Source organism: Bubalus kerabau, chromosome 17 (genome assembly GCF_029407905.1).
Source record: "Bubalus kerabau isolate K-KA32 ecotype Philippines breed swamp buffalo chromosome 17, PCC_UOA_SB_1v2, whole genome shotgun sequence".
Taxonomy (NCBI): domain Eukaryota; kingdom Metazoa; phylum Chordata; class Mammalia; order Artiodactyla; family Bovidae; genus Bubalus; species Bubalus kerabau.
Window position 1 is genome coordinate 47,214,568 of NC_073640.1, and position 71,775 is coordinate 47,286,342.

The 71,775-nt window shown below is 46.2% G+C and overlaps 1 protein-coding gene across 1 annotated transcript; it reads left to right on the forward strand.

Moving 5' to 3' along the window:
* Positions 1-7,569: 7,569 nt before the first annotated feature.
* On the forward strand, positions 7,570-56,995 carry LOC129630622 (translation initiation factor IF-2-like). Its single transcript, XM_055551132.1, has 3 exons — positions 7,570-7,929; positions 8,130-8,491; positions 56,890-56,995. Exons 1-3 carry the CDS (start codon positions 7,570-7,572, stop codon positions 56,972-56,974), a joined length of 807 nt encoding a protein of 268 aa, XP_055407107.1. The 3' UTR covers positions 56,975-56,995.
* The last annotated feature ends 14,780 nt before the right edge of the window (positions 56,996-71,775 follow it).

The following is a 71,775-nucleotide window of genomic DNA, read 5'->3' on the forward strand; positions in this document are numbered from 1 at the left end:
TCGATGCCAGGGTATTCTTTTTTATTTATTTTTAATTGGAGGATAATTGGTTTACAATGTTATGTTGGTTTCTGCCATACATCATCATGAATCAGCCATAGGTATACATATGTTCCCTCCCTCTTGAGCCTCCCTCACACCTCCCACCCTCTCCCACCCCTCTAGGTTATCACAGAGGACCAGGTTGAGCTCCCCATATTATACAGCAACTTGCCATTAGCTGTATCTATTAGCTATGGTATTCTTCATGTTAATTAAGAATACCATGTTAAACAAAATATTAATATACATTGGATTATAGTCCCCCTGATTCTCTGTGGCTGTGAGTCTATAAGTAAGGACAGGCCAGATGAGATTAGGTCAGGTCAAATGCCACTTCCTCCACTTAGTCCTTTCCTGATTCCCCGGCAAGATGACTCAACCATCTCTCTCATGGCGCCATCATGATCTGCCTTGAATTTTAGTCCATCCATCAGCCTTCTTACTTGACTGGGAGCTGCTCTTCTCTTTGCCTCCCCCATCCTGCCCCTAGCAGTTCCTCAAAGAAGGTGGGGCTGGGCAGTCTGTGCCTAAGGGCAGGAGGCTAGAAACCACAGTAGGGGCTGGGCTTCACCCTTGGGCTTGCCTCCAGCTGGTTCATCATCTCAGCACACCTCTAACCAGGGTTATGTCCCACCTGCCCCCACCCCTCTGCCCTAAATCTTGGGACCAAGACACCAAGACTGGGACAAGCACAAAAGGTGGACTTATTTGATCCTAAGACATCACTGCTAAGAACAGGCAGCTAGGAAGCCCTGTCTGGGGACAGGGATGAGGGACAGAGTGTGACAGGCATCACGCTGGGACCTGCAGGACTGCCTCCATGCCACAGGGCCCTTTGCGTGGTGTCAAAAGAGGATATTTGGGTTGTCTTGTTTTTTTAAAGCCAACTTGAAACACTACTGACAGCAAGATGTCTCTGGTACAAAAGCCGACAGGGAGGCATCCGGCTCGCTGTTTCCATAGCTACTGGCAGGACGCCACTGGGCAGCGCTCTGAACTCCAGAGCATCTCGGGCTCTGCCTGAAGGATGAAGTTTCCTCAGCTCTGGGAGAACTTGGCGATGAAATGGCAGTTGCTTATCCCAGTTTCTGCCACAACTGCCTTCTATTGTCATTGACAGGGTTTAATTTCACGGGGTACCCAAAAGGGTTTTGCTGCAGAACACCTCTGCACCCAGGAGTCCTGGGAGGCTGGAGACATCCTTTCCCCGACAAACCTTCAGCAGGTCATCTGCTTCCAAAGCCTGGTGACCTTGGCATGCTCTCTGCTCTGGGGGATGGCTTCACAAGGCTGGGACGGGAGTTTCCTGGGTGGCTGGCTGGCTTTCCGTGACATGCCAGGCTTGAAAAACCTCTGGAGGGGCTCAGGAGTCAAACTTTCTCAGGCTTTTCCAGTTTCTCCTTCATGTGCAGGAGAAAGGTTCAGGTGATTCCCACCAACGTTAACTTAGCTGTTTCCTGTGGCAGCATCTTTGCACAGAGGAGTGGATGGCAGAGACTGCAGGTTAGGGACCTGGTTTGGATGCTGGTCCAGGAACAGGCATTTCTGATCTGCTGCCCTGGAGGTCGCTCTGGGAGGGGGCAGGGCGTGCTGCCTGATTGATGGACTTCTGATCTGTTTCCTTGGATGCATCATTCACCAGGCTTTTGTTTTCAGTCCCGGTGGAGAGATGCATGCTGCCAGGCGCTGTGTGGGCTCCTGGTACACTCAAAAATGCCACTTGCTCAGGACTGCCTGGAGAAGAAGGGCAAGACCTGCTGCTGTTCCTCCATCTCCGCTGTGGCCACCCACAAGGTTTCAGGCACACATTGCCTTTGCCAGAAGGGTCTGAGAAAATCTTGAGACTAACACACTGCATCTGGGAGATTCTGAGAGTGCCTGTCCTCAGACAAGTACACACTGTAACAGAGCTTAGTGACCACCTTGCCTTCCAGCTCTGTGGGCTCAGACCTATGGCTCTTCTAGAAGGTAGTTTTTCTAGTCTGGCTAAGAAATCGCCACTTGAGTGTCCTCTTTGAGTCATGTTTCTAAGCTCATCTTATGATATATTCCCCTCCCCCCCAATCAGGGAAGTCTCAGGGTGCCCCTCCTTTCCCAACGGCATGCTCCCAGTGGCATCTGATAAATATTTCTAGAGTGTTCCCGTGGAAATATTTTGTTCAGTTCAAAGCGATCCTTTCTTTTCAAAAATCTCCAAACCCAGTTCTTAATACGAAGCATTAAATTTAGAATAGCATTCAAGTTTGCATCCTTTTTAAAAAAACGCCTTTAGCTATCTCAGGAACTCAGATAATACTTAAGCCCCACTTCCTTACCACATAATGGAAAGAGATGAAGTGATCCATGACTTTTGTGGTAAGGGCACACAAGCTGATGATGCTAGAGATGAAATTCTGCCCTCAGAGACCCCACTGCCTCTCTCAGATCCCACAGAGCCCTGCATGAGCTGAGTAACCTACAGCCACTCTACTCCGGGGAGCCACCGGTAGGCACAAGAAAGGAAGCTGAGTTGTGCCAGTCTGGGCGAAGCCAGGAGTCCTAGAGAATCCGCAAGCTCTCCCAATCAGTGAGTGTTTAAAAAGAAGTGCCATTTATTTATATCATACAGTAATTCCTCATTTTAATAGTCACCTCAGCTAATGACTAACAGCACATAGCCCCAAAAAAGGTCAGCCAAGTGACCTTGATTGAGTAGGGAGAACTTCTTATAATGAGCTCATTTGTATCTGGATACAGATAGATGCACAGAAACACTGCAGCGGCAAGAAAAGTCAATGCCCGTTTATCTTCCAAGGTAGGGGAGATATGCCCCCTACCCCATTCCCATTGACTTTGACACCAAACAAGTAAACTTCAACTCAGCCCACATGATGTGAAGGCTGAATTCGTTTGGTCCAAATTAAATCGCATTTATGAGTTGTGACACATAAGTAGTCTAGAATTTTACACTTTTCACCCCGAAGTATGAAGAAAAATCTCCACCATTTATATTCAGGGTCTATTGGATCCCCTCCTGCAGTCACCATATGCGGACCATCAGAGGACGGTGGGGCTTAAAGATTCGTGGGAACTCAAGGAGTGACCAGCAGACTAGCTCCATAGTGGTTTTCTTTCTTTCCTTTTTTTTTTTTTTTTAAATTAAGAAACACCAGAATGAACTTGAAATTGGCAAGACCTCAAGAGAGAAACCAGGCTGGCTCTGAGCCCAGTTAGCATGGATGGGCTGGACGTGGACTTGGATCTGGCTCCTTCTTGGACTCTAGAGTCAAGAAAAATCTATCTGCAGATGCGTGGGTATTAGATGGAAAGCTGGGTATCCCTTCCTGGAGACCCCAAGGGTCCTCTAACCCTCTGCCCTGGTAGCTGCTCTCCTCCTTCCCAGATGCTAGGCTCTGCCTCTGCTCTGAGACCCCCAATGTCCTTTCAAGAAGCCCTCCTTTGTTACTTAATTTAACCACAGTCTGTTTCTACTGTGTGCTACTTAGCAAACCTTTTCTGTTCCCCCACTCTCATTGTGTTAAGGACAAACACTGGTGTCACATTAGTCTGACCCAGAAACTTGCTCTTTAAAAAGGAACTGTTGGTTACTTCCCTGGTGGTCCAGTGGTTGAGTGTCCAAGCTCCCAATGCAGAGGAGTCTGGGCTTGATACCCAGGCTGGGAATTAGATCCTGCAACTTGCAACTAAGATCCCCCATCGGGCACCTAAGACTCGGTGCAGCCAAAAAAAAAAAAAATCTTACAAAGAAACTATTCTTACGATGGTGAGTTTTGAGAAATTCTAGCAGGTGTCTGGGATGCGTGGGTGCCTGGAACCCCAACAGCATTGCTAATACAGCCCACTTTCACACAGGCACTCTGACATTCAGGGAATTTCAGGCCACTCAACATAGAAGGAAACAGAGCAACCCATTTCTTCCAGCTCCTCAGAAACCAAAGAGGCGACAGAAAAGGAGAAAGGTCATGGGAAGTGGAGGAAAAGGGCAGGGAAGGAACATTCATCTGACAAGGTTCCAGGTGGCCAAAGGAATCTCTGGGTCTCCTTTCCAGGTGAGGAAGTTTTAGGAACTGTGGAATCACAGCTCGGGCCTGGAGGGGGCCTCAAGAGCCTGAGCTGCACTCCCCTCACTGTTCAAATGGGGCGGCGAGGTTGCGGGGAGGCTTGGCCACCATCTCAGAGCCGCTGCGAAGCAGCAAGTTCCCCAAGAGAGAGTCTCCCATCTAAATGGTGCTCAAATCAGCATGTCAGAGGTGTGTTGAACTGACTTTGGGAAATGCTGGGGTCAGATATTTTAGAGGCCAGTGTAGGGCTCCCCTGGTGGCTCAGTGGTAAAGAATCCATCTGCCAGCGCAGGAGCCACAGGATCCATCCCTGGGTGGGGAAGATCCCCTGGAGACGAAAATAGCAACCCAATCTAGTATTCTTGCCTGGGAAATCCCATGGACAGAGGAACCTGATGGGCTATAGTCCATGGGGTTGCAAAAGTGTCCGACATGACTTAGCAACAAACCACCACCACCACCAACAATAGGGCCAGATGCTGGACGCCGAAGCCCTAAGGTGGCTGATCTGAGTGTCATTCAGAGCAGGCCAGCCATGGATTCCATTTTCCAAAATGCTTTCCCACCCTTCACCTTATCTGTGAAACCCTGCTGCCCTATACCAGGGTGGCATCTATTGTTCATTTTGCTAATGAAGAAACAGACTGCGAAGGGTTGTTGTTGTTCAGTCGATAAGTCGTGTCTGACTCTTTGAGACCCCATGGACTGCAGTGCCCCAGGCTACCCTGTCCTTCACTATCTCCACGAGTTTGCTCACACTCATGTCCACTGAGTCGGTGATGCCATCTAACCTTCTCATCCTCTGTCGCCCCCTTCTCCTCCCTCTCTCATCTTTTCCTGTCTTTTCCAATGAGTCAGCTCTTTGCAGCAGGTGGGCAAAAGTATCAGAGCTTCAGGGAAGGGCTAGGAGATGCACTCAAGGCCATCCAGCTAGCCATTGGAGAGCTGAGACAGGCCCACGGTCCATCCCATCAATCTCGTCTTTCTCCCACAGGATAACGGAGACAGGTACTCCCAGACCTGCCATTCCAGATGGCTTCCATCTGCCTCCCGAGAACGGTGCCCTGGTGCTTCTCATTGCAACAGAATGGAAGGTTTAGGACTAAGGATTCAGTCCTACCAGTGGGCTTGCATGCCTTGCATCAAACACAACGTGCATCCCCCACTGTGCTGCCTTCAGCTCCCTGCCCCAAGCCTGTAAGGATCTCTGCTGCTCCCAGGAATGGTCTGGGGCCCAGCAGGGGAAAGGTGGTTTGCCCACTGCCCTCAGCCAAACCTACACAGGCCCCCTCCTGCACCCACACCTTTGGTGGCAACAGAAGAGCTCCCAAGCCTCTGTTTGCTCTCCTGGAGCCTGGGATGTGGACTCAGGAGGCCATCTAGTGCATATGTCTTTTTCCCTTAGTTGGGATGCAAAGGGACCAGTTTGCCACTGATTTTTCAGCAGAGACACACATATCAAGAACTGTAAGAGCGCAAAGGGCTCCATGCCGGCTTTGCAGCATCTCTCCACCTTCCTTGCCGCAGAGGCCGAGCCTGACTTTCAAAAAAGGGCATACAGCTCTGGGCAAATCCCGAGGAGGATAACTCAGTGTACATTGGTGCCATGGATGGCAGACACCCTTTGGGGATTTTCCTGAGGGCCTCTGGAAACCAGAAGGAAGACTGAGTGCAAAACTGAACGTGTAGTGTATATCAAAGGAATGCAGCATTGTTGATTCTTAGCGGGTCTGCCTGAATATTAGATGCAAATAAGTGCTAATAAGTACAGTGGGAAAAGCTAATGGAAAAACCGTCTTTCCCAGTCGGATCACTGTGCACAGATGCACAGGGCAGCTGAGACAGCCTGACCAGCCACACTCACGGCTGGCCTGGCCCGGGGAAAACCTGTGTAGACATGTCCTGTGGAGGTAGAACTTGTGTAGACTCATCCAAGGGAAACACTTGTGGTCCAGAGCCTCTTCCTGGCTGCAGGGCTGGGGTCAGGGGACAGAAACTCCTCTCCGCATCCTTTCCCCACTGCCCAGTGTGTGTGTGTGTGTGTGTGTGTGTGTGTGTGTGTTTGTCTGAGTGAGTGTGCATAGTACTGAAGAGGTTCCCTTGACCACCAGGCTTCTTCAGCAACCAGCCCAGCTGCACAGCCAGGACCCCAGGTGGTGAGAGGGGACTGGAGGAGTAGGGAGGAAGGGCACAGGGGCTGGGATGGGGCAGTGCACTCTGGGCTCCTCCTCGGGCAAGTAGCTTTCTGCTCACTTCACCAACAACCACAGCCCTCCTTCTTGCCATCTTTCCTTCTGGTCTGTTCTGACAGCTTTTGCTCATGGGATGGATAAAGACACTACTGTCCTGCTCTCCTCGGACTGCAAAGAGATCAAACCAGTCAATCCTAAAGGAAATCAGTCCTGAATATTCATTGGAAGGACTGATGCTGAAGCTGAAGCTCCAATACTTTGGCCATCTGATGTGAAGAACTGACTCATTGGAAAAGACCCTGATGGACGTGAGTTTGAGCAAGCTCCAGGAGTTGGTGATGGACAGGCAGGCCTGGCGTGCTGTAGTCCATGGGGTTGCAAAGAGTCGGACACCACTGAACAACTGAACTGAACGGCCCTGCTCTTCCTGACATTTGAATGCTTGTCCCTTGTATTCAGCCCCTCCAATCTGCACCTGACTGAGGTGAAGCACCTCGATTTCAGCTGTATACATCTGCCCCCTCTCACCCTCTCCCATACCCATAGAAGTAACATGTGGCCAGTGGAGCTGTGGCTGGGGCTAGGGTCCTGGGTCTGACAGTCTTTGAGCTCAAAGTCTTAGAGAGGAAATCCTAGCATCCAACCTATTCTATTTGGAATCAGCAGGCCCAGTGCCAGCTCTGCCATCCTCCAGATGTGTGGATTCCAGCAACTTGGTGGCTTGTGACTTGTATGCTTGGGGCCAAACTTGAACCTCAGTTTCCTCCTCTATAAAACAGGAATAATAACACTTGGTTTGTTGTTGCAGGAACTAAGGGAGATCAAGGTAGCCTATCAGCAGATACCATGAGAGGAGGGTGAACATCCTTCACTTTATTTTCCTAAAGGTTTCTGAAAATACTGAGCATCCCTTCAAGATGAAGAGGTGACTGATTTACAGTTTCATACAGTTTCTGTGAAAGCCAGCCTGCTTTCCTTCCCAGCACCTGCTTGCCCCCTGCAGGTGGGGGCTGCCGCTTCTCCTAAAGAAAAAGGACAAGAATCAGAGCCCCCCCCCCACCCACTCCCTTTGCCTCCCGGCTCTGCCCTGGGGTTGTGTGGCTATGGATATGTCACGTGTCCACTCTGTTATTGTAGGGTGCGTAGGTAGAGGCGTTGGTGGACCCAGGCTGACCCCTACGCCCTGACACAACAGGGACTTCAAGGAGATAGCCTTCAAGGGAAAGCCTGGGGCACTTTCAGCTGAATCCAGAGCCCCAGGAATTTGGGGATCCATGCGGACACAGGGTTCGAGGCTGCCCAAGACCTTGACTGAAACCCACCGAGGCTGTAGCCCAGGAACCTCTCAGAGTCTTCAGATCTATCCTCTGCGTTCCGCCGGCCCCGAGCCCCCGCAACGTCGGGTCCTAGGCGCGCCCTCCTGCCCAGCTGCGGTCACGGCCCGCTCTGGTGACGCCTTGTCCTTTTCCCGGGTCCGCGCCAGCGTGCGACCCAGCGAGGCAGTGGCAGCGCTCCGGCTGCGGTCTGGAGCCAAGTGGCAGCCCAGAGTCCTGCTCAGGGGGAACCTGGGAGACGGGCGCCGCTCGGGGCATCCCCACCCCCACCCCCGGGGCCGCCGGACCGCGCCCAACGGCGTTTCCCTCCCAGCTTAGCCGCCCGTGGGGCCGCGGGAGTCGGAGAGCGCGCGTGGGCGCGGCGCCTGAGAGCTCCCGGGAGGGAAGAGTCGATTGAGGTGTGATCCCCTCCCGACCCGGCCACCGCCGCGGCCGCCACCACCGCGGGGCGGGGCCCAGGCCGGGGGCGGGGCGCCGGGCGGGCGCGGCGCTATTTCCAGCCTCGCCGGAGGCTCCGCTCGCACTTCGCTGGGAGCCTTCCTGGCGCGAGAACCGGATCCAGCGGGGCTGAGAGGAGAGGAGACGAAGGCGGCGGGAGACGGGAGGGGGGCGGACCGGAGCCGGGGACAGACGAGGAACACGCCGCCGTGCCCTCTCCCTCTTCTGCGCGCTCCGGTTGCCGGCCCTGCGCCTCTCGCCTCGCCGACCTCACGGGGCTCCGCTCGGAGCTGGAGGAGACGCCGGGCCCTAGCCGGGGCGGAGGGCGCCCTGCTGCCCGGGCGCCCCGAAACGGAGGATTCGCAGTGGAGGACCGCGCCGGGGCTGGAGCCTTCCGCGGCCCCGAAATCGCCGGCTGCGCCAAGTAAGTGCGCTGCGCCCCCGCCCCACCCCGTCCCCGCCCTGTGCCGGCTCCCGCCGGGAGAGGCGCCCCGAAGGGTCCCCTGGGGCTGCACTGCGCCCCAGCCCCGAGAAGCCCCGAGAAACGACGCGGTAAGAGTTCCAAGCCGCGAGCGGGGATAGAGAGCGCGGGGTTCCAGTCTGGCCGCACTTTGGGGACTGGCTCCAGTAGCGGGAACTTTAATTAGACTTTTGCTCCTTGGATTTTGCTCGTCGCCGCGCGTCTGCGAACTGTCATCCCGCGGGCTCACTCGGTCCCTGCGGATCCTCCGCTCCTCTTTTTCGCCCTGGATGCTGGGCGCGGGGAGGCAGCGTCGGCCCTGGAGAGAGCCGTGCGGGAGCCCGGGGGCTCCCCGAGCTTTCCCGCGCGCTGGGGACGGGGACTCGGGGACAGGTTGTGACGGGGAGGCCCGAGGGAGGAGTTAGAGGCTACCTTCTTGGCTTCCTACGCTACGGCGGAAGGTGCGCCCGCGTTCCATTTGCGCGCATCCTCACCCCACGACTCTCCGGCGCACCAGCCTGTTTTGTACTCAAGGAGAGTGTATGTGCGTCAGTGATCCTGTGAAGGTGTGTGCGTGCGCGTGTCCAGGAGTGCAGTAGTGCAGAAGCCCGGGAGTGGGCGGTGAAAGGATCCGCTTTGCCGCGGGACCCAGCCGAGCTCCGGCGGCGGCTGCAGCTCTAGCTGCTGGCTTCTAGTTCTGCGACCAGCTCTGGCCTCGCCCGAGGCTGTCCCCGCCCGGCCAAGGCGCGTTCGCGGGATTTAGTCATGCCAGTGCTGGCGCTTGTGTCGGAGGTGACCCCTGTCTCTTCCCCTAACTTTGGCGGTACATTTAGGGCTCCAGGCCCTGCGACCCCGACCTGGAGCTGGCGGCAACCACGCAGCGCCCTGGGCTGTGGGCACTCGTTGCCCGGCTGTCTGTCCTAGCCGAAAAGTAGGGGCCAACCCCGGGATTCCCTGTCCCTTAGCGGTCCCCAATACTGTGGTGGACCCTGGTCCTTGGGCCGCCTCCCAGCTGGAACCTGGGCCGTGATTGGCTCTGCTAAGTGAAGCGGACTGGGCCCCCTGTTTATGCTTGGCCGCAATCTGGCCTGGCAGCAGAGCCTGAAGGAGAGGCCAGTGAGTGAAGGGACCAGTGTCGGGGAGGAGTGGTGGTTGCAGAGGGGTTAGGGGCAGACAAGCCCCTTTCCCATCCCTGGGCTGCTTACAAGCTGCACTACCAAGATCCCTTCCTTCCGCTGATCTCTCATATATATCTGAGTTCACCTTGACCCTTGCCCGTGGGGTGGAGAACTTTCCCTAAGTCCAGCCCTAGAACAGTGCAGCCTCCAGGCAAGAGTGGCAGAGCCCTCTTTAAAATTTCCCAGCTGCCATAGCCTCTCCTAGCCACCCTCTGCTCCTGTCCCAAAGGCAAGGCAGACAGGCCACCAGGAAGGTTGACATTCTGGTCCCTGGAGGAGGCCCTGTTTTAATCCAGACAGCCCACTGCATATGGCAGGACGTGTTGTGGGGAGCCTTTGGCCTGCGTGAAGCGCGTTCCAAAGACTTGGTCAGACTTGCCTCTGTGAAGTGACCCAAAGGAGGGATAACATTCAGACTCTGAAGAGAATTGAGCCTCATAGGATGATCGATACTCCAATAGCAGTTGAATAGAAAAAAACCCCCCACAAAGTCTGACCCCATCCATTGCCTGGCCCATTCACCCTGGGACAGAGGGAAGGCACAGCATATTTATTTATTTACCTGCAATCAGACTCCGTGAGAGTGAATTATGTTCCCCCTGTATTGATTTTTAAAAAGACCCCAAATTAAAAAGTCAAGGCTTTCTTAAAGCAAGGTCAAGGGTTAATTATTTATAGAGAGACATCAATCAATCAGTGGGGGGAGGGGCTTACTTCCAGATTGCCTGAGCAGGCAAAAGGGAGCATCTTCTGATTTTCTCTGCTTCGGCTAGTAAAGAAACAGCCTTGTCTGACCTCTTGGGCTTCGCAGAGTTGTCCTGAATGGTGACCGGAGAAGTATGCTCTGTAACTCAGCCTGCAGTTGGAGATGCCTTTTTAATCTTGTAGCCAGAATATCACTTGGGAAATTTCATGCATATTTGCTGTGTTTCCATAATGAACATTTACTGATTACAGAGTATCAAGGGAATTTCATTTTTTAAACATTTATTCAAATCTCTGTTTATGAAAGCTAATAAGTCTGAGAAAGTTCAGTAACTACTTTTTTTTTTTTTTGCCATATGGTTGTTGGGAAAATATGCCTGGTGGGCTCATCTCAGAATTCACCTTCTAAAGAAGGAACATCAGATTCTCCTGATTGGAAATGCCATGCAGCCTGCTTCTCTGCTCATCACTCTGGTTGGTGTCAGTGGTGGCTGGATAGGCTATTTGTGGTTGTGCCGATCGAAGAGATGGGAGTTGTATTCATTGCTAGCTGATGCATCTGGTTGAAGGCACATACAGTAGGCACTGGGATCTTTGGGGGGATGATGGGGGAAGGTGTGGTGCCCGATCTCTTGTCTGCTGCCTGGCCTAGAGTCTCAGACACCTGTCTTAGCCATACCTGCCACACCTCCCTGGTTTACCCATGTGTGGCAACCATGTGGGAGAAACATGGAGCTTGGAGGGAACATATGGGCAAGAAAATGGACAAAGGATTATGGTAGCTCTTTCATGAATAACTACGGCAATTAGAGTCAGTAAACACTGTGAAATAAGTACCCAGCCTTTCAGCTAATCAGAAGGTAATGAGTTATAAACAGAAAATTTATGTAGTGCTGGCCCAAGGAGATCAATGTGACTGTGACATGGGACAACGAGACATAAAAAAGCGATCAAGAATGATTGTCTGGATGTGTATGTGGCCACAGTATCTGGGAGCCTGGGGATGTTTGCTGGGGGCAGGCAAGAGCGTGCTAACGGCATGGTGACAGTAGGCGCCCCAGCTCTGTCTTTGGAGCCACTGCCAAAGCTCATCTGACGCCAGAGCAGCTGTGTTCCCTCCCTCCTGGGAAAAGGCTGCCCAAAGGCAGAGGAAACCCTTGAGTTCAGGCAGCCGGAGGACAGAGCTGCATTAGCTCAGGTAGCAGAGGACACAGGAGACAACGTCTCATTTCCTTCCGGCTGGAGGATGTGTGACCCTGCGGTCGGTAAATCACGGCGACAGAAGATGAGACTTACAAATTGGCCGAGGGAAAAAGTTGTGACTTTTACCCTGTACAAAACTACCTGTCATTTGTGATCTGGTGCTCCAGCCTGCACCTGCTGGCCACAGATGCATCCTCAGCCACTGGCAGGCTGGAGCGGCCTGCGTGCAATCCGGGTGGGTTGACAGCGAGAAGCAAAATTCCATCGTGAAAGCCACCTTTGGGGAAGTCAGAGTGTCTGCAGGAAGGGGGCCTGGGTCCCAGCATTTCCACTCCCCACCTTGAAGGTCACGCACTCCTGGGACATCAGTACTTCTTGCTACTGGTGACTGAGAGCAAGACACCCTGTCCCTGCCAACCCAAGGCTAGAGCTGGGCCTGGTCAGTGACATTTATTTGACCTAAATTAGAACTATTAACGTTGAAACCTAAAGCTAAAGAATGCTGTGTCCCATACTCCCAGCTTCAGACTCCTTGTTGCCCTCCATTCGGTGACCAAATACAAGCGTGTATTTGGTGTCTGTTACTGGATCAGGCTCTGGGAAAGGCCAAACTAAGAGTGGTCCCTCCTCTTGAAGGTTTTGTCATCTGGTGGAACAGAAACTCCATCACCATCCACTCGTCATGCACCGATTCGTGCTGTGCCAGACGGCCCCATTACTAAACAGGTCACCAACGCATGTGTGATTCTAGGCCCTGATGAATGTGTAGAGGAAATATCCGTGTGGTTGCAAGACAGAGATTTACGATAGAGTAATCTGACCTAGACCGACGGCCCTGGAGGACTTCCTTGAGGAGGTGACTCTCCCACTGAGCTCTGAAAGAAGAGCTGTAACTAAGCATGGAGGGAGCTTTCCAGTGTAGAATGTGAATGAGTGAGAGAGATGGAGCTGACCAGGAGCTGTGGGAAGGCCCATGTGGCCAGCAGGGTGAAAGGGGGAGATGGGGTTGAAGACACAGACAGAGTCCTGACTGTAAAGAGCCTCAAAGGCCAGGGAAGGACCTGGGACTGCTGCAGAGCAGAGAGCCCAGCGAGGAGGATTACCCGCAGTAATCCTGGAGGGAGGCAGCTGTGGTCCTCCAGAGGGACGGTGGACCTGAATCTACTGGGGCCTGGTTCAGTGCAGAGCAGAGAAGACGAGGGGACATGAGATGGTCAGGACCATGACTGGAAGACGTCAGCACCCTGAGGCAGGGCCCCTCGGACCAAAGTGTTCCAAGTGCTCCTCCACTCTCGTTGGGTTCGATCCCCCAGGGCCGGCAGGTCAGGCTGCCACTTGTGCGGCCCTGCCTCTGTGCCCCTGCCCACCTGTCACACCTCCTCAGCCAACCCCTGAGCCCTTGGGTCTTCCGCTGCCTTCCCCCAGGCGTTCACTGTTTAGGCTTGGCTCGTGGTGGGCGCACAACAGGTGACTGCGCAGGGTTGGTGCTTTCATGAGGACAGCTGATTGGACACCCTCCTTAATGCCCCCCTGCTGGCCAGAGGTTTCATCCTTGGTAGGTCCTTAAGCTGCCACCCTCTTGAGTCTGACCCACAGCTGGTGGGCACCTGCCCCAGAAAGAGCTCCTCTCCTGGGCCCTGCCTTGGTTCTCTCTCCTTTCCTTGCCTGCCCCCACCCTCTGCGAGGGGCTCTGCCCATGGCCTCAAGCTCCTAACCCCCCTCCGATGTCAGTGAGCTCCCCGTGGCTGGCTGAGCTCGGCTCAGGCCCCGGCTTCCTTGCAGCCCTCAGCTGGGTACCCCCCGGCTCTGTCTTCCAGAACGCGGGTGGGGGGAGCAGGTCTGTGAGTCACCCCGCTTCCCGTTGTTCCCACGCTGCTGGCTTCGGGCCCTGAGCCGAGCGGCCGTGCTGAGCTGCTGGCAGCAGCCCGGGTCACTGTCACCTTGTCCTCACTCTGCCTGGCCCTGAGCCAGCTCCTCCCTGGCGGGGCCGGACGCCGGGATGGGAGGAGAGCCCAGGAGAGGATGCTGGGAGGCACAGGTCCACTCCAAGGGCCCCAGGCCTCTCTGGGGCTGATTCCTCCAGCCCCTGGGCTCTTTGTCTGGAGTTTGGCCTCTTCAGATTCTGGCTGCTGCCCCGCCCCTGCCTTGCCACTGCGGACCACAGGTCGTGCCCTTGTGCTCATCAGTCTCAAGAGTGGAAAGGTGACCCAGGAGAGTGCCCCGCCAGCAGACCCTAGCCCGGGCTCACGTTGACTCATACTTGGCAGACTGGTTGTCCCCACTTCCGAGGCTGCCTCTTCTTGGGGGGCTGACTCATCTCCCTGGAAAAGTCCCATCTGTCCCAGCCTGTGGGCACCGGGACCCTCCTCCAGCCCTGAGATGTGGGGGCTCTGCTTCCCCTGCTCCGCAGGGAGCACCCAGACCCCCAGCAAACACTGACGGTGGTCCTGCCATGTTCTGCACCTCCTGCCAGGTCTGGAGGAAGCCGAGCGAATGCAGCAGGGCTTGATGTAAATCCTGGTCTCCCTGGTGTCTTGGCTGAGATGAGCTTTGCATGGAGAAGGTGGTCAGTGATGGCGGGCAGAGTGTGCTTAACCCTGCAGTCTGTCTACACTGGTGGAGCCCTTGTGTGATGCAGATACTCTGTCTACACCAACTGAGCCGGTGCATGGTGCAGGCAGTCTGTCTACACTGGTTCAGTCAAGGGCGTGAGCCCTGGAATCTTCCATTTAGTCCTTGCCTGCCCCACTTTCAGTGGAGTCTTTGTACAAACTCTAAAACTCTCTCTGGCTTTGGGGGCTTCCCCGTGGCCGAGCTCAGCTCAACCCAGCTTCCCCTCTGACAAGGCCCTGACCGTCAGGCTGTGTCTCCCAGAGCTGCGGTGATTAAGCCCAAGGTACAACGCAGTCTGTCTACACTGGTTGAACCCAGTTCATGATGTAAGCCATTTGTCTACGCAGGTGCAAATGGTGGGTGATGCAGCCAGCCTTTTGGGGACTCCTTCTGCCTCGTTCACCAGGAATATTCTTTTTTTATCCTTTCCCTTATACACATGTATTCATGCTAAATCACTTCAGGCATGTCTGACGCTTTGTGCCCAAAGGACTGTAGCCCGTCAGGCTCCTCTGCCGATGGGATTCTCTAGGCAAGCATACTGGAGTGGGTTGCCAAGAGCCCTCCTCCAGGGGATCTTCTTGACCCAGGGATTGAACCCGTGTCCCTTATGTCTCCTGCACTGGCAGGCGAGTTCTTTACCACTAGCGCCACCTGGGAAGCCCTCCCTTATACACATCTAGGTCCAATTTGAGCCTTCCTTCCAAGGGGCTTTTCTCAGTGGTTCCCTCAGTCTCCCACGTCTTGGTTGGATCTCTTTGGTGGAGGCTGGCACAGGACTGGGGGTGGTGTGCGCATGGGGCATGGTGACCTGCTGCCATATGGTGCCCTCAGCTGGATGCCCCCTCCTGTCGCTGTGCTCGGGGACTGAGCCTGCCGCTGCCACCGTACAGGGGCCACCTGCTGTCGGTGGGCACGGCCGCCTCAACATTCAGCACAGCAGTTACTCCCGAGAAAGATTGAAGGCCGGAGGAGAAAGGGGTGACAGAGGATGAGATAGTTAGATGGCATCATGGACTCGATGGACGTGAGTTTAAGCAAACTCCAGGAGATGGTGAAGAACAGGGAAGCCTGGCGTGCTGAGTTCATGGGGTCACAAAGAGTCGGACACGACTGAAAAACTGAACAGCAGCACTGCCTCGGTGTGTGTGGGGAACCGCGTTGCTTCAGGCTGGGTCCGTCTTGCCATCTCCTGCCCAGATTCCGGGCTTCCGTCTCCACTGAAGTCATTTCACCTCCTGAGGGTTGGCACATCTGCAAATTTAATTTCATGACCATTCATCCCTGGGAAAACACAATCTATGCCTATTATTTAACGCTTCTCAATTCCCTCTACCATGAATTAAAGTGTCAATGGACAGCCATGGCAACCAGCTCCACCCCCTCGCTCTACCCCGCTGCCGCCTTGGGGTTGTGACTGAAGCTCCTGGAGTCAGACTGCCTGGGTTCAAGGCCCAGCTTCACCACATGGTCACTCTGTGGGCTGGGGACTCAGTTTCCTCACCTATAAAACGGAGATGACAGTAGATTACACCTCACAGAGCTGTTGTGCCTAACAGATAGCCCGCCCACGGTAGATGGCAACTGCTGTTATTTCATCATCTTCATTAACTCCTACGTTTGGTCTTTTAGCCAAGGTTCAGTCAGCTGAGCACCGAAGAATTGATGCTTTTGAACTGTGGTGTTGGAGAAGACTCTTGAGAGTCCCTTGGACTGCAAGGAGATCCAACCAGTCCATTCTGAAGGAGATCAGCCCTGGGTGTTCTTTGGAAGGACTGATGCTAAAGCTGAAACTCCAGTACGTTGGCCGCCTCATGTGAAGAGTTGACTCATTAGAAAAGACCCTGATGCTGGGAGGGATTGGGGGCAGGAGGAGAAGGGGACGCCAGAGGATGAGATGGCTGGATGGCATCACCGACTCGATGGACGTGAGTTTGAGTGAACTCCGGGAGATGGTGATGGACAGGGAGGCCTGGTGTGCTGCAATTCATGGGGTCGCAAAGAGTCAGACACGACTGAGCGACTGAACTGAACTGTCCTTCTCCATCTCAGAAGCAAGGAAACCTGGCACTCAAGGGCCTTGTCTAGTGATGTGCGAAAGGCTTAGGGGCGCATGTGGCCCTACTGAGTGGCGTCCCCTTTCTCAGCAGTCTCCTATGGATGCCTCTTCCTTGTCCTGTATTCAGTACGTTTGAAATCTTTAAAAAAAAAAAATTATTGAAGTTTAGTAGATTTCCCATGTTGTGTTAATTACTTCTATACAGCGGTGATTCAGTTATACATGTAAATATTAATATATATTCTTTTCCATATTGTTTTCCAATATGTTTTATCCCAGCATATTGAATATAGTTTCCTGTACTGTACAGTGGTATCTTGTTGTTTATCTATCTTACGTATAATAGTTTGCATCTGTTAAGCCCACACTCCCAGTCCTTCCCTCCCCCAAACCCCTCTTGGCAGCCATTGGTCTATTCTCTATATCTTTGAGTTTGTTTCTGTTTCATAAATAAGTTCATTTGCATCATATTTTAGATTCCACATGTCAGTGATATCACATGGTATTTGTCTTTCTTTTTGTGATTAACTTTGCTTGGTACGATAATCTCTAGGTCCATCCATGTTGCCGCAGATGGCGTTATTTCATTCCTTTTTATTGCTGAGTAATACTACGTTGTATTATGTCCCCCATCTTCTTATCCCGTCGTCTGCTGATGGAAGTTAGGTTGTTCTGTCTTGGCTATTGTGAATAGTTTTGCCGTGAACCTGGGGGTGTGTGTATCTTTTTGAATTAGAGTTTTCTCCGGATATACGCCCAGGAGTGGGACTGCTGGATCGAATGGCAACTCTATTTTTAGTTTTTTGACGAACCTCCATGCTGTTTTCCATAGTGGCAGCACCAATTTACATTCCCACCAGCAGTGTAGGTGGGATCCCTTTTGAAAACTTTTTATTCTAAATACAGTATGCACTCTGAAATGCGCACAGACTGTGGTATATGATGCAATGAATATCTGCAAACAAAACAGGCTGTGTGCCCTGCCCCAGAGTGGGGACCAGAACATGGCAGCATCCCTGAGACCCCTTCCAGGCACTTCCCCTCCAGCAGGGGTGACTACTCTTCTTACTCATAACGGCGTGGATTGGTTTTCTTTCTTTTTAAACTTAATAGAAGTGGAGTCCTCAGTCTGCATACCTTTGTGTCTGGCTTTCCGTTACGTTTGTGAGAGTTCCCCACGTGGCTGTAGATAGTTGTAGCTTGTTCTTTTCCTTTTCCCTTTTCTTTTTGGCTGCTCTGGGTCTTTGTCGTGGAGCACGGGCTCTTCTGTGTAGTGGGTGCACTCTCTACTGGTGGGCTTAGTTGCCCTGTGGCATGTTGGATCTTAGTTCCCTGACCAGGGATCAAACCTGTGTCCCTGCATTGGAAGCTGGAATCCTAACCACCGGACCACCAGGAAAGTCCCGGTTTGTTTGTTCTTGTTACTGTAGAGGATCCCATGGTGGGAAGACATCCCGATTTCTTTTTTGGTTCTCCTGTTGATTGACATTCGGGTTGTTCAGAGTTTGGGGCTTATGGACGGTGCTGCTGTGGACCTTCTTGCGTGTATCTCTTGGGCGTGGGTACACGTTTTAATAAACACGTACCTGGAAGAGAATTGCTGAGTCTCAGAATATGCCCATGTTCGTTCCATAGGCGATGGCAGTTTTCTGCAGTGGTGGTGCTAATCCCCCTGACGCATACCAGGCACTGAGAGTAGCAGGTGCTCCACTTCCTTTCCCACACTTTGTGTTGTCAGTTTCTTTCCATTTAGCTCTTCTGTGAGTGTGTAAGGTATCACACTGTGGTTTCCATTTTATTCCCCAGGCGACTAATGCAATTTTTTTTTTTTTTTTTTTTGGCCAGGGATGCATTGACGTTGAAAACATTCTTGAACAAATTTGAAAATTCATTTCCATCTCTAAAACATGAAGTATCTTAAATATCTAGGGTGCCAGTGATTCCCTCTGCCAAGCAGGTGTAAATCCGCCACATTGTTAGCAACCGGTGGACAGGTGTTTCTCTGGATGAAGCTGGGGGCCTGGGCACCTGTCCCAGAATCACTGGATGAATTCCCATGGTCTATCACACTCTCCGGGGCTTGTCTTTCTTTGCCTTCACAAATCCAGGAGCATTGAGACCACCCGATGTGTCATGTGCGCAGCCGTGCCTCAGTGTCTAGGACAGTCCCGGTGCAGAGTGGGACCCGTGAACACCCACTGAATGAAGGGCCAGGCAACAGAGTGTGGCCCCTTGGCTTCTGTCCTCTCCCACCCCAGATGACTGGACAGGGCTTGTTGGAAGCCTGGGCTGCTATGAGGAGGGCTCTAGAAGTTGAGTTCACCAATCCTGGAGGGTGTCCCATCCTGGTACTCCATTCCTCTAACTCTGGGGTACCCAACCTGCATTGGTCCGTGGCCTTTTAGGAACCAGGCTGCCCAGCAGGAGGTGAGTGGCGGGCAAGGGAAGCTTCATCTGCCACTCCCTATCTCTCCCCATCGCCCACATTACCGCCCGAACCATTCCCACCCTCCCTCATCACCTGGTCCATGGAAAAATTGTCTTCCAGAAAACTGACCCCGGGTGTCAGAAAAGTTGGCGACCACTGCTCTAAAAGACCCCCTCCAGCAGCCGTGCTCACCCCCAGGGCTCCAGGCACTGGCCATTTAGAAGCACCTCTGGGCCCCTCGTCCCTGATGGGCTTATCTGTCACTGGGTCCCTCTGTAGAAAGCAAGACTCCATCCCCCCTCCAAGCCGCCTCCTCAGCTTTTCAACACCAGCTTCTCACAGATGGCATGCAAAGGGCGCAGAGGACATGCCCTCCGGTGAAGTGAAGGTGAAAACACCATGTGTATTATCACCTCACCCGTTCCTGCTGCATCACATTTCGATGGGGACCATGATAAAGCCTCCTTTCTTTGGGGGTGGCTTGGTCCTTTTCTCCTCAAGTGTGACATCATTTTATTTGGAGAGCAGCATGGCCAGTGGGGGATGAGAGCTCTGAGTCAGACCCAGGTTCAAATCCAGATTCTGTTCTTGCTTGGTTCGGGGACCCAGCCATTGCCTCCAGAGAGAGATTCACATACAACTCTGATGCAACCCATGGGGAGGTGACTGGGAGGTCGAGATCTCTGGGGCTGAGGAGTGAGGGCAAGGGATTCTAGCCAGAGCGTCTGCCAGAAGGGGCTCTATAGAAGGGGGGACATGGGCTGGCCTTCAGAGATGGGGAGGGGGAGATGACTCCTCAAGGATCACCCACTGTGAGCCCCACCCCTGTGGGTCCAAAACGTGACGTCCTCAGGGAAAGAAGTGTGTTGAGCCCCCAGGAAACTCTGGTCTAGTTGACATGACCCTCATAGAACAATGATCAGATCTCACTGGAGAATTATAGAAGGCTTCCTGGAGGAGACGTGGTTCTGCATGTCAAAGGCCAGGGGTGAGAACTTTATCCTGGTGTCAGTAGAAATTTTCTCCAGGGTTGTGTGGCAGGGACAGTGTGAGCTAAATACCAATCGCTTTAAAATAGGGCAACAAAGAATCCATGACACATATTGTTTATGCGATGTGGAGGCGGGTGTGCAAAGATGGAAGAGCTAAAAGCAGTTTGGGAAAAACAACACCTTTTTTTTGTGAAAAGACAGATTAGAAAGGTTTATGCTCTTCTGTGATAACTAATATGAAAAGTTTATCAAAGTTAAAAAAAAAAACAAAAAACCTTTGACGCTTTCTCCAAATTGATTTGAAGACTTGGCAGATTTGAGGAATCGTTCAGTAATGTTTTATGGGTTGATGCTAATTTGATGCTGCAGACCCATGCATCGCGCCAATTTACTGCCAAACCAACATTAAGCATGGACCTTTCGTGCAAGGTTTATAGGCGGACAGCTCATAAAGATGCATGCTTGACAAGGATTCTGCTCCTCTTAGGATGTGCTATATGAAGTGTTTATCAAAACCCAACTAAATCGCCCTCCCCTTTTACTCATAAACAATCTCTGGGGACTTAGGCCTGAATCTCATACAATATTTCATGCAGTGTTTCCCATGCAGCATTTCATGCAGAATTTCACCACTCCCGGGTCCTGGTACCTGGGCAACCTTGTCTGTAAAAGCCACAGGTACTGGGTGGTGATAGACGAGGGAGCCCTTTGGGTGGAGGATGCCCTGAGGGACCTCTTAGGAAATGACTTGATACCCAGGTCCTGGGAAGGCTGGTGACACTCTTTGTAAGGGGGTCTCCTGAAACAAATCAAAGGTTGCAATTAAATGAGATCTGTGTTGTTGTTTTAATCGCTCAGTCGTGTCCGACTCTTTGCGACCCCGTGGACTGTAGCCTTCCAGGCTCCTCTGTCCATGGGATTTCCCAGGCGAGAATCCTGGAGTGGGTTGCCATTTCCTTCTCCAGGGGATCTTCCCAGCCAAGGGAGCGAACCTGCATCTCCTTCATTGGCAGGTGAATTCTTTACCACTGAGCCACCAAACGAGATCTGCGGCCCTGAGGAAATACATTTCACGCTTTCGTTTTTGTTTCCTGGACTGATGTGTGATGGATCCTCTCTGCCCATCTCTCTTCATCCAAATATGCTGTCACAGCCTCTTCAGTAAGGAGATCATCGCAGTTTGGTGCTTTGTTTTGCATGTCGAAAAGTGTTTAACAATAAAAATTATCAAAACTCCTGTCTTTCATTGCTGAAAACCACAGCGTCTGTTTTCCCAAAGGAAAGTCGGACTTCCATTGATATTAGTCTAGTCTGTACCACTCCAATCCCTCGATTCCTCCCATCTAGTGTTAATTACAGGGCTTAAATGGAGAAGGTTGCTGGAGGGGGCAAGTGGGCATAACACTGTTGGCACGGAGCCTCATGGGGCTTCAAAAGGGGAGATTTGATCTTGGGCAAATGTCAAGGCGGTTTTGAAATCTGTGTTATGATATCAGCTCACTGCCAGTGTAGGGCTTCATCTGGATTTCATAAATATTGTATGGGGCTCTCTTCCTGCCACCTTGGCCAGCTGGAGAATACAACAGCCACCCCCAACCCCGCCACACACACACATACGCACACACACACCAACAAAACCATCACAATTGCGATCTACTGTAGAGTTCTCATGAAAAACCAATTGGTGATATTTCAATCACAATGTTCCTGTAACAAATTCCATTCAGATCCTGTTGGAAAGGGAGTTAAACCTTCCTCCTGCTGCTGGGAGAATCTACGCTAAATGTAGCTTCCTGGGGCCCTGGCAGCCATCCAGGGCTTTGTAAGTTATAGTTCTCTGACCTGGTTCTCCGAGTGACCTTGGAACCTCCGAGCGGCGATTCCTTAGGTTGACACATTGCCCTCTTTTGTCATCATCTCTTGAGAGAATGTCCCTAAGCCAAGCGAGCGCTCCCAGCACCCATATGAGCAGAGGCTCTCAGGGAGCGCGTGGCAGGTGATTGGAAGATTGCTTGTTGCTGCTGACCTTTCCTCTGAGATTTATGCCAGCTGCGAAACAGCCCAATATTGTGTGTACAGGCAGCCTGCAGGTGACAGGAGTCTCTCCCCAGCACACAGCGGGTAATCCTGGAAAATAAGAAGAGGGACAGTCTGCAATTACATTCATCAGCTATTTTTGGTTAAGGAATAAACAAAATGGCCCAAAGTGCTGCTGTTATGGATTCTAGCAAAGGAGTGGCGTGTAGGAAAGATTAATGTACAATTAAAATCCATGTATGGGTAAATTACAGGGTGACAGCTATCTAATGCAAACACTGCAGACGTGTAATTAAGAGGAGTTATGGGCTCTCGAGGGTGGATTTGCTGAGGAAAGTGTTAGGGAGCTGTCTGTGGAGCTGGAAGGGCAGGGAGGCTTGCTGGGATGGGGGGCCATGCAGGTAGTGAAGAGGAGCCCCCGCCCCCCACAGCATCTGGGGGGCAGCCTGGGATGTGATGATCCCCAGATCTTTCAGGCGGCACAGCTGCCCCTCCACGGTCCACCAGTTCCTGTTCCAAGCTTCCAGCCCTTTCTGGAGCCATTCTGCTCTCCCCCTCACCTTTGGCTTTGTGACAGCGAGCGCCCATGGATGTCTTTTTTCCCCCTCATTTTTAATTTCTCCTGCTTTGTCAGCTTTTTAAGGAATATGTTACATTATGTGGAAATTGGATGCTAACAAGATTTGTATGAATAAATTAGACTCTTAACTTTTTATGTTATTACAAAATTGAAATAGACTCTAATGACAGTCAGAATTAATGTTGTGTTTCAAATAAATGCCGGGATGTGACTGAATTTTCAGTGCACTCTCTTCTTGTGTGTCTAGCTCTCCCTAGAAGGCCTTGCCTGAGAGAGAGGAGTCTCTCTCAGAGCTGCCCCCACTCCCACCCCTGCCTCTTCCAGAGAGGCTGCCTCTAGCGCTCAGGCTGGCAGTGGCCCTCCAGATGCTTCCCTGACCATCCCCAAGTGATGCTCTGCCAGACGCTACCATGGGGGCTGCTGGGAATATCTGCAGCCGATGCTCCCAACAGCATCCCTCCTCACCAAATAATTGCCCTCACAAGACTTCCCTGGTGGTCCAGTGGCTAAGACTTCACGCTCTCAATGCAGGGGGCCCAGGTTCAATCCCTGGTCAAGGGACTAGATTCCACATGCCACAACTAATGATCTTAGTGCTGCAACTAAGACCTGGCACAGCCAAATAAATAAACGTTTTTTAAAAAAAAATCACCCAAGGTTACACCCCATCTGCATCCAATGACTGGCTGTGTCCATCCATCCCCACTCCAGATCCCCCTGTGGGGCCGGTTCAGGCCTGAGTTGTGAGGCATTGAGGTCTGTTTCTCCATCTGCCCACTTCTGCCCTCCTCATTTCCTCACAGGGGCCTCTACCAAGAGCCCTTCCCAATAAACCTCAGCGTTTCCAGGAAACTAAGCTCTTGGGGATTTTGGTTTTCCTAAACGAACTGTCTGCCCGGTGAGTCTGTTCTGCTGGAATCAGAGTCCCCAAGGATCAGGATCCTTCTTTCTGCTCTGTGTCCCCTTCTTAAGCCCAGGGCCCGGGTGAGGCAGGGACCAGGCCATGACTTCAGTCCAGGTCTCCCTGGGGAGAGTTTGAGCAGCAGCAGGCTCAAAGGACTCCCCCGGATCTGAGCTGCTTTGGATAGGGGGCAAACTTGGAGAGATTTTCTGCAACAAAACCCCCACTGTCCCAAAGATTTCACATGATAGGTTACTTAGTAGTAATCTACTAATTATTCATTAAACAAATAGTACTGAAAGCCTACTTGTTGAGCCCAGATCAGAGCAGGGGCTGAAGGCACTGGGATGTGAGCACTGGTTCCCACAGCCAATGGTAAGAGGAAAGAGGGGCCTGGTAAGGTGGGGAGAGAGCATGACGTAGCCCAGACATGGAATTTTCCCGCCGGGTGGAAAATTCAGCCCCCCAGTGCAGCCGGGCCTCCTGGAAAGGAGGTGGTGCAGTCTGGGGTGCCTGGGGACACTTGTCTCTTTGGAAGAGGGGAAGGGAGCTCAGATCCAGCTGCCATCGCAGTGATTGGTTCAGGGTAACCAGATATTTGAATATTCAACAATCAGTAGATTTTTACATGAAGTCTTTCCCTTTCAAAAATCTGGAGACTAATTCAGAATTTAAAAATCAAAGTCTTACATAATATGCCCACGAGCTGCATTTGGCTTCTGGGCTGGAGGAATTTGGAGCCCAGAGCTTCATTGACAAGGTGATCAATTCTCCCCCTGGAGGGTAAGGGCCAGAGCTCTGGAAAGGGACGGTCACTACCTAGACTGAAGGCCATGCTGAAGAACTGTCAGGCTGCAGGCAGCTGTGACCTGCCCAGATGGGGCTTCTGTCCTGGGACATCCCCCATCCATAGTCTGCTGCAAGGGGGTCTTCACTGCTGGGGCTTCAGGCATCAAGCTGCTGGCTGGACCCCAAGAGCAGCTGGATCCTGGCAAGTCCAGCCCTGGCCAATTGGACCACTCATCGTGGGGTTTGGTGGGTGAATGGGTAGCAGAGGGACCTGGGCAGATTCCTCCACCCCATATCTGAGGGACCTCACCTGAAGCTTTCTGCCTTCACCTTCACAAATCTTAGTGATTCCCTGCAGGAATGCCTGAAGAGCAGAAAAGAAGAAAAGTCTCATTGCCCAAACTACTCTGTATCTGGGGTTCCCATCCATCGTCACAGAGTGGGAGAATCTTCTGTTTAATCACTTTATGTACATAAACTCATAAGTCATATTCATTTTCTAAAAAATTGTGATAATTTTTATGCCCACTGCACATAACCTGTTTAATTACTTTATACATCATGAACGGCTTTCCCTGGTAATGGATCTCTTTTCATCCTGCTTTTGACACCCACATGGGGTTCCTTCCAATGAATTTATCATAATTTATATAAACCATTCCCAGTTGGACATATTGGGGGGTTTTCATTTTTGTTTTTCAGTTTTAAAGAACGTTGATGTGAATTTTCTTGTTAGTATTCCTTTGTGTCATTTCAGGATAAATTTCTAGAAGTGGAATTGTTAGCTCAAAGGGTATGCCCACTTTTAAGACTTTTAATACTTCCTGATAGATCACCTTACAGAAAGACTCAGTGGTGCAGGAATGTGCCTTTTTTCATACCAGCAAATCTTTATTTTTTAAAATCTTTGTCAATTTGACAGGTTAAAGAGGGGCATGCGTATTGTTTTTTTTTAAATAACTTGTATTTACATCAAGGCAATATGTATGTGTCATTTTAAAAGCATAAGAATAAAAGGTGTATAATATATCCAGCAATCTCCTGCGTCATCCCTCCCCACCTCTCTCAGCCCTGCTCCCCAGAGGCAACTCCCTAGGACTCTTTGAGCTATTTCCCTGGCGTGTATTACTACTTCTATATTTATTTCCACATCACATGCATATATACTGCAGGTGCAAAATGGCCAGCCAACCATTATTTATTGAGCACTCACTCTTAGCTTGCTTTTTGTAAAATGCCAGCTTCATCATTTGCTTAATTCTTGTATTTACTGAGCTGCTTTGGGTCTCTTCTGTTTTTGTCTGTCTATTCTAGTACCAGAACCCACTATTTTAATGATTGTAGCTTAGAAATAAACATTTGTAATACCTTAGAGGGCAACTCTCCTCTTGTGCTTGTGTGGTATCACATTTTTATTCATTTAGGTACACTCTTGGAAATATTGGGTCAAATTTCAAATACTATCCAATAGAAATTTGTATTTGGACTGTGTTTCACTTATAGATAAATTTAGGAGAAGGTTGCAGATAAATTGACCTTTTACTTTATTTATTGTGTTTTACCATATTGAGTCTTCTGATTCATTTACTCAACAAATATGTGTTGAAACCAATTGTGTGTCAGGCGCTGGGGACCCGTCAGGAAACAAAAGAGAGGAAGATCCCAGTCCCCCATGAAGCCATGACGAGAGTTGCTTTGAAGAGCCAAGCAGGGTAAAGTGGGTTGGAGCTGGGGGTCGGGGAGGAGGGAATGGGTAGGTCAGAGTAGGCCTCAAAGGTGAGATTTGGGGGAAAGGAGGACATAGGCCAGGCAGGTGATCCGGGACAGTGGTTCTCAACCTGGGGTGATTGTGCCTGCCCTGGGGAATTTGGCAACATCTTGGGAGGTGCTATTGGTATCTAGTGGGTACAGGTGAGAGATACTGTTTCACATCCTACAAGGCACAGAGCAGCCCCCATAACAAAGAATTGTCTGGCCCCAAGTGTTGTTGGTGCCAAGATTGAGTAATCCTGATCCAGGCAAAGATTTTCCAGGCCGAGGGACACTTAGTGAAAGGTCTTTAGCCAGGAGTGAGGAACAGCAAAGAGGTGGAGAGATGGAGGGGAGGGCAGCTGGGAATGAGGCCAGGGGAGGGAGGGTGGATGGGGAGACGGTCGATGATCCAGGCTGTGCAGGGCAGGATAAAGGAATCCGACTTTATTCCATGTGAGGTGGGAGCAGCTGTGGAATTTTGAACAGGGAAGTGTGCCATGATCGAGTTATGTTTTGAGAGGATCATTCTTTTCTTGCTGCCAGATGAAGGCAAAGAGAGCTGGCAGGCTGTTGCAGTGAGAGCTGGTGGTCTGGGCCGAGATAGTAGCGTGACGTGGAGAGACTGCATCAGATTCCAGAGATTTTGAAGACAGCTTACAAGATTTCCTTATGGATTTTCATAGATGGGGTGTGAGGAAAAGAAAGTTTTTGTCTGAGCAACTTGAAAGATGGAGTTACCCACAGTTGAGATGGGAATGGCAGAGGGCAGAACTGGTGTTGGAGGGGATTCAGTTAAGGACACCCAGTATTTGAGATGTCCAACACACATCCCACTGCAGATGTTGAATATCTGGTTAGATATGAGTCAGGGGTTACAGAGAGTGGTGGGAGCTTGCAGTATAAATTTGGGAGTCATCAGCGTGTGCCTTTTGAAGCCATAAGACTGACTGAGGTCAGTAAAGGAGCAAGTGTAGATAGAGAAGAAAAGAGGACCAAAGACTGAGACCAAGAATATTCAAACATGAAGAAGTCAGGAAAATGAGAAGGAACAAACCGAAGAGACCAAGAAGTGACTGGGGATGTGGGAAGAATGGCAGGAGAGTGTCGTGTCCTTGTGGTTGTTGTTCAGTGGCTCAGTTGTGTCCAACTCTTTGCTACCACTGTGGACTGCAACATGCCAGGCTTCATTGTTCTTCACCATCTCTTGGAGCTTGCTCAAACTCATGTTCATTGAGTCAGTGATGCCATCCAACCATCTCATCCTCTGTCGCCCCTTCTCCTCCTGCCTTCAATCTTTCCCAGCATCAGGGTCTTTTCTAATGAGTTGGCTCTTTGCATCAGGTGGCCAAAGTATTGGGGCTTTAGCTTCAGCATCAGTCCTTCCAATGAATATTCAGGACTGATTTCCTTTACGATTGACTGGTTTGATCTCCCCGCAGTCCGAGGGACCCTCAAGAGTCTTCTCCAGTTCAAAAGCATCAATTCTTTGGCACTCAGCTTTCTTTATGGTCCAACTCTCACATCCATATATGAGTACTTGAAAAATCACAACTTTGAGTAGACGGACCTTTGTTGGTCAAGTAATGTCTCTACTTTTTAATATGCTGTCTAGGTTGGTCATAGCTTTTCTTCCAATGAGCAAGCATCTTTTAATTACATGGCTGCAGTCACCATCTGCAGTGATTTTGAAGCCCAAGAAAATTAAGTCTATCACTGTTTCCATTGTTCCCCCATCTATTTGCCATGAAGTGATGGGACCAGATGCCATGATCTTAGTTTTTTGAATGTTGAGTTTTAAGCCAGCTTTTTCAGTCTCCTCTTTCACCTTCATCGTGTCCTAGGAGCCAAGTAAAGAAGGTACTTCATGGAGGAGCTGTGTCAGATGTTGGTGGCAGGTCAGGTAAGATGAGGACCAAGGGTTGACCAGTGGATCCACTATGTGCCTTGGCAAGAGTGGCTTCAGTGAAGTGGGGGAAACAACGTTCTGATTTAAGTGGGTCTATGAGACAATGGCAAGAGATGAGATTGTGAACATGGCACTCAGATTTTGCAGTGAAAGAGAGCAAAGACATGGAAAGGGGAAAGAGGAGAGGTTTTTTGTTCTTGTTTGGTATTTCATTGGGAGAAATAACAGGATATCATATCGATGGGAATGATCCAATGAGATGCAGGTGGGAGAGGGGAGAGCTGCTGGTTCAAAGTTCCAGAAAATGTAAGAGAGCATTGAAGTTGGTAAAAAGTGGGGGCACTGATCCTCGGAGCACAGACACTTAACCTCTGGCAAAGTGTAGAGAAAGCTGAGAAGACAGACTAGCGGGTGCCAATACGGTGATTGAAATCTGGAGGTTCTCTGTCTCCTTCTCTGTCTCTCTCTCTCTCCACCCCCACCCACACAACTTTATTGAGATATAATTACATACCATACTATTCACCCATTTAAAGTGTACAGTTTAATAGTTTTCAGGATGTCCACATCATTGTACAACCATCAGTAACATTTTCATCACCCCAAAAGAAATTCTGTACTTATGAGCAGTCACTCCTTAGTTATACCTCCCCAGTCCTATGCAGTCACTAGTCTACTTTCTGTCTCTATAAGTTTGCCTATTCTGGACATATACATTGAGTCGTATAATATGTGGTCTTTTTCTTTCTTTCCTTTCTTTCACTTAACATAATGACTTCAAGGTTCATTCATATTGTGGCACTTCATTCTTTTTGTGGCTGAATAATATTCCATTGTGATGTATGTGCTGCATATACTATTTTATCCTTTTATTAGTTGATGGAATTTGGGTTGTTTCTACCTTTTGGCTATGATTAATAAAGTTGGTGTGTACACATTATTGGGCAAATTTCTTTGTGTATGTGTGTGTGTGTGTGTGTTTTCATCTCTTTGGGGCATATACAGAGAAGTGGAAATTCTGGGTCCTTAGGTAACTGTATGCTTAACCTTTTGAGAAACTGCCAGACTGCTTTCCGAAAAGGCTGTACCATTTCGTGTTCCCACCAGCTGTGTATGGGTATTCTCATTTTTCCACTTTCTTGCCAATTTGTTTTTGTCTGTCCTTTAGATTTTAGTCATCCTAGTGAGTGTGAAGTAGTATTTGATTTGCATTTAGTATTTGATTTCATTGTAGTTTTTATTTGCATTTCTCTAATGATTAACAATTTCAGCATCTTTTTATGTGATTATTGGTCATTTGTACATCCTTGGAAAATGTCTGGGCTTCCCAGGTGATGCTAGTAATAAAGAGCCTGCCTGCCAATGCAGGTAGACACAAGAGACACAGTTTCGATCCCTGGGTCCAGAAGATCCCCAGGAGGAGGGCATGGCAACCCACTCCAGTATTCTTGCCTGGAGAGTCCCATGGACAGAGGAGCCCGGCAGGCTCACTCCATAAGGTCGCACAGAGTCACACAGGGTTGGACTGAAGCAACTCAGCATGTGCTCAGAAAATGTCTATTCAGATCCTTTGTCTATAAATTAATTCTGTTAACTATCAAATTGTAAGATTTCTTTGTGTTAATACATTCTGGATACAAGTTCCTTATCACATATATAATTTGCAAATATTTTATCCCATTCTGTTGGGTTATCTTATCAGTTTCTTGGTAGTGTCATTTTTAGCACAAAAGTTTTTCATTTTTATGAAGTCCAGTTTTTAAAATTTTTTTCTTTTGTTGCTGTGCTTTGGTATTGTATTTAAAAATGCCTTGCCTAACTCAAGGTCATGAAGATTTACTCCTTTTTATTTGTATATATTTTTAATTTAATTTTCCTTTCTAATTAAATTGGCAAGTCTTCTCAGGACAATATTTAATAATAGCTGGCTTCCCTGGTTCTATTCCTGACTTTAATGTTTCATTATTAATCATGATGCTGTCTATGGGATAAGAATTTCATAACTTAGAAAAACAAAGTATCCTATCTTTCTAGTGTTTATCTGTGACTCAACGGACATGAGTTTGAACAAACTCTCGGAGATAGTGAAGGACAGGGGAGCCTGGCACACTGCAGCCCATGGGGTCACAGAGAGAGTCGGACACAACTTAGTGACTGAAAACAACAACATATGTAATCTTTTTCCTCCTCCCCTGCAGATGTATTTAATTTATGTAGATAAACATGATTTTTATCCTTTGACCTAGTGATGCAATCAATTATATTAACAGATATTCTAATATTGAGCCACTCGATAATGCATTTCTGGATTAATCTTAATTTATTGGGATACATAATTATTATATTATACTGCTTGTTCAGTAGCCAGAAGTTTTATAATTTCCTTTGTGTTTCTTTGACTCATGAATTATTTAGACTCTTAAGCATTTCAAGGGCATATTTTTATTTCCTGCTTTCTAATTTCGCTGCATTATAGCCAGAGATAGTAGTTTGCATGTTATTCATTCTTTAATTTTAGTTGAGAATTGCTCTGTTTCTTAGTATATGGTCATTTCTTGTTCTATTATGTTTGAAATAATATATACCCTCTGTTAGGTGCAGAATTCCTTTATCTATATCTATATCTATATCTATATATTCTTTAGCTCAGTTTTGTTAATTGTATTGTTTGTATCTGCTGTATCATTAAGTTTTTGGTTGCTTAATTTATCAATTTCAGGATGAGATGTGTTAAAATCTCCTATTATGGTTATCAATTTGTTGATTTTTTCTTTGTAATCTTATCAATTTTTACTCTATATAAAAAAACTATATTATTATTATTAGGTGCATATGGGTTCAAGATTGTTATATCTTCCTAGTGAATTATTCCTTTTTTCTCTAAGAACTTTTTAAAACCCCATTGAAGCTTTTTTGCCTTAGATTTTATTTTACCTTATATTAATATTGTAAAAAACAATTTTTGTTGTCTTTTAGATGGGGTAGCTCTGTAATTTCTCTTTATTTTTAACATTTCTGAATCATGTTTTGGAAGAGTTTCTTATAGCAAGATTAATCTGTGTCTGTCTGTGTGTGTGTGATTACTGGTGTATTTGCATTCTTTTTTCTGTTTTATTTTGTGTTTTCTACATTCCTTGCTTTTTCATTGTTTCTCTTTGTTTTGATTTTCCTCAGCTTCATTCAGATATATCTAGGTATATAATTTTATTTCTCCTGCTGGGAAGTTGAAACATTTATTCATTCTGATGACTTTCTTACGTTCTGAAATATTTTCAGACATCATTTCTTCCAATAGTTGTTTTCCTTTATTCTTGAAATGCCAGCCTCATATATAGGAATGGTATAGCATGTTGGTTATGAACATGAACTCTGCACAGAGCTACATGGATCTGACTCTACTTCAAGGCGTAATAGTGGAGGAGAATTACATAAACTCTTTACCGGTTTTCTCACTGCCAAACTCTTAGGTTGTTGTGATAATAAATGAGTTTTTATATGTAAAGTACTTAAAACAGCTCCCGGAACATGGTCATTTCTATGTAAGTCTTAGTTATTAGAGTTCCCTGGAATGTTTCAGAGACTCTACACTGACACTAATATTTGTCTCAAGATCATTATTGTAAGTTTTCTAGAAGGATCTGACTTTGTTTTAGTCCCTGGGGATGCGTTTTTGCCAGAGTCTCCATGATTGTTAGTATTATCTGGGACTGTCTCATCTGTTCACTTGCTTGTAACCTCAGTCTTGTCCTTTCTATGTATGCATTTTGGGTGATAATGTGAGATTTATATCCTGGGCCGCTACATCTTCTGTTATTAAACTCTTGTACTGTATTTTTAACTTCAATCATTTTTTTTAAATTTCTGGAAATTCTCTGGAGACCTTTTAAGTCTGCATGCTTGTTTTTGTAGTTTTTGTTCTTTCATTATTTTTAATCTTTCTTTCACTCAATAATTTAAAACATATTATCTTTTTGGGTTTCTCCTTATTGTATTCACGGAGCGCTCGTCCTTCTGTTTGTTTATCTGCTGATTTTCCCTCATGGTGAATCATTTCCTTGAGCAGATTATAATTTCTGTATGATATTCTAGGGAAGCAAAAAATTACACAAGGTAATTTAAGATGGGTGATTTCTTTTTTTTCTTTTTGATGGTAGCTTTGTGGCTCCTGGGTTGTAAAAGCATTGCTTCAGAACATTTCAAAAACTGTTTCTGCTGAGAGTTCCATGAATGCGTCAGTTGGGACTCGTTTTCCCCATTACGTCTGCATGCTGGAACTCCAGCACCACACATATGGTGTAAATTTGGATTTCATGGCCATAGTACAGGGTTGGGATTGCCTTTCTTTCTGGAAACTGCTTCTCTCTAAGATCTTTTGTATTTCCCCAGACAGAGGTTGAGTGTTCCAGCCCCCATTTCACTGAGGTCAGATCCCCTCTGGAGCAGGAGCTCAGTTGCAGCTCCTCTTATTGAGAGAGGAGAGCCAGGCTGGCTGTCCTGCCCCTTGTGGACACTAACACCGTAGCTCTGGCCTCTGGGGTCTGCCATCTGCCGTTCTGGGCCTCTGGGCACCAGCTGACAGCTTATTGCTCCGGTTTTCACATCTCTTCATTTTTTGCCTCCAAAGATTTCGCTTTTTTCCTTTAAGCCGGATTAAGTATTTAATTATTTGATATTATATTTTATCCAGCACTTCCATGCATTTGGATCTGGGGGTGGTGATGGTGGGGCCGTGTGTCTGCCATGATCTTTTATTTAGGAATTTTACATCTAGAGTGACAAGCAAGATTAGTCTACGATTTTATTTTTGTTTCATCTTTGGCAGGTTTTGGTGCTAGGGTTATGTGTTATTCATAAAATTAATTAGGAAGTTTCTCTCCTTTCTTTATCCTCCGGAACATTTTAAATAGCATAGAAAATTTCTGTTCCTTGAAGGTTTGAAATTTTCCAGTGAAATCTGTCTGAAGACAACGCCTCTGGGGGTGGGAATGATTGTTTTCAACACTTATTTTCTATTCAGCTTTTCTACTTCTTAAATCAGAGTGTGTAGCTTCTGCTTCCCTAGACTATCATACATTTAATCAAGATTTTAAAATTTATTAGCATGGAATTCCACTTGGTATTCTTATATTTTAATAGGCTTTTTTTTACATCTCTGGTTATATCTCTTTCTCATTAATGCTTTTCTCTCTGTCTTTTTTGATTAGACTTACCAGAGATTTATATATTTTATCGATCTTTTCTAAGAAACAATTATTGAATTTTTTCATCCTGCTATTGAACTCTGAAAGATCTGTAGTTTCTTCTTTCATCTTTAATCCTTTTTTAAGGTTTATTATCTTGTTCATTTTCTAATTTTAAGTTGAATGTCCAGTTCACTTGTTACCTTTTTTCTTTAAGAATAAAACATTTAAAGTGATAAAAAATTTCCTCTGAGTACAGTTCTGGCTGTATTCCATGAGTTTTGATGTGCATAAATTGTCATTATCATAATTTTTCATAGTCTGAAGTTGTTATTTTTATTTTCTCTTTGATATAAAAGAGGTATTCAGGAGAATATTTTAAAACTCTTTATTTTTTGTTATTAATTTCTAGTTAGATAATGCTATATCTCATACATTTTAAAAAACTACTGTGTTTATGTGAAATTTAAATTGATGCTGACTGTAATGTACACCATTATTTTATATGAGAATAAGAAAGAAAAAAAAATCACTGCTATTTAAATTCTAACATCCCCTCTATAGTCAGATGTATCACGGTTTCAGAGATGACACGAAAACGTAAATCTTAGAATGCATAAAGTATGTAGTTTATCATTCATTTTAAAATTTAAGTACAGGGACTTCCCTGGTGGTCCAGTGGTTAAGAATTCGCCTCCCAACGCAGGGGACACAGGTTCCATCCGTGGTCGGGGAAGATCCCACATGCTGTAGAGCAACTAAGCCCATGCATCACAACTACTGAGCCAGGGCTCTAGAGCCCGTGAGTCACAACTACTGAACCCACACTCGCAACGAGAAGCCACCACCATGAGAAGCCCACTCACCACAATGGAAAGTAGCCCCCACTTGCTACAACTAGAGAAAGCCCACATGTAGTAACAAAGACCCAGCTCAGCCAAAAATAAATAAATTAATAAATTTTTTAATTATTAAAAAATAAATATAAGTACATTGTGGTCAGAATATGATCTGTAGTATATTAGTTCCTCAAAATACATTGTAATCTGGTATTCAGTATGCAGTCAATTTTTATAAATGTTTACATGTTCTTGAACATAATGTATCTTCTCTATTTGCTGGCTATAAGAATGCACACATATTTATATTTGCATGTTTCATATATGCACATATACACATGCATACATAAAGTCAATTTTGCAACTGTGCTTTTGAAATTTTCTATACTTTTTCTATAATTTCTATAATTTTTTCCGTTGGCTTGATCTTCCCATTTCTGAGTGAGACCAGTTAAAATCTCCCACTCTGATGATGGATTTATTAATTTTCCTTGTGATTGCCACTTTCTGCTTTATGTATTTTGAGGTTCTGTTGTTAGATGCCTGCAAGTTCCTAATTGTTATACCTTCTTTTTCAGATTGTTCTTTTTCTTCTTGTGTTGTGCCTCTCTTTACCCCTATTAATTCTTTTTTTGCTTTGAACTTACTTCTGTTTGATAATAATATCATGTCATCTTTCCTTTGGTTAGTACTTCCTAGCGTTCCCCTTTCCAGCTACTTTCTTCCAGCCTTTCTGTGTTGCTTTTAAAAGGATTTTACCATCAAAATTAATGGTTTTCATTGGCTGGCAGCAGGCTCTGTGTGTGTATAAGCACTGTTTCTGAAGGCAGAGAGTATGAGGGAGTGTATGGGTTGGGGATTCTGCATGTGCCAGTCTGTATCCTGGCTCCGCTCTCTGTTGGCAGCAGGCACTTGTACACATTCTTTAACCTCGTGGGGCTTCAGTTACCCCGTCTATAAAATGCAATTATAATGTCCCTAGCTCATGCGCTTGTTTGCAGGATTAAATAAGGCAATATATGTAAAATGCTTATACCACAGTTTGGCATATAGTGAGCATCGCCAAATATTAGAGGGCTTAATCTCTTAAGCGGAAAAGTCAATGGCACCCCACTCCAGTACTTTTGCCTAGGAAATCCCATGGACGGAGGAGCCTGGTAGGCTGCAGTCCATGGGGTCACTAAGAGTCGGACACGACTGAGTGACTTCACTTTCACTTTTCACTTTCATGCATTGGAGAAGGAAATGGCATCCCACTCCAGTGTTCTTGCCTGGAGAATCCCAGGGACGGGGGAGCCTGGTGGGCTGCCGTCTATGGGGTCGCACAGAGTCGGACATGACTGAAGCGACTTAGCAGCAGCAGCAGCAGCAATCTCTGAAGGGCTTTCCAGGTGGCACTGGAGACAAAGAATCCGCCTGCCAGTGCAGGAGAAGCAGGAGAAGTGGGTTCAATCCCCGGTTCAGGAAGATCCCCTGAAGTAGAAAATGGCAAAACCTGTCCCAGTATTCTTGCCTGAAAAATTCCATAAACAGAGGAGCCTGGTGGGTTACAGTAGTCCATGGGGCCGCAAAGACTTGGACATGACAGAACGAATTAACACACAATCTTAATATTTATTGTTATCACTAATATTTTGGATTTATTTATATCATCTTTTTTGTGGCTTCTGTTTATGTTCCTTTCTTACTTCTTGTCCAATCAATGCAATTTTCTTTTTCCTTTCTTTTTTCCTTATTGATTTGAAAACTATAGATTTTTTTAATCATTTAATTGAGTACCCTCAAAATGTTAACATACATATTTAACTATAAATTTTTTAGCAAGTCTAAAGTTATTATCTCTGTTGTCCTCCAAAACAATCAAGCATCTTTGCACATGGGGACGGCATACTAAACACTTTCTCCTTCCATCTTCCTTGTTGTTGAGAATTTTTTGCTACCTTAATGCAAAAATAGTATATTTAATATGTAGAGTTGATAGTTAAATTTGCTAACATATTTTACCATGTTCCTGTTTTTTTAAATACCATTCATTCTCAATTCATTTTTCTTAAAGAAATATATCCTTTAAGAATTCTTTTATTTTAGCTGGCACACCTGCAGCTTTGGGTGTCTGGAAATGTCTTTATTTTGCCCTCATTCTTGAATAATTGAATAGAATAACCTTTATTTCCCTATAACACCTACAAAAAATTATATTCCTCTACTGTCTTCTAAGCATCTCTTGATGCTAAGATGCCTGTGCTAAGTCACTTCAGTGGTGTTCAACTCTTTGCGGCCCTATGGGCCATAGCCCATCAGGTTCCTGTGTCCATACAATTTTCCAGGCAAGAATACTAGAGTGGGGTGCCATGCCCTCCTCCAGGGGATCTTCCCAACCCAGGGATCGAACCTGCATCTCTTATGTCTCCTGCATCGGCAGGTTCTTTATCACTAGCACCACCTGGGAAGCCCCTAAGGAGTCTACTGTGGTCTAAATGTTGGCAGATGATCTGTCTTTTCTTTTTGGTAAAGTTTAAGATTTTCCTTTCTTGTTTTCTAGAGCTTTACCAAGATGGGTGAATTTTTAAATTTTTTACCCAGATTTTAGCATTGCATGTACATTTTCAGGACAAAAAACAATCACATTTCTTCTGATCTGAAACATTCTCAGTCATATTCCCTCAATTTATTACTTTTTCTACTAGCACCCCATTCTCTTCTTCTGGAGCTCTATTAGATGAATGAGGTGATTCTTTTCAGCAGTTGCATAGGAGTCCAGAGTTTGGATGGACCAAAATTTAATTAAACATTTTTCTACTAGTGGCAATTTATATTTTTTGAACTTTTTTCTATTAAAAGCAATGCTGTAGCCAACATTTTTTCCTCTCTCTTGTTTGTTAGATTCTATTTTTATTGCATCATGATAAAATAATGACTTCTATTGAGATTTTTTTCTGTAGTCTAATATAAGCCCATATTTCTAAATATTCTGAGAGTGATTGAGAAAATTGTATTCTGTTCGCTGAGCACAAAGGTGTGAGAGGGAGTGCCAGATTTTATTAGTCAAGCCTTTAATATTCTCACTTAATTTTGTTTGCATAATTTATCATTTAAAAAGCGTTAAAAACCTTTAGGACTGGGGAAATGTCAAGTCTCCTTTTCCCCAATCATTTGCTTTATAGACCCTGAAGCTATGTTGTGAGATGTATCAGTACCCACCTGTGGAGGTCACTCCACGGGGTTGACCCTTGGCGTCCCCCTGAAGCTTTCCTGGACCTCCTTTGTGGTCCTTGGACTCTTCCAGGTACCCTGACCTCCCAGAGGCTGCCCTGTCACCCGTCCTGTGCCCACTGCACTGGGCTGGCTGGAGTTCCTGTTTATGTGTTTTCCTGCCCTGTGCTTTGACCAAATTTCCTCCATGGACATAGGCTCAAACTCACAGCCTGCCCGTTTCTAAATTTATTTGATCCTTTCAATGAAAGTTTGGAAGGAAAGAAGTTAGACAAATGGTGTTTGTTGTCATCCTTAACACAGAAGTCCCTTTCCTTCCAACAACTGCTTTTCCAGGCATGAATGTTCTTTCTTTACTCAGCTTGATCTCCTTCCTTAATCCCCAGACTCCCCAGGTGTCCAGGTGAATGACGTCCATCTATACATGCATTCATGGCAGGAAGTTTTCTAGCACGCGAGGGCACATAAGCTGTATGGAGCTGGCAGACTGGTCTTGATTCCAATCAATGAACGAAGAGGGACCCAACCCGAGGTTGAGCCCCACGTGTGTCCATGGCCGGACCATCATGGCTGGACCTTCAGGAGAGAGGCAGTGCCCACCACCCAGCCATGCTCTTCTCTGCAGTCTGTACAGCCCCTGCCCAGTGTGTGTGGGTCCCCTGTGCCTATGGCCAGTGTTTACCCGGCACCACTCATGCTTCCCCTGGGTAGCTAGAGCAGATGAGCAGAGCAGCTCCCTCCCACAGATGTGTTCACTGTCAGCAGGAGTGGATCTCTTTTTAATATTTATTTACTTATTTGGCCATGCTGGGTCTTAGTTGTTTCATGTGGGATCTAGTTCCCTGACCAGGGATTGAACCCAGGCCCCCTGCATGTAGTCCTAGCCACTGAACCACCAGGGAAGTCTCCAGAGTGGATCTTTTTTAAAGGGAAAATTGCATGCATCTGGTGGGAGAGGTTCATACCCCTCAACCATCCTCACTTGCCCCTCTCCTCCTTAAGTTCTCACCTTGATGTCCTGGGCACAGGGCTCTTCCATTTCCCAGACCAGAGCCACATGCCACGGCCCCTTGCTTTGGGACTGTCTTGGCATCGCTGGGACCTCTTCAAGGGCAGTATATACAAGCTGGCACATAGTGGGTGCAGTGCTCAGCGAGGGTTTGTGGAATAAAGGGAAGAGGTGAAGGTAGGAGTGATAATGAAGGCAGGGGGCAATGAAGAGGCGATTCAAAGGTGGGAGGAGGCAGGTGCTCATGAGCCAAGTTCCAGGCTCTGCCTGTTCCTGACGCCCGCCTTTGCCGCACTGTTCCCAGTGGGTGCCAGCTCTGAATGCCTGTTTAAGTCACTCCACGAAGCTCAGCTTCTCAATCTGTTTTGTATTTGCAAGGGCCAGATTCATCTTCCTTTTTTAAAAGTCAAGCTTCTGAGAAAGTCATTTAAATTCACAGTGATTCTCCTTTCAAATAGCTCCTTTGAATGGTGTTTTTGGAGTCATGGATCTTAGGGACTCTGCCAGGAGGGGCTGAGGGTCATGCAAAGACTTCTTGATGGGGCACAAGTTGTAGAGGAGGAGCAGGGCTCTCGGAGGTGGGGTGTTACCTTCAGATAGATGGGGTGTGTGTGTGTGTCAGGGTCCTGCAGCGCATCAGCTGAAAGGTTGCTTTCTGATGTGCCCTGTGGACACTGGCTCCTCTTTCTTAGGAAGAAGGAGAGCTGGTTATGCTAAGTTCAGTGGCCACTCCAGATGTTTCTGTGCATTGAGATTAGAATCTGCAACACCCAATCTTCAAATTTTCTAGATGGTTAAAAAGCATGTATGTACTGTCTGGGAAAAATGTCCAAAACGTATTGTTAAGTTAAAAAGCAGACTGTGAACAGTATGTACTTATATACATTTACAGCTAAAAAATATATGCATGCAAAAAAGCCCAAACTGTATATTCTGTATTTACATAATTATAAATGCATAGCTAGAAAGAAGTCTGGAAGGAATTGTGCCCAATTATCCCAGGATTGGGGAGCTTTTAAAATGATCTTTAATTGTATTGTTTGAAGTTTTTTTTCCTATGAGAATGTATTCCTGTGTATGTGTGTCACTTTAAGAGATGTATGGATTTAGAAGTGGGATTCTATATGGTTTACCTTGAGCTTCTGGGATTTTCATTTCTTTGAGTGATGGTGTGGAGTGGCTTGTGTGTGTGTGTGGTGTGTGTGTGTGCATGCTCAGTTGTGTCCGATTCTTTGCAACCCTTTGCCAGGCTCCTCTGTCCTTGGAATTTTCCAGGCAAGAATATTGGAGCAGGTGGCCATCTCCTACTCTGGGACATCTTTCTGACCTATGTCTCTTGCATTTCCTCTATTGGCCAGGGAGTTTTTTTTTTACCACTGCCACCTGGGAAGCCCTGTTGAATGGCTTACCCAATTTATCGGACATCTCAAAAGGTTACTTGATTGATGACTTATAAGTGAATTATATGTGTAGTTCAGGTCAGAGGTCAGCAAACTTTTGCTTAAAAGGCCAGGTAGCAAATATCTTAGGCTCTGTGAGCCAAAAGGTCTCTGCTGAAACTACTCAACTCTGCAGTCAGAACATGAAGTAGCCATAGATGATACGAAAATGACTGAGTATTGCTGTGTCCCAATAAAACTTTATTTAAATAAAGAAACAGATTGCTGGTAGGTATTGACCTGTGGGCCATAGTTGGCTGACTCCTAGGGTTTAATTGGGCTTCCCTATAGCTCAGCGGTAAAGAATCTGCCTGCAATGCAGGAGCCGCAGGAGATGCAGGCTTGATCCCTGTGTCGGGAAGATCCCCTGGAGGAGGGCATGGCAACCCACTCCAGTATTCTTGCCTGGAGAATCCCATGGACAGAGGAGTTGGGTGGGTACAGTCCATAGGGTCCTGAAGAGTCAGACATGACTGAAGTGGCTTAGCATGTAGCACATAGCAGGGTTTAATTGATCCTTAAGACACAGGTGGGTGTGAAAGTAGAGAAAAAAGGCAAATGGAAATATTTTAGAAATCCAATCAGAACTATCTTACTGAAAAAAACTGAGGATCTGCAAAGCCAAAGGGAAAAGAAAAACCATTGTTTTTCTTAAGCACTGTCCTGCAGCTTCTTCCAGCTGGACCAGGGGAGGCTTGGCTGCCAGGCTCCAGGAAGGAGTGTGAGGACTTCTCCTCTGAGGAAGCAAGCTTTCTGGGAGGTGCTCCCCAACCCTGTGCCAGTCTGGGGCAGCCTGAGCTTGCACACGGTTGCACTCTGTAAGCTTTGTTTGCCTGAATAGGGCTCTGAGTGGCCTGCCCAGCCCTGGGGAGGTGGTGGACAGGGTCAAATTGAGGCAGGTGAGTGACATCAGTTTTGGGAAGAGACAAGTGGCCTCCCTGCAGCTGGTTGCTGAAAACCAGGTCTCTCCCGGCCCCAGCCTCAGCCCTTCTGACTGCGGCATCGGAACCCCTCTGTCTTATCCTGTTTTCTCCTGGGTCACTGGGCTGAGGTTGAGCGCCATGGGCTGCAGGACAGGAAGGATGCATTAGTGCTCAGTTACGTAGGCCATGTGAATTAGACATGTGGCCTGAGATGGAGCACTTGTGTCTGGAACTGGGCACTTCATGCCCCGTGTGACCAAGGGGGACAGGGAACCACTAGGGAGTGTGTGTTTCCTTTCACACTGAATGAGCACTCATGCATGTGTGTGTGTGTGTATGCACATACACATACAGATGCCTGCAGATAAGCATTTCTGGGAAACAATCTCTAACAGATGGACACCCCAGCATCCCCTCCTTCCAGCCTCATAAGGAGAGTTCTCTCTGCCTGGTGTTTCCCAGGTCTTTGTGTAGTCAAGGTAATCAAGGTAATGAGAGAAAGAAAGACAGAGGTCATCAGTCCTGGAAGGAAAAGAAAGTGAAAGTCACTCAGTCATGTCCGACTCTTTGCGACCCCATGGACTGTATAGACCATGGAATTCTCCAGGCCAGAATACTGGAGGGGGTAGCCTTTCCCTTCTCCAAGGGATCTTCCCAACCCAGGGATTGAACCCAGGTCTCCTGCATTGTGGGCAGATTCTTTACTGGCTGAGCCACAAGGGAAGCCCTGAAGGAAGAAAGAACAGGTTTACCCAGGAAAGTGCAGAATTATCACAGCAGAGAAAAGAAGGGAGTGGAAGGTGAGAGTGGCTGGGCAGGCCATGGAACTCAGAGCCTGATTCAAGCAGAGAAGGGGTTTAGGGCATTTCGGCCTTCGGAGGAGAGGGGTGGAGACAGCCTCTGTGCATACATGCGAGATATGGAGACAGGATGGGGACAGGGCTCCAGTAGGCAGCTGGGCATTATCAGTAGGGTCCTTTTGTTATCTTAGTGAGCTTTGGGGGTAGATTTAATTTGAGGTTGATTGTTAAGTGGGCATTTTAAAAATTCCATTTATTTTTTTAAATTTTATTTTATTTTTAACTTTACAATATTGTATTGGTTTTGCCATATATCAAAATGAATCCGCCACAGGTATACATGTGTTCCCCATCCTGAATCCTCCTCCCTCCTCCCTCCCCATACCGTCCCTCTGGGTCGTCCCAGTGCACCAGCCCCAAGCATCCAGTATCGTGCATCGAACCTGGACTGGCAACTCACTTCATATATGATATTATACATGTTTCAATGCCATTCTCCCAAATTATCGCACCCTCTCCCTCTCCCACAGAGTCCAAAAGACTGTTCTATACATCTGTGTCTCTTTTGCTGTCTCGTATACAGGGTTATTGTTACCATCTTTCTAAATTCCATATATATGCATTAGTATACTGTATTGGTGTTTTTCTTTCTGGCTTACTTCACTGTGTATAATAGGCTCCAGTTTCATCCACCTCATTAGAACTGATTCAAATGTATTCTTTTTAATGGCTGAGTAATACTCCATTGTGTATATGTACCACATCTTTCTTATCCACTCATCTGCTGATGGACATCTAGGTTGCTTCCGTGTCCTGGCTATTAGAAACAGTGCTGCGATGAACACTGGGGTACATGTGCCTCTTTCAATTCTGGTTTCCTCAGTGTGTATGCCCAGCAGTGGGATTGCTGGATCATAAGGCAGTTCTATTTCCAGTTTTTTAAGGAATCTCCACACTGTTCTCCGTAGTGGTTATACTAGTTTGCATTCCCACCAACAGTGTAAGAGGGTTCCCTTTTCTCCACACCCTCTCCAGGAAAAAATTCCATTTATTGTAGTTTAAATAGTTTATTAGTTTATAGCTTCCCTCAGAAGAATTCACTATTTCTCCCATCCCCCAGCCCCCTGCCTCCCACAACCACCAATCCGTTACTTGTATCTATGAACTTGTTTTTGTTACTTTGGCATTTGGTGTCAGATTCAAAAAATCATCACCAAGCCTATGTTGAGGAGCTTACAAACTATATTTTCTTCTAGTTTTATGATTTTTAGCTCTTACAGTCTTTAATCCATTTTGAGTTAATTTTCGTGTTTGGTGTAAGAAATGCAGTACTTGGATGCAATCTCAAAAATGACAGAATGATCTCTGTTCATTTCCAAGGCAAACCATTCAATATCAGAGTAATCCAAGTCTATGCCCCAACCAGTAATGCTGAAGAAGCTGAAGTGGAACGGTTTTATGAAGACCTACAAGACCTTTTAGAACTAACACCCAAAAAAGATGTCCTTTTCATTATAGGGGACTGGAATGCAAAAGTAGGAAGTCAGGAAACACCTGGAGTAACAGGCAAATTTGGCCTTGGAATACGGAATGAAGCAGGGCAAAGACTAATAGAGTTTTGCCAAGAAAATGCACTGGTCATAACAAACACCCTCTTCCAACAACACAAGAGACGACTCTACACATGAACATCACCAGATGGTCAACACCGAAATCAGATTGATTATATTCTTTGCAGCCAAAGATGGAGCCTCTCTATACAGTCAGCAAAAACAAGACCATGAACTCCTTATTGCCAAATTCAGACTTAAATTCAAGAAAGTAGGGAAAACCACTAGACCATTCAGGTATGACCTAAATCAAATCCCTTATGATTATACAGTGGAAGTGAGAAATAAATTTAAGGGCCTAGATCTGATAGATAGAGTACCTGATGAACTATGGAATGAGGTTCGTGACATTGTACAGGAGACAGGGATCAAGACCATCCCCATGGAAAAGAAATGCAAAAAAGGCAAAATGGCTGTCTGGGGAGGCCTTACAAATAGCTGTGAAAAGAAGAGAAGTGAAAAGCAAAGGAGGAAAGGAAAGATATAAACATCTGAATGCAGAGTTCCAAAGAATAGCAAGAAGAGATAAGAAAGCCTTCTTCAGCGATCAATGCAAAGAAATAGAGGAAAACAATAGAATGGGAAAGACTAGAGATCTCTTCTAGAAACCAGAGATACCAAGGGAGCATTTCATGCAAAGATGGGCTTGATAAAGGACAGAAATGGTATGGACCTAACAGAAGCAGAAGATATTAAGAAGAGGTGGCAAGAATACACAGAAGAACTGTACAAAAAAGATCTTCATGACCCAGATAATCACGATGGTGTGATCACTGACCTAGAGCCAGACATCCTGGAATGTGAAGTCAAGTGGGCCTTAGAAAGCATCACTACGAACAAAGCTAGTGGAGGTGATGGAATTCCAGTTGAGCTATTCCAAATCCTGAAAGATGATGCTGTGAAAGTGCTGCACTCAATATGCCAGCAAATCTGGCAGAAAACTCAGCAGTGGCCACAGGACTGGAAAAGGTCAGTTTTCATTCCAATCCCAAAGAAAGGCAATGCCAAAGAATGCTCATACTACCACACAATTGCACTCATCTCACAGGCTAGTAAAGTAATGCTCAAAATTCTCCAAGCCAGGCTTCAGCAGTATGTGAACCGTGAACTTCCTGATGTTTGATGGTTTTAGAAAAGGAAGAGGAACCAGAGATCAAATTGCCAACATCCGCTGGATCATGGAAAAAGCAAGAGAGTTCCAGAAAAACATCTATTTCTGCTTTATTGACTATGCCAAAGCCTTTGACTGTGTGGATCACAATAAACTATGGAAAATTCTGAAAGAGATGGGAATACCAGACCACCTGACCTGCCTCTTGAGAAATTTGTATGCAGGTCAGGAAGCAACAGTTAGAACTGGACATGGAACAACAGACTGGTTCCAAATAGGAAAAGGAGTACGTCAAGGCTGTATATTGTCACCCTGTTTATTTAACTTCTATGCAGAGTACATCATGAGAAACGCTGGGCTTGAAGAAGCACAAGCTGGAATCAAGGTTGCCAGTAGAAATATCAATAACCTCAGATATGCAGATGACACCAGCCTTATGGCAGAAAGTGAAGAGAAACTCAAAAGCCTCTTGATGAAGGTGAAAGAGGAGAGTGAAAATGTTGGCTTAAAGCTCAACATTCAGAAAACGAAGATCATGGCATCTGGGGCCATCACTTCATGGGAAATAGATGGGGAAACAGTGGAAACAGTGTCAGACTTTATTTTTCTGGTCTCCAAAATCATTGCAGATGGTGACTGCAGCCATGAAATTAAAAGACGCTTACTCCTTGGAAGGAAAGTTATGGCCAACCTAGATAGCATATTCAAAAGCAGAGACATTACTTTGCCAACAAAGGTTCATCTAATCAAGGCTATGGTTTTTCCTGTGGTCATGTATGGATGTGAGAGTTGGACTGTGAAGAAGGCTGAGTGCCAAAGAATTGATGCTTTGAACTGTGGTGTTGGAGAAGACTCTTGAGAGTCCCTTGGACTGCAAGGAGATCCAACCAGTCCATTCTGAAGGAGATCAGCCTTGGGATGTCTTTGGAAGGAATGATGCTAAAGCTGAAAGTCCAGTACTTTGGCCACCTCATGCGAAGAGTTGACTCATTGGAAAAGACTCTGATTCTGGGAGGGATTGGGGGCAGGAGGAGAAGGGGATGACAGAGGATGAGATGGCTGGATGGCATCACTGACTTGATGGACGTGAGTCTGAGTGAACTCCAGGAGTTTGTGATGGACAGGGAGGCCTGGCGTGCTGCGATTCATGGGGTCGCAAAGAGTCGGACACGACTGAGTGACTGATCTGATCTGATCTGATCTGAGTGGTTCAGTTTCATTTTTTTACATGTGATGTCTGTCTGGTTTTCTCTACAGCATTTATTGACAAGACTGTTTTTTTCCACATTGTATATTCTTGACTCCTTTGTCATAAATTAATTGACCAGGTATGCAAGGGTTTATTTCTGGTATCTCTATTCTATTCAGCTGATCCATGTGTCTGTTTTTATGCCAACACCATACTGTTTTAAATGCCATAGCTTTGTAATATAACTTGAAATTAGAGATCATGATGCCTCCAGCTTTGTTCTTTCTTAAGATTCAGTTCAGTTCAGTCACTCAGTCATGTCTGACTCTTTGCAACCCCAGGGACTACAGCACGCCAGGCTTCCCTGTCCATCACTAACTCCCAGAGCTTGCTCAAACTCATGTCCATCGAGTTGGTGATGCCATCTCATCCTCTGTTGTCCCGTTCTCCTCCCACCTTCAAACTTTCCCAGCATCAGGGTCTTTTCTAAGAAGTCAGTTCTCATCAGGCCAAAGTATTGGAGTTTTAGCTTCAGCATCAGTCCTTCCAATGAATATTCAAGACTGATTTCCTTTACGATTGACTAATTTGATCTCCCTGGAGTCCAAGGGACTCTCAAGAGTCTTCTCCAACACCACAGTTCAAAAGCCTCAATTCCTCGGTGCTCAGCTTTCTTTATAGTCCAACTCTCACATCCATACATGAATGACTATTGGAAAAACCATAGCTTTGACTAGACGGACCTTTGTTGACAAAGTAATATCTTTGCTTTTTAATATGCTGTCTGGGTTGGTCATAGCTTTTTTTCCCAAAGAACATCTTTTAATCTCATGGCTGCAGTCACCATCTGCAGTGATTTTGGAGCCCCCCAAAATAAAGTCTCTTACTGTTTCCATTGTTTCCCCATCTATTGCCATGAAGTGATGGGACTGGATTCCATGATCTTAGTTTTCTGAATGTTGAAGGTTTTTTTTTAATTAATTTATTTTTTATTGAATGATAATTGCTTTACAGAATTTTGCTGTTTTCTCTCAAACCTCAACATGAATCAGCCATAGGTATACATATATCCCTTCCATTTTGAAACTCCCTTCCATCTCCCTCCCCACCCCACCCCTCTAGGTTGATACAGAGCCCCTGTTTGAGTTTCCTGAGACATACAGCAAATTCCCGTTGGCTATCTATTTTACATATGGTAATGTAAGTTTCCATGTTACTCTCTCCATACATCTCACCCTCTTCTCCCCTCTCCCCATGTCCATAAGTCTATTCTCTATGTCTGTTTCTCCATTGTTGCCCTGTAAATAAGGTCTTAAGTGCCATTTTTCTAGATTCGTATATATATATACGTGTTAGAATACAGTATTTATCTTTCTTTTTCTGACTCACTTCACTCCGTATAATAGGTTCTAGGTTCATCAACCTCATTACAACTGACTCAAATGCATTCCTTCTTATGGCTGAGTAATATTCCATTGGGTATAACTTCCTTATCCATTCATCTGTCGATGGACATCTAGGTTGCTTCCGTGTTCTAGCTACTGTAAATAGTGATGCAATAAACAATATGATACATGTGTCTCTTTCAATTCTGGTTTCCTTTGGGTATATGCCTAGGAGTGAGATTGCTGGATCATATGGTGGTTTTATTCCTAGTTTTTTAAGGAATCTCCATACTGTCTTCCATAGTGGCTGTATCAATTTACATTCCCACCAACAGTGCAAGAATGTTCCCTTTTCTCTACACCCTGTCCAGCATTTACTGTTTGTAGACTTTTTGAGGAGGGCCATACTAACTGGTGTGAGGTGATATCTCATTGTAGTTTTGATTTGTATTTCTCTAATAATAAGCAATGTTGAGCATCTTTTCATGTGTTTGTTAGCCATGAATGTTGAGTTTCAAACCAACTTTTTAATTCTCCTCTTTCACTTGCATCAAGAGGCTCTTTAGTTCTTCTCTTTTAAGGATGGTGTCATCTGCGTATCTGAGGTTATTGATATTTCTCCTGTCAACCTTGATTCCAGTTTGTGCTTCATACAGCCTGGCATTTCGCATGATGTACTCTGCATATACGTTTAATAAGCAGGGTGAGAATATAAGCCTTTATGTACTCCCTTCCTGGTTTGGAACCAGTCTGTTATTCCATGTCCAGTTTTAACTGTTGCTTCTTGACCTGCATACAGATTTCTCAGGAGGCAGGTTTAGTGGTCTGGTATTCCCATCTTTTGAAGAATTTTCCACAGTTTGTTGTGATCCACACAAAGACTTGGCATAGTCAATAAAGCAGAAGTAGATGTTTTCCTGGAATTCTCTTGCTTTTTCTATGATCCAACACATGTTGGCAATTTGATCTCTGGTTCCTCTGTCTTTTCTAAATCCAGCTTTAACATCTGGAAGTTCATGGTTCACATACTGTTGAAGCCTGGCTTGGAGAATTTTGAGCGTTACTTTGCTAGCTTGTGCTGCTGCTACTGCTGCTAAGTCACTTCAGTTGTGTCCAACTCTGTGTGACCCCGTAGATGGCAGCCCACCAGGCCCCGCCGTCCCTGGGATTCTCCAGGCAAGAACACTGGAGTGGGTTGCCATTTCCTCCTCCAATGCATGAAAGTGAAAAGTGAAAGTGAAGTCGCTCAGTCGTGTCCGACTCTTAGTAACCCCGTGGACTGCAGCCTACCAGGCTCCTCTGTCCATGGGATTTTCCAGGCAAGAATACTGGAGTGGGGTGCCATTGCTAGCTTGTGAGATGAGTGCAATTGTGCAGTAGTTTGAACATTCTTTGGCATTGTCTTTCTTTGGGATTGGGATGAAAACTGACCTTTTCCAGTCCTGTAGCCACTGCTGAGTTTTCCAGATTTGCTGGCATATTGAATGCAGCACTTTCACAGCATCATCTTGCAGGATTTGAAATAGCTCAACTGGAATTCCATCACCTCCACTAGCTTTGTTCGTAGTGATGCTTTCTAAGGCCCACTTGACTTCATGTTCCAGGATGTCTGGCTTAAGTCAATGATCACACCATCGTGATTATCTGGGTCAAAAAGATATTTTTTGTATAGTTCTTCTGTGTATTCTTGCCACCTCATCTTAATATCTTCTGCTTCTGTTAGGTCCATACCATTTCTGTCCTTTATTGTGCCCATCTTTGCATGAAATGTTCCCTTGGTATCTCTGATTTTCTAGAAGAGATCTCTAGTCTTTCCCATTCTATTGTTTTCCTCTATTTCTTTGCATTGATCACTGAGGAAGACTTTCTTATTTCTCCTTGCTGTTCTTTGGAACTCTGCATTCAGATGTTTATATCTTTCCTTTTCTCCTTTGCCTTTAGCTTCTCTTCTTTTCTCAGCTATTTGTAAGGCCTCCTCAGAGAACCATTTGTCATTTAGAATTTCTTTTTCTTGGGGATGGTCTTGAGCCCTGTCTCCTGTACAATGTCAGAAACCTCTATCCATAGTTCTTCAGACACTCTATCAGATCTAATCCCTTGAATCTGTTTGTCACTTCTACTGTATAATCATAAGGGATTTGATTTAGGTCATACCTGAATGGTCTAGTGGTTTTCCCTACTTTCTTGAATTTAAGTCTGAATTTGGCAATAAGGAGTTCATGATCTGAGCCACAGTCAGCTCCCAGTCTTGTTTTTTCTGACTGTATAGAGAGGCTCCATCTTTGGCTGCAAAGAATATAGTCAATCTGATTTCAGTATTGACCATCTGATGATGTTCATGTGTAGAGTCGTCTCTTGTGTTGTTGGAAGAGGGTGTTTGCTTTGACCAGTGAGTTCTCTTGGCAAAACTCTGTTAGCCTTTGGCCTGCTTCATTTTGTATTCCAAGGCCAAATTTGCCTGTTAACTCCATGTATCTTAAGATTGTTACTCCAGTTCTTAAGATTGCTTTGGCTATTTGTTGTCTTTTATGGTGTTATGTAAATTTTAGCATTATTTTGCTATTTCTGCGAAAAATGTCATTGGAATTTTGATAGGAATTGCCTTGAGTCTGTAGATTGCTTTGAGTAGTATTTTAACAATATTAATTCTTTTAGTCCATCAACATGGAATATCTTTCCATTTATTTGTGTCTTTTTCAGTTTCTTAAGTTAACATGTATAAGTTTTCAATATACAGGTATTTCACCTGTTTGGTTAAACTTATTATATTTTTGATGTAATTTTATAGGATTGTTTTTCCTAATTTCTCTAATAGTCCCTTTTTAGTATATAGAAATGCAACAGATTTAATGTGTTGATTTTGTACCCTACAACTTTACTGGATCTGTTTCTTAGTTCTGACAGTTTTTGATGAGTCTTTAGGGTTTTCTATATATAATATGTCATCTGTAGCTAGTGACTGTTTTACTTATTCCCTTCCAGTTTGCATGCCTTTTATTTATTTATTAATTTTTCTTGCCTATTTTTTTGCGGCTAGGACTTCTAATACTATGCTGAATAAAAGCAGTGAGAGTGGGCATCCTTGCCTTTTTCCTGATCTTAAAGGAAAAGCTTTCAGATTTTCACTGCTAAGTATCATATCAGCTGTTAGCTTGTCATATATGGCCTTTATTATGTTGAGGTATGTTCTCTCTATACTCATTTTGTTGAGAGTTTTTAATAATAAATAGATGTTGAATTTTGTCAAATGCTTTTTACTTGTCTATTGAGATGAGCAAATGATTTTTATCTTCCATTTTTTAATGTGGTATATTACACTGATTTGCAGGCATTACACCATCCTTGCATTCTTGGAATAAATCCTATTTGATCATGATATATGATTCTTTTAATGTATTGTGAAATTTGGTGTGGTAATGTTTTGTTGAGGGATTTTGCTTCTATGTTCACCAGGGATATTGGTCTGTAGTTTTCTTTTCCTGTGGCATCTTTGTCTGGTTTTTGTATAAGAGCGATGTTAGCCTTGAATTTGGAAGAGTTCCTTCCTTCCTCTTTTTGGAAGAGTTTCAGAAGGATTGGTATTAATTCTTGTTTGAATGTTTGGTAGAATTCCCCAGAGGGGGTGTTGTCTTGCTCTAGACTCTTGTTTGTTAGGAGGTTTTTGGTTACTGATTCAATCTTCTTACTAATAATTAGTCTGTTCAGATTTTCTTTTTTAAGTAATTAATTAATTTTATCTTTGGCTGTGCTGAGTATTCATTGCTGCGCATGGACTTCCTCCAGTAGTGACAAGCTGGGGCAACTGGCTAGTTGCGGTGTGTGGGTTTCTCATCGTGGTGGCTTCTTCTGTTGCAGAGCATGAGCTTTAGAGTGAACGGGCATCAGTCATTGTGGCACGTGGGCTCTAGAGCACTGGCTTCATAGTTGTGGCCCACAGGCTCAGTTGCCCCTCTGCATGTAGAATCTTCCCAGAGCAGGAATCAAACTCATAGTACCCTAAATTAGCAGGCGGGTTCTTAACCACCAGGGAAGACCTGTTCAGATTTTCTCTTTCATCATGATTAAGTCTTGACAAGTTGTATATTTCTAGAAATTTACCCATTTTTTTCTAGGTCAGCAAATGTCTTGATGTGTAATTGTTCATAGTAGTCTCTTCTGATCTTTTGTATTTCTGTGATATCAGTTGTATTGTTTTCTCTCTCATTTCTGATTTTATTTATTTGAGTCATCTCTCTTTTTTTCTTGGTAAGTCTAGCTAAAGGTTGTCCATTTTGTTTATCTTTTCAAAGAACCAGTTTTTAGTTTCATTGATCTTTTCTAATGTCCTTTTAGTCTCTGTCTCATTAATTTAAAAAAATTTATTTGTTTATTTTGTGTCTTTGTCTGGTCTTAGTTGTGGCATGAAGCATCTTTCATTGCATCTTGAGGGCTCCAGAGTGCATGAGCTCGGTAGTTGCCATATTCAGGCTTCTCTCTAGTTATGGAGCATGGACTTAGTTGCCCTGTGGCATGTGGGATCTTAGTTTCATGACCAGGAATTGAACCCATATCCCCTGCATTTGAAGGTGGATTCTTAACCACCTAATCACCAGGGACGTCCCATATTTCATTCATTTGGGCTCTGATCTTTTCTATTTCCTTCCTTCTACTAATTTTGGGTTTCATTTGTACTTTCTCTAGTTCCTTGAGGTGTGAAGGTGGCTCGGACAGTAAAGTGTCTGTCTGCAATGTGGGAAACCTGGGTTCGATCCCTGGGTCGGGAAGCTCCCCTGGAGAAGGAAATGACAACCCACTCCAGTACTCTTGCCTGGAAAATTCAGTGGACAGAGGAGCCTTGTAGGCTATAGTCCATGAGGTTGCAAAGAGTCGGACACGACTGAGTGACTTCACTTCACTTTGTCTGATTTATATCTATTTAAACTTTCTTTTGGTTTCCATTTGCATGGATTATCTTTTCCCACTCTACACTTTCAATCTACCTGTATTCCTACATCCAAAGTGAGTCTCTTATAGGCAACATATAAATGAGTCTTGTTCTTGTATCTATCTCCTTTCTATGTCTTTTTTTTTTTTTTTTTGGCCACACCACATGTTATGTGGGATCTTATTTCCCAACCAAGGATCAAACCCTTGCCCCCTGCATTGGAAGCACAGAGTCTTAACCACTGGCCACCAGAGAATTCCCTCTATGTCTTTCAATTGGAAAAGTTAGTTCATGTACATTTAAAGTAATTATTGATACATATGTGCTTATTCTTTGTTTTCTGGCTGTTTTATAGTGCTTCTCTGCTCCTATCTTCTCTTGCCTTCTTTGTGATTTGATGACTTTCTTTAGAGGCATGCTCATATTCCTTTCTCTTTATCTTTTGTGTATTTACTGTAAGTTTTTGCTTTGTGTACCATGAGGCTTACACATAACAACTTATAGCTGTAATAGTCTATTTTAAGTTGATAACAACTTCAGTTTGATCCCACGGCAAAACTTAACATTATTCCTCCCCCATTCCCTCATTCCCCATGTTTTATGGTTCTGATGTCACATTTTACATCTTTTTATCTGTTGTGTCCCTTAACTAATTGTTGTAATCACAGTTGTTTATACTACTTTTGTCTTTCAACCTTCATACTAGCTTCATAAATGATTAAAGTGCATTGAGTGGGTATTTTTCTGAAAGGGACCTCAAACATGCCAAAGTCAGCCTCATGGGCTATGCGTGAGTGCATTCCTGGGTTTGTACACACCGAGGCTGGGCCACATAGGTGCAGCCAACATCACTTAGCCTTGAAGCGTGGAGTTTGTAGAAGACTGAATGGTGCATTCGTTGTGTCTGTGTCCCAGCAGATAATACCAGCCTCGTGTGGATGTTGCCCAGAGACTCTTTTCCTGGTTCTGGGCTTGGTAGTGGGAAGGGCAGAGGGAGAAACAACATAGGAGAAAGCCTTAACGCAGCGCCCAAACGGAATTTCCTCCCCTGCTGAAAGTTAGATCCAATTCACACCCTCACACAGCCTGAAGGCTGGTGCCGGCTCTGTTTGATAACATCACAGCAAACGGCCGCCTTGTCTCTATTTTGTTGCTTGCCACTGCTGCTTCTCTCTGCACCTTTCAAGAGGCGTTCCTTCCCTTCTGGAAGGCTGGGGTGCCAAGCTCCCCCAGCTCCTTCCCATTTTGGTAAATTACGGGACAAATGGTGCCAAATTGTTCTCGTCTCTTACACGAAACTATTCGTAACCAGCTTATTTTCTTTTCCTCCATTGAATGAGCACGTTAAAACTAAAATTAAGTCATTACCCAAAGCACAACGATCCCCTTCATAATTACATCCTCTTAATTGGCATCTGAGGACCCAGCTCATTTTTATGCTTGCTGGAAAATGTCTCAGTCATATTTAATGGTTTTTTTTCCTAAGGTTTAAAGGTCAACAAGAATATCTTATCTTAATTTGACAAGCATGCAAGAAATAATGCAAGACTGGTTTATGTTCAGGTAATGCACAAAGAAATCTATAAATCAGGCTGGGGGAATATGAGATGATGCCATATCGGAACCATCTGCCTTCATTCTCAGAAGAATCAATACCACGAAGAAAGCACCGAAGATGTAGTGATTTATGCCTTTGTGTCGGTGGAGAAATATTGGCCATTTTTAGAGTCACCTCATATCATCCTAAAACAACAGGGCCTGAAGGGAAGAACGAGAGTGGCCATAACCCTGCACATGTCAGAGAGCAAATCTGACACTTGGTTTTTAATTGTCTTGGCTTGAGAAAGGATGATTCTGAGGTCCCTCCATGCCCCTAACTCTGCCCCCTCTGCTATTGTATGTGGGAAGGCTGCCATGAGTGCTGAGATGTGGAAGGGAATTAACTAAATTGCGTCTGAGTGATTGTTGCCAGGGGATAGCGGCTTAGAGCTTGGGGACCCTGGGTTTTCCATACTAGGCATATTGCGTAAGCCCCTGCCTTCCTTTTTAAAAAAAACTTTTTATTTTATTTTGGAGTATAGTTGATTAACAATGTTGTGATGGTTTCAGGTGTACAGCAAAGTGATTCAATTATACATATACATGTATCTATTCTTTTTCAAATCCTTCCCCCATTTGTTGCTGATGTTCAGTCAGTAAGTCATGTCTGACTCTTTGCAACCCCATGGACTGCAACACGCCAGGATCTTCTGTCCTCCAGTATCTCCCAGAGTTCACTCAAATTCATGTCCATTGAGTTGGTGATGCCATCCAGCCGTCTCATTCTCTGTCGCCCCCTTGTCCTTTTGCCTTCGGTCTTTCTTAGCATCAAGGTCTTTTTGAATGAGTTGGCTTTTTGCATCAGGTGGCCAAAGTATTGGAGCATCAGCATCAGCCCTTCCAAATAATATTCAGGATCTATTTCCTTTAGAAGTGACTGGTTTGATCTCTTTGCAGTCGAAAGGACTCTCAAGGGTCTTTCCCATTTAGGTTGTTACGTAATCCTGATCAGAGTTGCTTGTTCTATGCAGTGGGTCCTTGATGGTTACCTTTGGAGAGCCTTCACGGGCTGGGAGGACACACAGCCTCGGGGAACTCCACCCTCCAGCATGATGGATGTTGGGGCTTGGTCCTGACCAAGATGGGAAGAGGTACTGTGGCTTTGTGGGGGAGGGAAGGAAGGTCTCTGAGCAATAGGGTTTGGAAAAACAAGTGGTATTGTTTCACCACCTTCCCCAGAGGGTCAACAGTAGTAATTCTCCAGGGGGATGGGAGGAAGAGGGACAGGCAGATGAAGCTCCGGCAGGTGTATCAGTATCTGGGGAGGGAGAGGAGGATTTGAAAGGCTTGAAAAAGAATATTTTGTCATTGGAGAGGCGTTTTGTGGAGAGGGTTCAAAATATAAAATTAGATTTTCATAATCAAGCCATAGAAAGGAAAGCTTCTCTCAATTCTCCTGGCAGGTGGGACTCTGGAATTTTGAATGAAAGAGATTCTGAGCTTTTACTCTCTGACACTTGTGTTGTGTATATTGTGGACTATTATTGTGTGTTTATGTTGACATGTGTACTGTAGTTCCCATTATACATCATAAACATATGCAGTTTCTGTTTTACAGTGAAGATATGCTTTGGGGAAAAGTTTGATTTTTGTTTTTACTAAAGAGTAGCACAAAAAAGAGACTGTGAGGTTGTTACATCTTCAGTTCTATCCTTTCCAAGAGTTGAAGTTGGTCCTAACACTACACAAGCTGGAAATCAAAGTAAAATCATTTCCATCACCACAGTACACTGTGCTCACCACTTTTGATGCAAAAGAAACCCATAGCCATATTCCTGCTTCTTGGAGCCTATGTCTGGATGGGTGCCTGGCTTGCCCCACCACCCTCTGCCTGCTGTCCCTGAAGGTCACACTGCCATCTACAAATCAAATTGAGCATCAAGTTTTGCTTTCTTTGGCCCTTTCTGGGACAAAACTAATAATAATGATGCATGAGGTTTATATCAAGGGTAGATTTATCTGTAGTGCAAAGATGAGGTGCACCTTCCTTGGCAAATTCTGGTCAGTCATGCCAAACCACCCTCATAGCTTAAAATGTTGGGCCAAGATCACATGAAATTTATTCTAAAGTCTGTGGGTCTAATTTTCCCCTGCAAAACGTCATTCTCTGCTTCACATGAAAGAAACTAGCATTATCAGGATCTTGTCACCAACCTGTACAAAACTCTTGCACACTTCAAGGATACAAACTCTCACCTTTTGAAAGCTCCCATGAAATCTATACTGAGGCAGCCAGACCTTGCCTTAGTGAAGAAGCTGAAAACATAGCCTGGAGGAAATCCATTATGAGGGTGGCAGGGTAAAAGTTTTGCAAAAGGTCAGATCTATTATTTGGCTATTAGTTGTGATGAATGGGTGATAAAGGAAACCATGCATAGCTACCTAAATGTGTGGGATCCATGGCTCGGGAGCCAATCTGAGAGGAAATGCTGTTTTTCTAAGCCTTGGAGACTACCAATAGAATTGATTATGTCTCTGAACTGGAGTCAAATTTCTTCGAAGTAAATGAGCTGAATTGGAAAATAATATTAGACTTTCATTAGGGGTGTTCTTGCAATGCCAAATTCAAGAAAAGGCCTCTGTGTGTGTGTGTGTGTGTGTGTGTGTGTCTTTGTGTGTCTGTGTGTGTGTGGATACAAGGGAAAGCCTCATAAATATTTTCAGAATATACTCCATCATTCTCTGCCAAGTTTCAGTGTTTGCCAATTTTTAAAGAAGACGTCAACCTCGCTAGCAAAATAATTAATTTTGTTAAAAAAAAAAACAACACCTCACAAGAACCAGAAACACCCACCCAATGCATTGGATGCCGTGCTGTTTCCTTAATTCTGTGAAAATTTGCATGCCAAAGAATTTGGATTGCCCACTGGGTTCTCTAGGTCTGAACTGAAATTGTCAAAAGCGCTTGGTGAATAAATGGGCTGAAGGTAGACGTTACCATATTTTGGGGCTTTCCAAGTGACTCAGTGCTAAAGAATCTGCCCTTCAATGCAGGAAACCTGGGTTCTATCCCTGTGTCAGGAAGATCCCCTGGAGGAGGAGGTGGCAACCCACTCCAGTATCCTTGCCTAGAAAATCCTATGGACAGAGGAGCCTGGCAGGCTACAATCTAGAGGGTTGCAAAGAGTCGGACAAGACTAAACGACTGACTGTATTATATTTTTAATCATCAGGGAAAAGACCAACTGCATTGAACTTACGAAATTGATCATTGTGAAGTTTTCAGCACACTCAGCAGACATGATTGAAATAGTTTTGCAAACACAGAACTTCAGAATAAATATCAACCCCATTGCTCATCGTGATACGTGTTGTAGAGGTTGCCCAAGGCCAGCACAGGCTGCAGAGGCATAGTGCTTGGAACGGCTGCTTATTTTCCCTTCTTGATGAAGTGCTTGAGGGCCAGTTTCATGGAGGCCCTTTCCAGAAACGTCACATTTTTCTGTAGGTCTGCCTATAGCCTTAGTCCCTGAAACATTTCTCAGAGACCCCTGTTGGAAGCTTCCACAGCTCCCAGTTCTTGCTGATTTTCAGGCTTTGCTAGAAGGAGTTGTTTCTTTGGGTCCAGGTTGATGGATTTGCCTGGCAAAAAGCACTTTTGGGGATCTCTGTTTGTCTTCCCCAAAGCAGCCACTAACATGACGGAGCACTGTCTGTGTGCCAGGCACTTCTCTAAGAGCATCACCTTTATTCATTCAGTGCTTATAACAATTTGGGGAGGCAACCATTATTACCCCCATTTTGCAGATGGGAAAACTGAGGCACGAGGAAGTTAAGTCACTTGCCCAGGAGCTACAGAGTTGATGAGTGATGGAGCTGGGATTTGGACCCAAGCAACCTGGCCACTCCGGGCCTTCTCAGTCATCACTGTACATCTTATTATCTCATTTCCATTTTGCTCACATATACCAGGCAGCTGAGTTTCCTGCACTGCTGGGTATGAAAACCAGCTGGGAGGGCCAGGCTTGATGTAAAGAGTAACTTACAGTTTTTTTCAGAATCCAGAATACTCACCTGAGAAAAGCTCAGCAAGTGGACCTGAGACACGCAGTGATATCCGAACATCAAAGTAAAAACATGTAATTTTCAACGTCATAATAAAGCTGTCTTCCAAAAGTGCCAATTCTCATGAGAATGGCAGACATGGATTTTCATGTTGTAGCTGAAATTTCTCACTTGGATTATTACAATTGCCTGTTGCTTGTTTCTGCCCTTGCCTACCTACCTACATGGCTGAAATGTAGGGGTCCTGCTGAAATCAAGTCAGATAACGTCTTTCTTCTCTCCGCAGCTCACTGAGTCAAGGCCAGCACCCTCTCAGTGGTCCATGTGTGCTAAGTCGCTTCAGTCATGTCTGACTCTTTGCAACTCTATGGACCGTAGCCTGCCAGGGTCCTCTGTCCATGGGATTCTCCAGACAAAAATACTGGAATGAGTTGCCATACCCTCCTCCAGGGGATCTTCCTGACCCAGGGATTGAACCCGTGTCTTTTATGTCTCCTGCATTGGCAAGCACATTCTTTACCATTAGTGCCACCTGGGAAGCCCTCAATGGTCCCTGATTGGCCCTTTATTACTTCTTTTACCTTATCTCATTTCACCTTCATTATGTTCATTTTTCCCAACCCTCTGGGTGTCAGGAATGCTCCCACCCCAGGGCCTTTGCACAGGCTGTTCCCTAGATGCCCACATGGTTCAAATGGCACTTCTCAATGAAACCTCCACTCACATGCTTAGGTCTTAAGACTACCTCTATCCTCCAACCCTCCTATACACTTCACCCTGCTATTTTCCTTTTCTCCATAGCATTTATCACTCTCTAGGCAGTGGCACCCCACTCCAGTACTCTTGCCTGGAAAATCCCATGGATGGAGGAGCCTGGTAGGCTGCAGTCCATGGGGTCGCTAAGAGTCGGACATGACTAAGCAACTTCACTTTCACTTTTCACTTTCCACTTTCATGCATTGGAGAAGGAAATGGCAACCCACTCCAGTATTCTTGCCTGGAGAATCCCAGGGATGGGGGGCCTGGTGGGCTGCCGTCTATGGGTTTGCACAGAGTCGGACACAACTGAAGCGACTTGGCAGCAGCAGCAGCAGTATTATTTGTAATTTACTAATTTATTATTTTGGTACCACTATTTCTTTCCTGTGTGTGTGTATGTTTGTGTTAGTCGCTTAGTCATGTCCAACTCTTTTGAGACCTCATGGGCTATATCCTGCCAGGCTCCCATGGGATTTTCCAGGCAAGAATACTGGAGTGGGTTGCCATTTCCTTCTCCAGGCGATCTTCCCGACCCAGAGATCGAACCCAGGTCTCCTGCATTGCAGGCAGATTCTTTACCATCTGAGCCACCAGGGGAACCCTGATTGGAACATAATTCTACAAGGGCAGAATCTTTGTTTTGTTCACCAGTAGATCCCTGTTGCCTAGAACAGTGCCAAGCACATAGTAGGTGCTCACTAAATATTTATTACTTATGTGGTTACCTCTAGAGGGAAGGGAGGGGTTAAGTAGTAGGAAGGAACACAAAAGAGACTCCAAATATTAGTAATTGGCCTATTCTTTAAGTTGAGGGTAAGTATACTGGTTGTTCTTTATATTATTTTAATATATTTTTTGTCTGTCTGAAATGTTTCACAGTGAATTTTCAAGAATCAAACTGGGTCAAAAAGTAAGATTTATAAATGGCTCGTATTAGTGGGATAGTCCCCTTCCCCATCCAAATGAATTACTTCTGTGTACCATCCTGTGTCGGATGAGTTGGACACGCAAAGAGTCGGACACGACTGAGCGACTGAACTGAACTGACCTGAACTGAACCATCCTGTGTCAGTGGCTAAGAGTTCAGGTTCTTGTTGTTGTTCAGTGACTAAGTTGTGTCCGATTCTTTGTGATCCCATGCATTGCAGCATGCCACGTTTCCCTGTCTTTCACCACTTCCCAGAGCGTGCTCCAACTCATGTCCATCGAGTTGGTGACGCGATCCAACCATCTCGTCCTCTGTTGTCTCCTTCTCCTCCCGCCTTCACTCTTTCCCAGCATCAGGGTCTTTTACAATGAGCGCCAGGCTCTTTGTTTCAGGTGGCCAAAGTATTGGAGCTTCAACTTCAGATTCTTAGGGAGATGCATTTGTAACTGGGGGATGTGGAGGTGAGACAGGCTGGGACCTGAGATCTGGGACCCTTACAGTGTTTGCACCTGGCCAAATATCTCCTGGAACAACAAAATTCAAGAAAACTATAAGTGACTAAAACTGTGTGCTTGTGAAGTTGGGGCAAATTACGGACAACAAGATACAAGAATACCGAAAACCCCAACTGCCACTCTGAAGATCCAGGAGCAAAAGCAGGGTACCGTGCATGCCCCCGCAGGCAACATCACCAAAGGAGTGGGCAAACCACCTAAGCCACCCCTCTGGCCTGACCCCTGAACCCACCCCTACCCTCACCCCACATAAGGAAACAGCTCACTCTCCCTCACTGCAGCAGGGGCCCCAGAAAAGCCTTGTGTGAGTTTCTTATCTGGTCTTATCAATTTCTATTGATTGAGGAAAGCCAAGAACCCTGGTCAGTAACAGAGGGACAGAAGGAGAAGGTGGGGCAGGGGCTCTGACCATCAGGGCAGCTTGACTTGGAGGGTGGGCGAATTGAAGGGACCCTGAGCTGACTTGCAGAACTGCCCATCAAAGCATGTTGGGGACAGCTGAGAAAAAAGAGTAAGGCTGCACTGGGCCAGCTTCCATAAGCAGGATGCTGAGGGGGTAAGGGATGTGTCTGATGGTCCTTGGCAGAAGGACTCACGTCCCTTCTGTTCTCCAGAGGAGAGACAGAAAGAGGAATGATGTTTCCCAAGCCACCAGGAAGGTGGAAAGGGGTGAGTTCAGGCACCTGGTGAAAAACTCGGATGGGGGCTCCTCTGGGTTGAGATTGACCAGAGCAGGACAGAACTCAGATCTCGGCTCTGTGACTTCCTGTGGCCCCGTAAGATCCCCAAATCCGCAAAAGGAGAGCCAGTTTCTGACAGCCAACTGTGTAAACACTCTGACGGCCACGGCCGGTGGTCTACAGATGAGGAGGGCTGGTCACAGCCAGGACAGATCCTGTCCTCACGCTTGATGGGCAGCTTCCCAGGTGTTGACCAATGCCTCTGGAAAGTACAGCTCCTTCAGAGGAGTGCCATTGATCAGGCAGGACGGAAAACAAGTGGTGGCGATCGTGACAAGTGAATATTCACTTGGCAGTGGGAGAGAACATGCGGAGATTATGCCTGCGATGACCGGCTGGGCAGGATCAATTCAGGACACAAGGTGGACCAGATGTCTAAAGGGGCTGAGGCTCGGGAATTGGAGGGAGAGAGAGAGCCAGAGAATGACTGGGACCATGAGGTTGCCATGTCACTCCACTCCCAGCTCTCCGGATGCTGACTGAAACTGGGGCTGATGGAATGCTTCTGGGATGTTGGGGGTGGGGGATCCTATCTGAGGCCTCTGTCTTCAGATAGATCATTCACTGCACAATGGCCCCCAGGCCTGGGAATATCTGTGTGCATGGAGGGGGATTAAAGGCCATTGCACATGCAGCTGCTGGGAGAGAGAAGTGGTCTGCTGAGCCTGCCTCCATCCAAGGGTCCCGCCACCCTCTTGGACACACTGAGGGGAGGGACTTTGATGAGGTCCAGCTGGAGCCATCTCTAGTCTCTAGTTGTACACATGAGGACTCGAACCAGAGGGGCTGTGAGATTTGGGAACCAGGGTCCTGTGTCGTGGTCCTCTTCGCCCTGGGATAGGTGGATGGATGTTTGGATTCACCCACATCACTCTGGGAGCCCTGGTCCTTAGCTGGAAGCTTCCTCGACAGAGGTGAGAAGTCATCACTGCTGGTCTGGGAGGTCAGCATCCCGTCAGCTCGTTGCCAGGTGCCTGGTCACCTAGGTGAAGCCCTCCCCCAACCCCAGTCCCAATTAACCATCTGTTGGAGCTGCCACCGACATGGGGGAGGGACTCAGTTCCACTCCTCCATGCAGGCTGCTCAGCTAATGAGAGGGTTTGTGAAATTTTTAATTATGGCTTCCATGCCTGGCTTAATTATTTGCATATGGCTTTTACAAGTGAGAAGAGGACGCCGGCGTGCAGCGCGTCTCCTCAGCCCCACATTTGACTTTAATTAAAGGCAGAACCTGAGGTCTTTCCATCACTAATGATCGTGGAAAATTAGCTTCCAATTCCCAGGGGTCGCCAGAGTGATGCACCCTGAGGCAGAAGGAGGACGGAGGGGGGAGAGGGGGGCACCCCACGGATGGCAGATGGTCCTGCTGGGCTGCCACCCCTGAGTGCTCCCCCCCAGCCCAGCCTCTCACTGCCTTCCCTCTGGGCCCTGCAGAAAAGGGAGCCTTGTTCTCCTCTGCCAGGGAGGAGGCCTGACCCTAGGCAGCACGGTTGGGGTGGGGGAGCACCGCTGAGCTGGGAGTGAGGGCCACTGCGGTCATTGTCCAGGCGCTGGGAATGGCCCGGGCTGCAGCTGGACTGCTCCCAGCTGGTGGCCACAGGGCAGGGAGGTGAGAGGTTCTGGATCCCACACACATTGGCACACACATGCACACACATCCACACATATGTCTACTCATGCACATATTCATCCAGGCACAAGCACATGGGCCTTCACCCACTCCATCCATAGGCCAGAGTCACAGAGACAGGTCTGCCTGTTTACACATATATGGGCACCCATGTAGTCACATAAGCATTCATGCATGAGTGAGGGCCCTCTTCCTCGCTCTTGTGGTCCCTCAAGCTCTCACTGTGTCTCAAGTGTCTGCTTGGGAGCCAGGGGGCCAGTGTTGCAGGCAAGGTGTGGCTTAGAGAGGGCTCCTGAGAGCAGCAGAGCAGCCCTGATCACCCCCGTCCTCTACCCCCTCCCCCGACCGATACAGGTCTCTGCTGGTGAGTGTCTGGAATATGCCTTCCTTGGTCACAGGCACGGTTGATTCCACAGTCAGCAAGAGGAATGGTGGAGAGCATGTCCTTTAGCTTAGCCCTGAATTCAAATCTGATGCATGTCCTTTAGCTTAGCCCTGAATTCAAATCTGATGCATGTCCTTTAGCTTAGCCCTGAATTCAAATCTGACCACCAGTTCCTAGCAGTGTGGCCTTGGGTAAGTTACTCGGCCTCTCTGAGTCTGTTTCCTCATCATTAAAATGGGGGTATAGTTGTTCACACAGCTTTTGTATGGAGCAGACGAGATAACTGTGCAGTGAACTCAGTGGCCAGTTCCAGGTCACCCCTCCCTCCACCTCTTGTTCCCTAGTCTTTGAGTTTGGGAGGGACTCAACCCAGCCTCAGCTCCTGGGAGGCCAGTTCCACCTCCACTGGTTCCAGGAAACCCAGGCCTGCATTCCCCCAGCCCCAGAGGGGTCATCAGCTCAGGGTTCAGTTGGGGATGGGACTCTGTCCTGTTGTAATGAGGATGGCTGCAAGCGGGACCATGGTTCAGCCATCATACAACCATAAAGGAGCCATCTGAGGATACAGCCTGTGTCTCAGGGACCCTTATAGTGCTTGTAGAGGAGTAGAGCCCCAGGAAGGACCTGAGTCCTAGTGACACTGTGAAACTTTGAGATTCCCACCAAGCTGGGGTTTTCTATTATTCACCTCCAAACATGTGCTGGTTGTCACAGGGATCATGGCAAATGCTGAGCCTGACACTGAACACAATTGATGGCAACCACTGAGCCAGGCAAGAGCCGGTCTCCTGGCAACACCCCAGCTCCTCCGTCTCCCACCGAGGATGCTGCCCTGTAGGTGAGGGCTGAGTCTTCTGCTACAGGGGTATATTCCTTTGCTGAGGCTGCCATTAACAGAATACCACAGGCTGGGGGTGGTTAAACAACCCAAACGTGCTGTCTCAGTTTTGGAGTCCAGACATCTGAGATCAAAGTGGTTCCCTTTGAGGATGGTGAGGAGGAGTCTGTTCCAGGCCTCTGGGGGATTGCCTGCAGTCTTTGGCATCCCCTTGGCTTGTGAATCTCTGCCTTTATCCTCTCAGAGCATCTCTTCATGTGGATGTCTGTGTCCAGATTTCCCCTTTTTACAAGAACATCAGTCCTGTTAGATTAGAGGTGCACCCTCCTCCAGTGTAACCTCATTCTAATTCATTACCTCTGCAATGATCTTTTCAAATAAGATCCTATTTTGAGGTACTGGGTATTAGGACTTAAACCTATGAACTGGGAGGGAGGGACACCATTCAGTCCATAACAGGCACATTCGAATGTGAGCCTGTGTGTGTGCCACTACTCTGTGGGGATCCTACGTCATGACTCCCCTGTCTCACCATAGTGACTGTCCTCCAGGCAGAGATAGATGCCCTGGGCTGGAAGCCCCTGTTTCTGCCTGAGTGCCATCCACTTCCAGAGCCGTAGGAAGCCACTCCTGACCAGCGGGGCTGCTGCAGCTTTGCTCCAACATGACTGACTCATAAGCTTTTTCTCCCCTTAGCTGATCTTGCACAAAATTCCTTGAACTGTTAGGCATCATTTTTATCCAGTGATCAGGTGCTTTGCTTTAATCCAGGCTTTGCTTTTCATGGCACAGGCAGCAGTAGTGGAGCCCAGGCCAAATCCAACTTGAATATGAGTTTTTTATTGGCTCAAGTCTATTTTTAAAATGTACATTGCTTGCCAATTGGAGAATCAGGAAATTTCAAGTTACAAATCCAAGTTTACAAACAGGAAAATCTGAAGATTTGGATCCACTACCAATGGTCATTTAAAAAAGAATTTTCATATTGAAAGTTCATATGATTATTTGACCCTGTGGACTGTAGCTGACCAGGCTCCTCTGTCCATGGGACTCTCTAGGCAAGAATACTGGAGTGGGTTGCCATGCCTTCCTTCAGGGGATCTTCCCAACCCAGGGATAGAACCTGGTTCTCTTGCATTACAGGCAGATGCTTTACTATCTGAGCCATCAGGAAAACCAATTTTAGGAAATGGGCTGCTTTAAACAAAGCTTCACTGAAGACTATCGATTGGCCATTCTGAGTCTCATATCATAAAAATATGTATTTGCACCCGTGTCTTCCTGTTTTTAGCAACCTGTAGAGAGTCAGGACTCAAGTGCCCCTTCACATGCAGAGTGGTACAGGGCACAACATGGGGCCTGTGTGGATACCATTCTGCTTTCAGATGTTCCCAGTTCACTGGGTGTTGCCCACCATTCCAGCCTGGCAAGCATGGCATGTTCAAGGTTGTAAAGGTTTAACCCTTTCCTGCCTGTGTCCTTGAGACTGAAAGATGAGGACATCCAGGACTCAAGACTTCAGAAAATAGATTACAGGCTCAGGGAGAGAAAAGCTAGACCCGTCCCCACCCCCACCCTTGCTTTGTAGGTTGTTCAAGGTAAGCAAAAAAGTCAACAGAACCATTTGGAAAGAGGGGCAAGATCAACCGTGGGGATCATCTGCTCCACAGGGAAGGGGCGGGGACCCAGCAGCCCACTCCACCTGCCCTGAGCCTCTTCCCTCCATCCCAGAACAGCATCCCATCACAGCAGGAATCTTCACAAAGAAGCTTATGCTGTCAGTCTCCCAGAGACTGACTTCCTGGTTGAGAAAACTGAAGCTCAGAAATGTAAAATAATGATGCTCAAAGTCTCCTAGAGAGAAAATTTAATGTTAAGAAGCTGACAGTTCAGAGTCCAGTGATCTTTTCTCTACACTAACTTCTCACTGTTAACTTGTGTCGGAGGAAAGCCCACGGCCTCTTTAAAACATACAAGGTAGATGCCTTGCCTGGCCTTGGGGCTGTCAGGAAATGGTAAGATATGAGACTTGGTACTCACAGGCCTTGTGGGACATGCGGAGACATTTAAACTTGGACCACGGGGGAACTGGGGGCACTCAGATGGTTTTAAACAGGGAAGGACAGCAAATGCAATACAGGAACTGGGATGGAGGTGGGGAGCTGTCCATGACCCCAGTACTGAATCAGCCTCCCCGAAAGGCTGGGAAACATAGGACAGGTGCAGGGAACCAAGTCTACAGTTGGATGTAGGGGGAAAAGGAAGGGAGTGGAGGTTGGTCCTAAATTTATGGCTTTCCAACACTCTGTGATGAAAGAGGGGGAAGGCTTTGAGGGGGAGGAGACTTGAAATACGGGAAGTCAAGTGGAGGAAGAAATGAGGCAGAAGCTCATGAAGAAGGCAGGCTCCTACCTCACGCATAGCCACTCATTAGAACTTCCAGGTCACTCACAGTCTTGGGCTCTTCCTGAGAGCTTGAGAGAGACCCGATTCTCCACACAACAATCAGGACAGAGCCAACAGACTTGATTGTTCTGCCATATTCTTAGTCTTTGAGCCCTCAGGTTGAAGGAGCCAGCCTGTTCTAAGAAATCCAGGGACAGTCATGCTGGACTAGTAAAAATCAAGAATGTGGTGGTCAGCCCTGGAGCCAGCTCAGAAAAGCCATCTTTGTCCCACAGGACACCCAGGGGATACCTGCCAGGCTCCATATGACCTCAATTTCAAAAGGACTCAGCTGGCCCTAGGGTACAAGCATTCCTCCCCTTCCTCCCTCCTGTTCCTAACCTTTCATCACTCACCACACATTGCCCAAATACCTCCTCTGTGCCAGGCACTTTTGCCAGCTGGGAACACAAAGGCAAGTCCTCTGGGGGCAGCACAGGGAGAGGGATTCCCTGGAAGGAAGCCAGCCCTCCTTGCCATTCTCTCCTCCTCTGGAGTCTATGGATTGCCATTTGCAACTTGGCAGCAGCTGCACCCTGCCAGGGGCCAGGGCATTCTGGGTTTACTCATACACTCCTTTCTGCCCATATTATACCCCAACTCTCAATTTTGAGAAGTAAATATGCAATTTTTTCCTCCCTGTAATTTTCCCTGCTGTGGCTGTTGGATGTCAGAGCAGCTGGAAAATGTGAACAGCTCAGTGCTTTCTAAAAGTAAAAGGAGGCCGTGCAGCTTCATACATCGTCTGCTGCTCTTGGCAAGATCCGACAGCTCTGCTGGGAGGGAAGATGCTCTCCAGGCTGTACTGTCAGGGGAACTTTTAACCCAAATAATCCATGTCCCGGCCTACCATTAGCAATGAGATAATTGCCAAAAAGTAAGCGTATGTGTGCGCGCGCACAGGCACATGTGTGTGTGTTGCAGAGATGTTAGTAGAGGTGAAACGAAGGTATCTGCTTACACAGTCAAACTTTCTGCTTGTTCCTCAGGAGACTTTCAAACCCTCGTGTCTCAGTAACTGAAGGTCAGGACAGTCTGATCTACGCTTTTGTTTGGAAGAAGCGAGTCAAAGAGATCCGGGGTGGCTTATTTACTGTGTAACCTTGACAATGTTTAGTCTCTCTGGGTCTTAATTTTATCATTTGTAAAACAGAGCAGAGGACTTGGAGATATGCTTCCTCGAGCCCCTTCCAGGAAGGACTTACTGGCCACCCATGGGACAGGGGGGTCAGCTGTAAGCTCCCTAAGGATCTGCAGGAAACTGCCTCATCTCACGTCATGCCCTTCCCTGGGAACCCTGCATCCAGCTACCGAATCAGGTGGAAGCATACAGGCACAGCCATTTCTGCTGGCTGCTGGGCACTCTGACAGCCGACAGCCACTCCTGAGCTCCCATCAAGGCTTTGTCAAACCTGCGTCCCTAACCGACTTCTACTCACTTCCCCTTCCTCCCTTTTCTCTCCATAGATATTGAACCTTGAGCACATCTTGCACCCCAAACTCTATCTCAACCTCTCCTTACAGAAAACCAATCCTGTGACAAACAGGGATAAAGATTTCTACTTCGAGAGGTTATTGTGTGAAAGCTAAATGGGATGTTTATGTAGTACCCAGCATAATGCCTGGAACATTAACAAAGCATGACAAATGTTTATTCCTTTTCTCTTAAAAGCTGTGACACCCAGAAAGAGAAAAATGAATATCGTATATTAAAGCATATATATGGAACCTAGAAAGATGGTACTGATGAACTTATTTGCAATGCAGCAGTGGAGACACAGACATAGAAAACAGACTTACAGACATGGGAAGTGGGGTAGGAAGGAGAGGGTGGGATGTATGGAGAGGGTAACAGGGAAACATGTTACTGTATGTAAAATAGACGTGCTTAATCTCAGTCATGTCTGACTCTTTGCAACCCCATGGACTGTAGCCCACCAAGCGCCTCTGTCCATGGGGATTCTCCAGGCAGGAATACTAGAGTGAGTTGTCATGCCCTCCTCCAGGGGATCTTCCTGACCCAGGGATCAAACCCAGGTCTCCTGCATTGCAGGCAGATTCTTTACCAAGTGAGTTACCAGGGAAGCCCAAGAATACTGGAGTGGATAGCCTATCCCTTCTCCAAGGGATCTTCCCGACCCAGGAATCGAACCGGGGCCTCCTGTGTTAGCAGGCAGATTCTTCACCATCTGAGCTACCAGGGAAGCCCCAACAAGCTGAGGACAGGCCCCACTGGGACAAAATAGGTAGCCAATGAAATTTGCTGTATGACTCAGGGAACTCAAACCAGGGCTCTGTAACAACCTAGAGGAGTGGACTGAGAGGGAGGTTCAAGAAGGAGGGGACACAGGTATATATCTATGGCTGATTCATGTTGATGTTTGGCAGAAGCCAACACAATACTGTAAAGCAATTATCCTTCAATTAAACATAAATACATTTTTTAAAACTTAAAAAAAAAAAACAAACTGATGCTAAGCCCCATTCCAGGCCTCGCAAAGCAGTTGTTCATAGCCTGTGCTCTGTGATACTGGTTTGGATAAAGTCCAGAGGGGAGAGTGGCCCTGAAAGTTCCTTCCAGCTGCTAAGTTTAAGGACCTGGCAGAGGACTCTGGAGCCAGCCTTGTCCCTGTGAAGTTCATTATCCATGGATCACATCAGCCCTCTTCAAGGTTCCTCACCGAAAAGAAATCGAGCATGCAAATACTCTTTTATCATAATCACCACGTATCCACAGGGTAATTCATAAAAGAGCTGGAAATATATTGAAATTCAATATTGTTTTAGTCCAAATCAATATTAATAATTGTTTGCATTTTTAAAGTGCAATTTGCAATGGAAAAATGCACAAAGATCAACCAGTAGTTGCTAACACATCAAATTTTCCTGTTAAAGGCATATTCCCTTACCTTTAAAGTGTTTCTTATACAACAGAGGATGGCGCTGATCCATGAAAATGTTATCTATTATTTACATGCACAACATTAGAATTTGGCTTCCATTATGCATGAGCTGAAAGGCCAGTAACTTTCAAGGGCTTGATTTTTTTAATTACACTTCTTATTTTGAAATAATTATAGATTAACATATGGTTGTAAGAAGTAATACAGAGAAATACTGTGTACTCTTTATCCATTTTCCCCAAGTAGTCATGTCTTGTAAAACTGCAGTGTAGTATCCCAGTAAGAATGTTGGCATAGATACAGTCAAACTAGAGGGCATTTCTATCACCGCAAGGATGCCTCATGTTGCCCTTTTACATTCTTTAAAAATTAAAGATTTTTAAATGACAATGGTGACCATGAACATGGTGGGACTTAAATCATTAGCCCTGTTTAGACTTTTAGACTTCTGCCTTAAAATGATTTTTATCATTAAATGAGGCACTGTCCCAGCTGGACTTGATGGGTTCAAACATAGTGTAGTGGTCGCCTAGGTAGAGTGGACCCAGGAGAGACTCGCCTCAACCAGGCAGGCCTCAGGCATGACTGTGGACCAGAAAGAACCTGAGAACATATTTTCCAGTTTGACACTTGCATGAGGGTCCTTTGTCCTTTACAATAAGGATAAGATATTCTTGAAGGGAAACAGTTTGGCAGCTTTGGTTCATAGAGACACAGCGTTGACCCAGATTTGTGGCAAGGGACAGTCAGCAGGTGTGGGTGAGGGACACCTCGCCAGAGTGCCACCTGCTCTGCCGGAAAGTGGCCTCCTGCAAATACAATTCACAAGATGCCTTTCTGTTCTCCAAAACGTGTTAGTCACACCCTAGAGCTGCAAGGAACTTGGAAACTCATCTACAGTGCTTATTCTGGGTGCAGATTGATTCCAAGATTAGGCAAATCAAGTCCTAAGGGTCAGCAGTTAAACTGGAGGGACAGCCAGGCCCAGAACCTGGGCTCCCTGCTCTGAGTCTTGCCGGCATCCCATGACATCTGGCCACTTTGTGGGGAGCGGCTGCCTGGGTTTGTAAACCCATTTCCTCTGTATTCTGGTCATGTTTCACACAGGCATGAACTTGACAATTCTGGTCCTTCTTGGCTCCTGGGCCTGCACCTGCGGAATGAGTGAAATGATAAGATAGTGATTTCTGCTCAGTTTGCTTTCACTGATTTTTGATTGAAGTAAAATCAATATTGTTGTTGTTATTTATATACATAATGTAAACCATTTTAACCATTTTTTAAGTCCAAAGGCATTAAGTACATTCACATTGTCATGCAGCCATCACCTCTGCACTTCTCCAGAACTTTTTCATATTCTCCAACTGAAAGTCTGTCCCCATTAAGTAATAATTCCCCATTCCCCCGCCCCTGCAGTCCCTGGTAACCACTATTCTACTTCCTGTCTCTGAGTTTTTCTACATGGGATCATACAGTATTTGTCCTATTGTAACTGGCTCCTTTCACAGTATAATGTCCTCAAGGTTCACTCATGTTATACCATGAATTGCTTTTACTGGTTTTTGATCAACCCATGTAAACTACTATTCATGGGGTTCTCATGTTAAAAAAGGAAATGGCAACCCACTCCAGTGTTCTTGCCTGGAGAATCCCATGGATGGAGAAGCCTGGTAGGCTGCAGTCCATGGGGTCACACAGAGTCGGACACGACTGAAGCGACTTAGCAGCAGCACCATGTTTAAAAAAAAAAAAATGCACAGAAGAACTATACAAAGGAGATCTTCATGACCCAGATAACCACGATGGTATGAGCACTCACCTAAGCCAGACATCCTGGAATGCAAAGTCAAGTGGGCCATAGGAAGCATTACCACGAACAAAGCTAGTGGAGATGATGAAATTCCAGCTGAGCTATTTCAAGTCCTAAAAGATGATGCTGTGAAAGTGCTGCACTCAATATGCCAGCAAATTTGGAAACCTCAGTCGTGGCCACAGGACTGGAAAAGGTCAGTTTTCATTCCAATCCCAAAGAAAGACAATGCCAAAGAATGTTCAAACTACCGCACAATTACACTCATCTCACACGCTAGTAAAGCAATGCTTAAAATTCTCCAAGCTAGGTTTCAATAGCACATGAACCGAGAACTTCCAGATGTTCATGCTGGTTTTAGAAAAGACAGAGGAACCAGAGATCAAATTGCCAACATGTGTTAGATCATAGGAAAAGCAAGAGAATTACAGAAAAATATCTATTTCTGCTTTACTGACTATGCCAAAGCTGTTGACTGTGTGGATAAAAACAAACTGTGGAAAAATCTGAAAGAGATGGGAATACTAAACCACTAGACCTGCCTCCTGAGAAATCTGTATGCAAGTCAAGAAGCAACAGTTAGAACCGGACATGGAACAATGGACTGCTTCCAAATATGGAAAGGAGTCCATCAAGGCTGTATATTGTCACCATGCTTATTTAACTTATATGCAGCGTACATCACTCAAAATGCACAAGCTGAAACCAAGATTGCTGGAAGAAATATCAATAACCTCAGATATGCAGATGACACCACCCTTATGGCAGAAAGTGAAGAGAAACTAAAGAGATTCTTGATGAAAGTGAAGGAGGAGAGTGAAAAAGTTGGCTTAAAACACAGCATTCAGAAAACTAAGGTCCTGTCATCTGGTCCCATCACTTCATGGCAAATAGATGGGGAAACGTGGAAACAGTGATCAACTTTATTTTTGGGGGGGCTGCAAAATCACTGCAGATGGTGACTGCAGCTGTGAAGTTAAAAGACACTTGCTCCTTGGAAGAAAAGCTATGACCAACCTGCTGCTGCTGCTGCTGCTAAGTCGCTTCAGTTGTGTCCGACTCTGTGCGACCCCATGGACTGCAGCCTACCAGGCTTCTCCATCCATGGGATTCTCCAAGCAAGAACACTGGAGTGGGTTGCCATTTCCTTCTCCAATGCATGAAAGTGGGAAGTGAAAGTGAAGTCGCTAAGTCATGTCTGACTCTTAGCGACCCCATGGACTGCAGCCTACCAGGCTCCTCCATCCATGGGATTTTCCGGGCAACAGTACTGGAGTGGGGTGCCATTGCCTTCTCCCATGACCAACCTAGACAGTATATTAAAAAGCAGAGACATTACTTTGTTGACAAAGGTCCGTCTAGTCAAAGCTATGATTTTTCCAGTAGTCATGTATGGATGTGAGAGTTGGACTGTAAAGAAAGCTGAGCACCGAAGAATTGATGCTTTTGAACTGTGGTGTTGGAGAAGACTCTTGAGAGTCCTTTGGACTGCAAGGAGATCAAACCAGTCAGTCATAAAGGAAATCAGTGCTGAATATTCATTGGAAGGACTGATGTTGAAGCTGAAACTACAATACTTTGGCCACCTGATGCAAAGAACTGACTCCTTAGAAAAGACCCTGATGCTGGGAAAGATTGAAAACAGGAGGAGAAGGGGGAAACAGAGGATGAAATGGCTGGATGGCATCAACAATTCGTGGGCATGAGTCTGAGCAAGCTCCAGGAGCTGGTGATGGACAGTAAAGCCTGGTGTGCTGCAGTCCATGGGGTCGCAAAAAGTTGGACACAACTGAGTGACTGAACCGACTGACCAATGCAAACTACAGTTTTGTTTGGGAGTTCCCTTGCATCATACTGTATTTTAAAGGTTTGAGAATCATCCATTTTACAGTATCTAAATGACAAATATTTGTATTGTATGTTCTA

Excerpts from the sequence above, each read along its gene's own strand:
- LOC129630622 (XM_055551132.1), top strand. The coding sequence starts at position 7,570 with ATGCGGACACAGGGTTCGAGGCTGCCCAAGACCTTGACTGAAACCCAC. Across the intron at positions 7,930-8,129 it reads GCCGGACCGCGCCCAACGGC|CCTCGCCGGAGGCTCCGCTC; the intron begins GTTTCCCTCCCA and ends CGCTATTTCCAG. Across the intron at positions 8,492-56,889 it reads GAAATCGCCGGCTGCGCCAA|AATCCAGAATACTCACCTGA; the intron begins GTAAGTGCGCTG and ends AGTTTTTTTCAG.